The sequence below is a fragment of the Barbatula barbatula genome (assembly GCF_947034865.1).
Source record: "Barbatula barbatula genome assembly, chromosome: 24".
NCBI classification, from domain to species: domain Eukaryota; kingdom Metazoa; phylum Chordata; class Actinopteri; order Cypriniformes; family Nemacheilidae; genus Barbatula; species Barbatula barbatula.
In genome coordinates, this window is record NC_136787.1 from 1,199,022 (window position 1) to 1,269,345 (window position 70,324).

A 70,324-nucleotide genomic window follows, 5' to 3' on the forward strand; every position below is an offset into this window, starting at 1 on the left:
TATTTATGAGAGAGCTTAATGGAGCTGATAGGGTAGATACGGTGATTGCTGATGGTGAACCAGCCTAGATAATTAAGTAGAGATTACGTGCTCGGCTGATAGGTGATTGCTGCTGATGGAACATCGGGCTGATTTATATGCTTAGGTTCCTCCCAAACTTTGTTAATAAAACATCATTTAATAAACCAAAGGAGGCTACTTGCTTAAACCACAGTATAATCCACTGAAAAACAGAGTTTCTCTCCTGACGCAGGGTAATCCACCATGGTGATTGGCAAAAACATTGATCGACTGAGGCCAATGGATCATGCCTTCTCCTCCCCTTCTCTATTTACAGAGACGTTCACAGGAATACCAGCGGCTTCAGTAATAATTATTATATTTAGTGGTTGCAATGGTAAACTTACGAATGATAAATACACATTTATCTTAAAAGTATATGATTAAAGTATTTTCCTATAGCCTAGTTAAATGATAATTTCATCGTGTACGATTATCGTCCTGATAGTACATTATACAACCAAAGTAATATAAAGCAACAACAACACTTTAAGTGTAAAAATAATAGTGAAACAATACTAAATATTTTTTGGTCACATTTACAATACCCAAATATCCAATAAAAATACAAACCTCAGCTGTGATCTCTTTCCAAACAGTTTTTTGACTTCCTTTGATTCCGCTTTTCAATGTTAAACTTTAATTTCTAAATCGGAAAAGTTCCCTTTTTTTGTCTGGATGTCGCAAAATCTTTTTTTGTAAAACAGTAAATTGTGCAAATTTTACTTAGGGAGCTGTGAACATAATACACGAGTCACTACAAAATCAGTAAGGTCAACATCAGGTCTCAATCATCATTATCCTGGACCAGCAAACAGTGTCAGAGGGGAACTTTTCATTTGCATGTTTTGTAGCATTTACATTTGTGTCCTGTAAATAGCATTTATGTAGTTATTGTTGTTTCGTGGATTAAGAAACAGTATGTAAGAAGTGGCATGCTGGCATGTGTACACGGAGTGCACATATAACTAACTGTGCTCCTGTAAGTGAGTGTAACCTACGGCTCATAGAGGTGCCATATCGAAAAAATGCAAATAATGCAAATAACGATAAAATACAAAGAATCCAAATAATCTTGCTGCAGTAGATTACTCCTAATAATATCTTAAATTCTCTGTATTTTTTAAAGGCACCGGAACCCTTCAATCTCAAGATTTACCTTCAACACTGTGCACCACCACCTCCTAATGGAAGCCATGTCATGCTGAGGAAGACACCAGTGTACATTTACAAAAAAGTTGCAAGTTTAGTCTGAAAGGGCTTTAAGTGATTATTCACCCAAAAATGAAAATGCTGTCATCATTTACTCAACCTATTGTCATTTCAAACCCGTATGACTTAAGTTAATAACCGAACAGCACCGATTCACTTCTACAAAACCAATGCAAGTGAATGAGCGCCGGTTAACAACATTCTTCCAAATATATGTTGTGTTCTGCGGAAGACAGAAAGTCAGACAGGTTTAAAATGACAAGAGGGAGAGTAAAAGATGATTGAATTTTCATTTTTGGATGAACTATCACTTTAACAGGCCCAAACGTTTATATCAAGCAAAACAGGACGAAATCCCCTGACTTAAAACCTCACAGCAAGAAAGTAAAAAAGAAAAAAATGTCCCCCAAAACTAAAGGTAAAAAGGAAAGATATCTCAGGAAGGACCACAGATGAGGCCCCTTCCTGGACCAAATCAGAAACTGTACATATTTTAACCATATCTATGAGCATTGAATTTATACGTACAATTGTGAAATTAAATGGAGCCCCAATGACCACATATCAGGAGTACTGCAAATAATGCAAAGTTTCTAACATTTACTTTGGTGTGCATGTGAAGTCAGCAAGTTAAATAACAAGAAAAAGGGAGAATCCTCTATTGCAACACAATGACTCACCAATAACTGTGTGAGGTTGAACGAGAAACAACTAATGCTGACATAGAGCCCTAACATTATTTGGACCTTATTCCACTTACACATAACCAAAACACACATACACAGAGCAAACTTTTTTTACCTTAACATCCAGGCCTGTTAATTCTGTCAATGTCCTTAGATAATGTGCTGTGCACCAAACCTGATAAAAGCAAAAATGGCATCAGTACTTCTAGAAGTGAACACACACACTGTGAGGAACACAGTGATTTTGAGCTGCAGAACATGTCAGTCATAGGAATACGACTGACAGACAACAGTAGTTGAAACAAACTGAGCCAGTCTGGAGAACATGACTTACTGTAGTTCAAACAGTTTAAACAAGTCTGGACAACAAAATGAACAGTAGTTCAACCAGTTTGAGGAAGTCTGGCGAACACGACTTCCTGCAAACATCTTCCTCTAAAACCTTAACATGTTTCGATAAGGTCTGTCTGTAAAGCCTTGTGATCTGCATGAATATAGGGAATCCAGGTACAGAATCTCTCAAGCCTTCATCATCACGCAGTAGATCAAGTCAAAGGCAGGATTACAAAAGGCAATGAAGAAATGAGCCCCTACAACTTAAATGTGCTGGTGTTCAGTAAGAAACAATCCTCTCTACACAAGTGTGATTTAGCAAAAAAAAATTCTTAAAATTCTACTTAAAATTCACTTACACACTGCAGAAAGTTGTCACGGCTCACGTGCCGGACGAGACAGACGCGGATCCAGGAGTACAAAAACGGGTAACTTTTAATAAATCAAACAGACAGGTACAAGTAACGCAAGACAAGACATTCAATAACCGACAAGGGGACAAAGGAAACACAGGGTATAAATAGTCCTTGGTAATGACAATGATGGCTGGCCGGTGCGGGAAACGAGGTGATTACGGATGACGAAAAGGTGCGGGATCGTGAAATGAAGTCCATAGGGAAAACAGGCAGGGAAACGGACGGGAGTGTTACACTACACCCCCCTCCCCAAAGGTGCATCCTCACGCCAACGAAACACCAGGGAGGGGGGGTGGGCAGCTGAAAGACTCGTGCGGGACATACAAACTAGGACGGGACAGGGAGTCTCTCGGCTGGCTTCCCCTGGTTTGGGGTCCGGAGGCTTGGGCTCGGGCTGTGGGTCCGGAGGCTTGGGCTCGGGCTGTGGGTCCGGAGGCTTGGGCTCGGGCTGTGGGTCCGGAGGCTTGGGATCGGGCTGTGGGTCCGGAGGCTTGGGCTCGGGCTGTGGGTCCGGAGGCTTGGGCTCGGGCTGTGGGTCCGGAGGCTTGGGCTCGGGCTGTGGGTCCGGAGGCTTGGGTTCTGGGCTATCCGGGGCCATGGAAAGACTGGTGGGTGCCGGGCTCCCCGGATATGCAATGTGCACCCCCCCAAAAAACATTTGGGTTGGCCCCTGGGGTTCCTTGGGCTCTGTAGAGAGCTCAGAGACGGGTACGGAGGCCTGGTGAGGCTCGGGCACTGGTTCGGAGGCCTGGTGAGGCTTGGGCACGGGTACGGAGGCCTGGTGAGGCACGGGTACGGAGGCCTGGTGAGGCTCGGGGACGGGTACGGAGGCCTGGTGAGGCTCGGGGACGCATCGGGGCGCTGGCACGGGAGTGCATCGGGGCGCTGGCACGGGTGTGCATCGGGGCGCTGGCACGGGAGTGCATCGGGGCGCTGGCACGGGTGTGCATCGGGGCGCTGGCACGGGTGTGCATCGGGGCGCTGGCACGGGTGTGCTTCGGGGCGCTGGCACGGGTGTGCATCGGGGCGCTGGCTTGGGGACGCATCGGGGCGCTGGCACGGGTGTGCATCGGGGCGCTGGCACGGGAGTGCATCGGGGCGCTGGCACGGGAGTGCATCGGGGCGCTGGCATGGGTGTGCATCGGGGCGAGGGAGCGAGGGAGCCATTCGGCAATGAAGCAGATCGAACCTCTGGTCCCCCTGTCTCGGTCCCTGGGAGCCTGGCTGGCTCTTCCAAGACCAGCATGGTGGCTAGAGAGAACGATCCGTCTCGGCCATGCGATTCAGTTCGCCAAGCGCTCACCCAAGTTTTGGGGCATCCTCTTCACCTCAGTGGGAGACGTCGAGGCTCCCGTGCTTCGGGCCGAGGTACTCCGGGTTTTACAGCCCGTATTTCATTGTCCCCAAGAAGAGCGGTGGGCTGCCCCCATCTTGGACCTGCGTACCTTGAACAAGCACCTACACAAGCTGCCGTTCAGGATGCTAACGCAGAGGTGCATCCCGACGTCCGTCAGGCGTCAGGATTGGTTCATGGCAATCGACCTGAAGGACGCGTACTTCCATGTGTCCATCCTCCCTCGTCACCGGCCGTTCCTGCGGTTTGTGTTCGAGGGACAGGCATATCAGTACCGCATCCTCCCATTCGGTTTGTCCCTGTCTCCACGAGTCTTTACGAAGACTTCCCCCTCAGGGAGCAGGGGGTGCGCATACTCAACTATCTCGACGACTGGCTCATCTTGGCACTCTCGCGAGATCTGTTGTGTACACACAGGGAACTGGTGCTCCAGCACCTAGACCGCTTGGGGTTGCAGGTCAACCGAGAGAAGAGCAAGCTCTCCCCCGTTCAGAGCATCCTCTTCCTCGGTATGAAACTCGACTCTGTCTCTATGACTGCACGCCTTTCTACCGAGCGTGCCCAGTCGGTGCTGAGCTGCCTGAAGAACTTCAAGCAGCAACCAGCGGTCCCACTGAAACTATTTCAGAGGCTCCTGGGACACATGGCGTCCTCTGCGGGGTTGATCCCCCTCGGGTTGATGCACATGAGACCGCTACAGCACTGGCTACAGAGCCGAGTTCCCTGGAGTGCGTGGCACACCGGCAGCAGGCGTGTCGCCATCACGCCCTTCTGCCGGCGCACCCTAGCCCCGTGGTCCTCGATGACCTTCTTACGGACAGGGGTCCCTCTTGGGCAGGTATCGAGGCGCGTCGTGGTGACGGCGGACGCATCCCTGCAGGGTTGGAGTGCTGTGTGCAATGGGCACGCAGTGTCGGGTCTGTGGACGTCTTGGGCCTCATTGCACACGTCTTGTGCAAGGTCAGGGAAGAGGAGCATCAAGTGCTACTAGTTGCGCCTTACAGGCCCAACCGGACTTGGTTCTCGGAGCTGATGCTTCTGACGACAACTCCCCCCTGGCTGATTCCCCTGACGAAGGACCTTCTTTCGCAGGGGAAGGGCGCGTTATGGCATCCGAGACCAGACCTCTGGAACCTCCATGTCTGGCTCCTGGACGGGACGAGGAGATCCTGAGTGGTCTACCCCCGGCGGTGGTGGAGACCATTGTTCAGGCTAGGGCCCCGGCCACGAGGCGGCTATACGCATTTAAGTGGCGCCTCTTCTCGTCCTGGTGTTCTTCTCGTGGAGAAGACCCACGGGAATGCTCGATCGGGAGCATGCTGTCCTTCCTGCAGACGAGACTCGAGAACAATCTCTCCCCTTCCACGCTGAAAGTGTATGTAGCCGCTATTGCCGCTCATCACCAACCAGTTAGTGTCAAGTCTCTGGGACAGCACGACCTGGTCATTAGGAGATTGTGACACTGGCCACCCGCTGCAGCAGTTGGGGCACGATCCTCAGGCTCCTCAGCACAAAAGGTGAATGAATGCAGCACGCCGGCTCCCTTTTATACCCGGATATCTGGGGCGGGGACCGGCATGCAAATTTCATTCGCCAAATTTCATTGGCCTGTTCAGTCAGAGATGATAGGTTCTCAAGTCAAACTCCATTCTGTCGACACAACGTCTCGTTCCCTCCATCAGGGAATGGACGTTACATACGTAACCGAGACGTTCTCTCTTGTGAGGTATGTCTGACCATCCTCTATGATCATTTCATTCTTAGGTCTGCTCTCATCCAGTAGATAATTCACCTACACATTACAAAGAAATGCAAGCAGTATCAAACCAAAAAATACTTTAGGAAATATATGTAAGCCTGAAAAGTTTTCAATTAAGTATTAATTGGTGTTGGTGTTGTGCTGTTTAAACATGAATACGAACTTGTTCCCTTTCTGTCGGTCTCTTGACATTGTGTCGACACTGACAGAATGAGACATAAGACATAAGACATAAGATTTTTATTTCGGTCCTCAAACTCCTCACAGATAATCAATCATAAATATAAAGCTATACATAATAACCGAAAAAGGTGTAGGCTGAAGCCTCTGCTTATTAAGCCTACCCTTTATACATCATTATCAATCAATTAAACATAATTTTTCCACAGGTATTAATTAATACAAGACAAGAGAAAAAAAACAAAAAAATAAAATAAAAAAGATAAAACAACATGGTACACATTTCGGATACTATATTAAGTAAATAAAGAAAAAGACGTTATACACATTGAATTAAATAATTATTTAGCACCTTGTTTTTAAACATTTTCTTGAAAACATAAAGTGAATTACACAATTTTAGATCCTTATGTAAATTATTCCATAGATTTACCCCTTTGACAGCTATGCATCTATTTTTTGTATTAGTTCTTGCCCTTATTTTTTTAAACATATGCATTCCTCTTAGTTTGTACTGGCTTTCTCTTATTTCAAACAGCCTCTGGATACAGTTTGGAAGCAAATTGTAATAAACCTTATACATTGTCTGTACAGTATAGAAATTTACTAAATCATCAAATTTTAAGACTTTTAAATTACTAAACAATTAATTTGTTGGTTCGTGATAGTCAACGTGTTTTATAATCCTTATTGCTCTTTTTTGTAACATATATATTGGATTTATATTGGTTTTATATGTATGTCCCCAAACCTCCACACAATAGGTCATGTATGGAACTATGAGGGCACAATACAAAATATATAATGAATTTTCATTTAGAATATGTTTAGTTTTATGTAATATTGCAATGGATTGTGACATTTTTCTTTTTACATGAATAATATGTGGTTTCCAACATAATTTATGATCTATTATAACGCCTAGAAATTTATTTTCATATACTCTGTCTATTTCCTCATTGTTAATCCTAATTTTAACTTTATTATTACTCTTTCGATTACCAAATATTATGAACTTTGTTTTACTTAAATTCAGTGACAATTTATTATCATCCAACCATTTTTTTAAGATCATCAATTCAAGTTCCACTGTATTCAGAAGCTGTTCCAAAATTTTCCCTGAACAATATAAATTTGTGTCATCAGCAAACAAAACCATTTTTAAAAATGTCGACACTTTACAAATATCATATATATACAGTATAAACAATAAGGGGCCTAACACCGAACCCTGTGGAACTCCACAAGTGACTTTCATTAAATCTGATCTAACATCATTTATTTGTACAAATTGATATCTCTCCTCAAGGTAACTTTTTAACCAAGAATAGGCTTTGCCTCTTATACCATATCTTTCCAGTTTCCTCATTAATAGGCCATGGTCAATGGTGTCAAAAGCTTTTTTTAAATCCAGGAACACCCCCACAATATATTCATTATTATCCATTGAAGTGGAAATCTCTTCCACCATTTCCATCACTGCCATTGCGGTTGACCTATTTGCTCTAAAGCCATACTGATGTTCACTTAATAGTTTATGTTTGTCTATGAAGTTATCAAGCCTACGCACAAATAGTTTCTCTAAGATTTTAGAGAACTGGGAAAGCAGAGAAATTGGTCTGTAATTGGACAAAAGATGTCTATCATCACTTTTAAAAATAGGAATAATTTTAGCTGTTTTCATGTTATTTGGAAATAAACCTGTTAAAAATGATTGATTACAGATATGTGTAAATGGTTTTGCTATATATATTCTATAATATTTTTTACTAAAGACATGTCAATATCATTACAATCAGTTGAATTTTTATTCTTACAATTATTAACAATATCAAGTATTTCCATTTCATGAGTTCCCCTAATAAATATTGAATGTTTATTTCTAGAGATATTTACTTCATCTGGCTTGTCCTCATTTTTTTGCTCCACAATCTCTTGTGCTAACTTATAACCAACATTTACAAAATACTCATTAAATGTATTGACAATGTCATTCCCTTTATTTATACTTCCTGAATCTTCATTTACAAAATAATTTGGGTAATCTACTTTTCCTCTATTCTTTTTAATTATACTGTTAACTACTTCCCATGTTTTTTTAGTATTACTCTTGTACTTATTCAATAATGTGTGATAATAGTCCTTTTTACTAAATCTTATAATACTTACTAATTTATTTTTGTATATTTTATAATTATTTTTAGCTTGTTTTGTCCTTGTTGCAATAAATTTCCTATATAATGCATTCTTCCGTTTACACGCCTTCTCTATTCCATTTGTAATCCATGGTTTAACCAGATTTTTGCGCTTCCTTACAATCTTCTTGAAAAAACAATGTTTTTCATATTTTTCAATCAGTATGGTTAAGAAAGCATCAAAGGCTCTATTAGGATCTTCATTTACATAAACCTCACTCCATTTCTGTTTCTTTAAATCCTCCCCAAGGGCAGCAATGGCTTCTGGTGTTCTATGTCGAATCATTTTAACATTGTTTGTCCTATTTACCTTTGGTTTTGTAAAAAATCTTTGAAAGATTGCAAAAACTGGAAGATGATCAGTGATATCGTTTATAAATAATCCTCCTACAATTTTTCCTCCAATTTCATTTGTATATATATTATCAATTAGTGTAGCAGTGTCAGATGTTATTCTACTTGGTTTTGTAATCACCGGAAATATACCTTTACTATACATTGTGTCTATAAAGTCTGATGTTCTCTGATGTCCATTTGGATTTAACAAATCAATGTTAAAATCTCCACATACAATTTGTAACTTATTCTCATTCAATTTATTTAACACACCTACTAATTTATTCATAAATGTATCAACACATGTTCCTGGTGTTCTGTACACACAACTAATAATTATATTTTTAGATCTTTCAATGTCAATCTCTATGGTTAGGCATTCCAAAATGTTTTCTATAGTCCATGACATACTTTTAATCAAACTACATTTTAATGCTGTATCAACATATAAAGCAACTCCTCCTCCTTTTTTGTTAACTCTATTAATCGTAAACAAATTATATCCATCCAATTCCACATCTTGTGGTTTCTCATTATCAAGCCAGGTCTCTGACACCGCAATCACATCAAATGTATTAAACTGGCACAAAAACTCCTTAATTTGTACAAAGTTTTTGGAGAGACTTCTACTATTAAAATGTATTATTGATAATGCCCCTTCCATTTCCACATTACTCTTAAATTGTTCTTCTGTATAGTACTCACAACAGTTTTCATTTACATTATTGAATAAGTGGTTTTCTGGGTCAGTGTCATTGTCCATCTCATACATTTTGTGGTCTGTGTGATTGAAAGTTTTAAAGTTAAACTGATCATACTTACAGTGACTTTGTAAATGTCAGACACACAGACCTTATGAATATTATCAAACTCCCCGTCGTCAATGTCTCTAAATGGGAACAAAAAAGCCTGATCAAGGTCCATCATTAATGTTGGTGATCCGTATGAACAGTCCAGATAGTCCTCCCTTGTAGCCACAATATACTCTTATCAATTTACATGGATAATCCTCCACGCAGTCCTCACTTATCCATATTGGTCCAATTCTTTAAGTTCTCTTATTGTGAGCACTTTGGCTTCTTCAGGTGTTCCATTTAGCCGTATCATCACTTTGCAATTCCTTGTCCATGTAGCTTGTATCTTGTTCTGTTGCCTCAGAGTGCGTGCATGTCTTGCGATCTCAGCGTTCTTTTTTGTAAGATGTTCGTTCAGATATACCCCCGATCCCTTCAGCTTCTTTGCCTGCTTCAGTAACTCGGTTTTATGCTTGCGATTCATAAACCGAACAACTATGGCAGGCTTTACTCCGTTGTTCCTTCGTGGAAGAGTATGACAGGCCACAACATTATCGCAGTGGATGTACATATTTTTACTTTCAAAAAACTTGATTACTTGATTTTCCAGCGTTTGTAGTTCCTCTGGCGGGGCATTTTCACCAACTTTGTCTCTGGCCACTGTGCTGGCATACGTTCGGTGTTTTGTTTCCAATCCGCTTATAATTAAATCGTCCATTCTTGTGAATTGCTCCAAATCGTCAATCCTTCTCTCTAGTCCTTCAATTCTCTTGTCTTTCTCTTTCACAAGGTTCTTCAGTTGTTTAACTTCATCCATCAGATCAAGTAGCATAGCTTGTTGTTTAGCAACTTTGCTCAATTCATCCGACATGAAGTTTAGAGATTTCCTTATCTCCTCCAACTCTTCCTCAACTACGCTACTGATTTTCTTCGGTGGCATTTTGTTTCGCTTTTTGTTCCGTTTCAGTATAAATCAGCAATATCTGTTTTGTTTAATTAATGTCACTTTGTTCTATCTGAAGTAACTGCATGCCACAAGGAGCCGCCATCTTGGACACCACAATTCTCCCCCCTTCCAATTCCTTAGAATGAGCTTTGACTTGAGAACCTATCATCTCCGATTCTACTTTGATGGGCCATTCATTCAGCTTTTTTGTTCTTCGAAACCTGCGAGGCTTATGCTGAGGGATCTCAGCGATTCTTCCTACTGGATCTACGATGCAGAGCCCACCACAGAACTTCACCCCCACAGGGGCAATGAAGCAGATCTCCCTGCTACTTCCTCCATCACAATGTCTGGGGGCCCTGGTCACAGCTCCCCAGCATGTGACATAGGACGATCCGTCTCGGCCACATGATCCGGTTTGCCAGGCACCCGCCCAAGTCTCGGGACATTCTCTAACCTCAGCAGAGGCGTGATTGCTCCCGTGCTTCGGCCCGAGGTAGCCACCCATCTGGAGCCCGCCCCTTAGGGTGAAAACCCCTACTTCATCGTCCCCAAGTAAGGTGGGGGGCTGCGCCCCATCCTGCAAGGTTGATGCAGAGTTGCATCCTGGAGTCCATCCGAAACCAGGATTGGTTCATGGTTATTGACCCGAAGGACGCGTACGTCGTGCCTCGATTCCTGGCAGAAGTCGAAGGTCACTGAGGCTGCCCTCGCTCCCCCCCGGGAGCAGGGCAGGCGTATGCTAACTATCTTGACGACTGACCTACCTTGGGTCACTCGTGAGATCTGTGGCCTACGCACAGGGACCTTGTGCCTGGCACCTCGACCGATTGGGCCTACGGGGCAACAAGGACAAGAGTATGCTCTCCTCTGTCGTAGCACTTCCTTTCCCGCTATGGAACTAGACTCCGTTACCATGCAGCATGCCACACGAGAGCGGCCCAGTCGATGCTGTGCTGCCTGGCCCTCAATAGGCAGGAGTCAGCGGTTGCCCTGAAACACTCAAAGGCTCTTGGGGCATATGGCGCCCTCCACCGGCACAAGGCGTGTTCCCATCACGTCTGTCTGCCGGCGCACCCAAGCCCCTTGGACAGACATGTCCCACTCCGGGCTGGAGTCCCGTTAGAGCAGGTGTTGAGGCGTGCCGTGGTACGAGGACGCTCAATCGCCACTCTCCTAGGCTGGTCAGTGTTGTTCCGCTGGAAATTGTGACATGGCGCAGCACCAGGAACAGTTCAACAGGAACCCCATTCTGTCAGTCGCGACACAACGTAGAGAGACCGACAGAACGGGAACGTCTCGGTTATGGATGTAACCTCGGTTCCCTGATGGATGGCATGAACGCTGCGCCTCTCAAGTTCCTCAGCCAAAGAAAAGTGAATGAATGGGCACGCCATCTTCCCTTTTATACCCAAATGTACGGGGCGGAGTCTGGTGTGCCGTCCCATTCGCCAAGTTCATTTCAAAGTATAATCGGAGATGATAGGTTCTCAAGTCAAACCCCATTCTGTCAGTCTCCACACAACGTCTCGTTCCCTCTAACAGGGAACCGAGGTTACATCCGTAACCAAGATGTTTTCTTTGCAGTAATTAATTTAGTAATTTGACAATATAATTAATTTGGTCAACTTCGATGACCTTTTTCGGACCGAGGTCCCTTGGACAGGTCTCGAGGCGTGCAATGGGCAAGCAGTGTTGGGTCGCTGGACGGGGCCCCGCCCGCACTGGCACATCAACTGCCTGGAGTTGTTAGCTGTCCTACTTGCATCTGAGAAGTATAATGGTCCGGACAGGACGACTGCCGTAGTGTATTTCAACCACAGGGTGGCGTCCGGTCATGGCAGTTATCGCAACTCGCCCGATGCCTCCTCCCGTTGAGTCAGCAGGTGAAGAAGTCCATGCATGCCTACCGGGCGACCAAAACCAGACAGCCACGCACTCTCTCGTCAGTTGACGCCTCGTGGAGAGTGGCGACTCCACCCCACGCAGACCGGCTCGATTGGTTGCAGTTCAGGCGGGCACAGGGGGACCTATTGCTTCCCTGGACACCACCCAGTACTGCTGGGGTACTCCCTGACCAAGGCCCCTCTCGACACGGAGCATTTCGGTGTCCACTGATTGCCTAAAATTCGGGGCCCGGTGACTCTTCCTGAGACCCCGGCCGGCCTACGTGCCCAAAGTTCCCACCACTCCCCTTCGGAACCAGGTGGTGAACTTGCAGGCACTCCCCCACCCGGGAGGAAGACCCAACCCCGTCCGTGTTGTGTCCAGTAAACGTACTGCGCCTCTACTTGAACCACACAGAGAGCTTCAGGAGCTCTGAGCAGCTCTTTGTCTGTTTCGGTGGTCTCCAAACAGAGATAGCGCACTGGATTGTGGACGCCAACGCTACGGCGTGCCGGTCCCAGCCCCGTGCCCACTGTAAGTGAGGGGACACTCCACTCGGGGTGTGGCCTCCTCGTGGGTGCTGGCTCAGGGCGCCTCTCTGGCAGACATCTGCAGAGTTGCGGGTTGGGCTATGGCAACACCTCGCGAGGCTGTACAACCTCTGCGTGGAACCGGTGTCAGCTCAAGTCTTGCATGGTACCAAGTGAGACCGGCGGCCGGTAGGGGGTACGCCTGCGAAAGCGCCTTCCCCCCTTCTTAGGTGGGTCAGTGCGCTATAATCGCCTCACATCACTAAGCACTCATGGCAGAGGGCTGGGCGGAGCAGCCCTGCCTCCTGGGGCCGTGTATCAGCTGAGTTATCCACGTCTAGCTCTAACCGGACCTAGTGCCCAACACGTAGTAACCCCCAAACAGGGTGGTTCCGTCTGATGTATCCTCATGAAATGGTTCGCCTCGTGGCAATCCATGACCTCCCCCAGGTGGAAATCCACCTTGCGGCATTTCCGCACATACCTCCCATGAGTTCTCCCCTACCGGTGAGACCATGTTGGTCTCTCCACTGTACTCCCCCCTATGGCAGAAAGTGGACTCCGTAGCGCACATCCCCATTGAAGGAACGGCGCATACCCAGTTGCCCTACGGTACCGAATGGCTTCTCACCATTGTGAGGACCACTCTCCTTCTGTGGTGGCCGAGGGCACAGGCTTCTCATCTTTGCCAAAGCTCTGGGACTCCCTGCCTGTCCACTGGATGGTTAAAAATTCGCAATAGTGCTCACGTCTGACATGCCCAGGCCAGTCAGAGTCGCTTCCAGATTGTGATGCGGCACCTTGCTGTGGTGTTTTCCATAGGAACCCCATCTGTCGTTTCGACAAAACGTAGAGAGACCGACAGAAAGGGAATGTCTCGGTTACGTATGCAACCTCTGTTCCCTGATGGAGGTCATTCACCTTTTGTGCTGAGAAGCCTGAGAGCATCTCACGACTGCTGCAGCAGATGGCAAGTGTTGTGGCATGAAGGACACAACGTCTCATTCCCTCCATCAGGGAACAGAGGTTACATACATAACCGAGACATTCCCTTTCTGTCGGTCTCTCTACGTTTTGTCGAAACGTGCTGACGCTTCAGCATAAAGATGGAATAAAGATAGTACAGTTATAAGACTTATCTAGGTTAATGAGTGTAACAAGTTTGTAGATACAAGGAAGGAAGAGGACGAGGTTGGCTCGAACTGGCAAAGGATTTAATTAATAAACAAAGATCCACACAAAAATAATCTCGCTCGTTTCAGTTTGAGTGTTCAGCCCATCTCTCTCTCGTGGTTTGTGGGTGATTCTCGCCCTAATATCCGGTCTTTCCGCACCCTAACTGGAATGAGATACAGGTGTTGATTTTCTGCAGGTGCCACACTCACCGCTCGTCTCCAGGCTCTCTCTCCTGCTGCAGACCTCGCTAAACCACGCCCAAAGGGGTTCAAAACCATTTTCCCAATTTTTGGCATCTTCGTGAACAAACTTACGAATCATGGTTTTTAACGTGCAATTAGACCATTCTACCAGGCCGTCTGTTTGTGGGTGAAAGACGCTGGTACGAACCGATTTAATGCCCAATAATTCATAAATTTTGCATATTGTACATGACATAAACGCTGTGCCTTGGTCCGTGAGAATCTCCCGAGGGATCCCCACGCGGGAGATTATGCGAAACAGTGCCTCAGCAACACTATTAGCCGAGATGCTATGGAGCGACACTGCTTCAGGATTTCGGGTTGCATAATCCACCAGGACTAGTGCAAATCAATGTATCTCGCTGATCACTCTAATGGCCTGATGAGGTCCATTCCAATTCGGTCGAAGGGAAAACAATGTACAGTACAGATCACATTGTTCACATGTAACAACAGGAGTGGGCAGTTCACAGCTGCTCAACTATTTCGGAGCGTAGGCTCCTCGTTAGGGTATCTGTCTCCTATGGGGTTATGGACTGATTGCCGGTTCGAGGCTTGTTCGGATTTGGTGTAAGACTGGTGAAAACTGCTAAACCATGTTTAATTCACTGTTGAGTTTTCGGTGAAGGGCAATTTTAGCAGGAGGTGGGGTTGATGGGGGTTGTGTGAGCAGTAACAAAGAGCTGAATATCTTATATAATATAAGTTGCAAGTTTCTTGCCTCGCGCTGCACACCATTTTTGCTTGGTATTTTTTCCATTTTGGGGATATATGCTGATAACCCAACAATATTATAGAGAACATTCGGTTTTAAAGGAAATAAAGCTAAATCATGTTAGAGTTGGATTTTGCCACGACATGCATTGCAATACACATGAGTAAAACATGCGAAGAGTTTTGCACATGATCATACTGGTTGAGTACCTACTTTAAGTCCTATAACTATACTCTCATAATTATTTTATGCTGAAGCAAACAGAAGCAAATTTAAGATTGGGAGCTTTTCATGGCAAGCCAGTCTGTCAGAAAATGCTGAAAAAAGTCCCTCCCGTATCTCCCACTATGAATTGGTGCACACAAAAACACACTGTTGGAACTAATATGGTTTTAATTCATGAATTATTTGGAATACAGAGTTTAGATTGGTCTCATTTGAAAGAAGACAACTGGCAGAACTCGAAAAATTTAACTCTAAAATGAATAACAATTAAAAGATCAAACAATCTAATAGAACTTCTAAAAGAGATGTATTCTAGAGTTTTGGACCTTTCCATCAATGTATATTTGTCATGATAAATTAAAATTTGTATGTGAAATATAATATAAACTCAGATGTCCCGATGACAATTTCAAAAGGCAAACTTCTTTTGGGAAAGGCATACACAAAAAAAGTTATTGTAAGAGCTGCGTTTCCTGATAACGTCTCTTAGTGCTATAAAGACTAAAGGTACATCTTCACTCCAGTTACATCTTTTCTAGGCGTGTCAGGGTGTCTAGGTGAGGTTACTTTCCCACTTGACCAGGTGCTGTCCACGGCGGTGGTGCTGAATTAATGGATTTTGATCATTCGACAATCAATTATTCACTCTATACAGGGACTGTTACACTGCGTTATGTGAGGTAGCGGCGTAATTTATCAAATAAGCACTTTAGAAAAAGTTGAAATTGCATTTATTAGGATTCACAGGATAAAATGGCAAACTAAATCTTATTATTACAAACTAAGATTATTGCTCCCTGAACTCTTTGTAAGTAGCTTTGGATAAAAGCGTCTGCTAAATGACTCAATGTAATGTAAATCCAACCATGGTGTGGTGGTTCGTGCAGGGAACACTCGAGAGACGCAGAGAATCCAATATTTTTAATGATATCCACAATGAAGACAACACAGGGAAAAGCACAACACCATATCCATATACAATACCGGACCAAGAACTAGGAGAGAACTTAAATACGTCAGATAACGAGGGGTAGACTCTTGGAGAGCCCCCTTGTGACCATGTTTTGTCATAACATTCCTAGGTGACAGTAGGACAAGACTTTTTCAGTCCATCTCACTTTGAGGTGCGTTCCAGACGGGATATATGTCTCTCTGAAGGGTCCTTCAGGAAGGGGACCGCATACAGAACGTTTCTCCAAATAAAGAGAATGACGTTGTTTTACTGCTCCCTTTACCAAGTGAATTTTGAACGGACACATTAAGAGATATAATTGCGTTTTTCCGTTTAGAGTTTACACATCAATGGAGTAGGGCATAGGGATGATCACTTTGGAATGGAACGCAGAGTGATAAATAAAGCACTGTTCGGTATACTGTTTAACTTCAGGTATTTTTAAGCTTTATGTTGTAATTTGGAAAATGATTGTTTTGTCTAAACAAATCTACTTTGGTGTCATGGGCTCCCAGTTGTAACAACCTCTCCGTTTTCTTAGCTGAACAGTCTAAAACACATCTCTCTGTGAGAAAGTCTGTGTGATGATCATATTAATATGCATACATACAATACAAAACATTCAGTAAAAACATAAAACACGCGTTTATAAAATATAATGACTCTTTCGTAATTTAAATGCGGTTTATTGTTAATTCATATAATTGCTAATCTGTTGTAAAAACAGAATTATAAATGATGACTTTTTTTAAGCTTTAAACGTAATACAAATAAATGAATATGAATACATGTAAAAAAAACTAAAACAAGCCCTTACATTACATCGGGTATTATTTTGTAACAACCGTGCGTGTTGAATTCATGCAGCGCTGCGCAGACCGACCACCGTATGACATTGTAGTACCGCGAGAGCGTTTCTCGGGGTTTGCTCTCGCGGTACTTCAATATCACAGGCCAATCCGTATGCGCAGCGCAGCAAACGTTCGTCTGTTTCGCGGGTGCGGATGACGACACACGTCTCTCCGCGCTCAGTCAGTGTGCTCGAGCGCGTCATGGCGGAGGCCGGTTGTTTTAGGATGTACAGCTGAAATATGCCTTCTGTTCTATCAGTGATTCCAGCGTATGGAATACGAGAAACTGTTTCGCATCTAAACGCGAGGCGCACTTGACCGCGGACGGGAAAACGAGAAACTCTCGCCTCAGAATAAAGTGTAGGAGCTCCAGCAGAGAAAGAGTCTGGCAGCGGTGTACGGGCAGACAGGTAACCGAAAACACCTTTAATGTGTCTGCAGTTGTGTGTGAGATCTGAGGGGACTTCTCTATAAAACACCGACCAGTGCGGGATTCATGTATTCGGCGGAATATAAGTGTATTTGGGGGTCAAGAGTGATGAAAACAAACTGAGCGGCGCATTAACGTTACAGGAATCAACAGCATGATTGTCGGATAATGTTTGTCTGATAACTGTTCGAATTCAGTCCGATCAAACTAAAATCCAGAGTCTGTTCTTTCGAAAGCTCGTTTTGGGGTATTTAAGACACGCCGGGTACATTTATGCTGTGTATCCCATTAAACTCGTTCTCTTGAGTGAGGTTGCTCTGTTAGCTTGAGGCTACGGAGTTACTAGCGCGACCAACTGCTTAAATCAATAAGTGATTACACGGGTGCAGATGAGATATAAGCGCGTGTTACATATCATTGGAACACTAAAAAACATTGGCTGTTAATAACGTGCTCGTCTAAATTGTTAGTCGACCGGCAGACAACTAGCTAACACACGCTTCTCTGTTAAAGCGTTAGCATGTTTAACTAACATAGCCAGTCCGGCTAATACAGAAACATGCTGAGGAAGAATTTGAAGTGTACCGCCAATCCAGAGCTACTTGTGGGACACAAAAAAAAACCATAGTCCTGGGTAAAGATTAAGCGTGTGAACTTTCATACCCGAATGAAGTGGAAAGCGAGGGGTGTTTTTGGTAATGTACGCAAAGCTACCCGGACAGTGGCGCGCCGTCATGCCCAGAATGGCGCTGCCACAGGCGCTCGCGCAGTAAAGGAAAACCCGCGGCTTTCTAGGCCTGAATCCAAGAGGCCTCTCCAGAGAACATCGCACTGAGCTTCATTCATTGATACAGACGCTTTCGTTTTACACGAACACATCATACTAAAGTTCTTTACGACTCGTTTTGGGGTTCTGCTTTGGAAAACATCTACGAATGTCTGAATGTGAACAACCTCACTGTTATTCCGACAGTAAATGGTGAAAATAAATGTCTCACCTCCTCTTGCGATGCATTGAAGGAGAAAGAGTTTAAACTCATTCAAAAGAATGTGTTAGTTACAGCTTTTGTACATCTGTATATTCTGACGCTGGGAAATTCCAGCGTTATGGACGTGACATTTTGCGTTATGAATGTGACATAAAAACGCTTAGAGGATGTATTTGCTAACAATATAGTGAACCATTTGTTTATATTTTACTAAACCCATTTAAATAGACGTTTAAAAATATCTATATGCACAAGTTTGCTGCTTTAAAAATGGGAAATAAAAATGCGTTATGGATGTGACAAAAAAGAACACGGTTTGGGGAGACGACAAACGATATAGGATTAATATAGAATTAAACTGCACAAACCTCCCTGTTTTTTTACAAAACATAAAATAGTAACTTTCATGTACATATTTATCCTGTCTATGAAAAATCATGCACTAAACATAAAACAACTTGAAGAGAGATGTCACGTGGATATCTAATCCTCTAAATGTTGATTCATGTGCAGTTTAAGCACAGTAACAAAAATATATTTGACTAAATTGACATTTCATGGAATTGCCAATTCTGTTTGTTTGTATGTCAGCTGTGGGATGTTTTGTTATTCTGGTCAGTTGGCATGGAGTATTTAACACAATTCTTATAGGTGATCTGCTCTGAAGTGGACTGCACACAGACTGTACAGGATCTTATTAGACACTGATCCTTTTACATTTGATCCGTTCGAGATGGCTGGACGCAGTGAGGATGAAAGTGTCAGTAACAGCAGTGGAGAGTCAAGGTAATACATCAGTTTTAATGTTGGGGCAAAGTAAAGACAAATGATTGATTTAATGTTACACAAAAGAATACTTCACACACACACTCTTTCCCGTCATTAACACAACCTCATGGCATCCCACAGCATGACTAATTGTCACATGATATTATAAGACAAACCAGGAGCCAGTGAGGTTTATTTTGTGTACGTCAACATTGAGCTGTAAGATGTGATTGTGTGTTTGAATAATAAATGAAGAAAAAAAAGATACGGTTTGAAGCCAGGATATATATGAAGAGTTTGATTCCAAAATGAGATGACTCCATTTAAAAACAAATCATGTTTTTTATTATGTTATCATGCTTTTGTTGTGTTGTATTGTGTTAGTTAGCTGTATTTTTTTAGTTAGTATGCTTTACTTCATAACCAACCAACTGCAGATTGATATTAATTGTAATGTACAGTAAAATAACATGATTTTTGAAATCTCATTTTGGATCCAAACTCTTCATATCTATATTTAAATGGACTACTGTTGTGCTGCTTCTCTGATGTAGTTTGTGGTGGTTTAATCACCAGTCCAATTTATTTCTTTTAAAAAGCAACGTGATAGTATTTTCATAATAATTATCTATTCATAGCCGCCTGTACATTAATGTTCGTAGTATATAGCCATCGGTATATATTGTTCATAGAAAATACCTACTGTCGTATTTTCATAGTCCATGCCCACTGTATAATATTCTCTCATATTGTATTCTGTATTTATTCTAACTGTATATCCTGCACTTGCTAGTTGCACTTCTGGTTAGACCTAAACTACATTTTGTTACACTGTACTTGTATATGTGTAATGACAATAAAGTTGAATGTAATCTAATGTTTTATAAGGGATGATAATGTGTAATCTGCTCTCCATGATCATAATTCTTGTGTGTGTTTTTAGTAACTCAGATGATGAGTCTGGGTCAGGATCGGGATCTGGTTCCAGTTCCAGCAGTAGCAGTTCCAGCAGCAGCCGATCAGGAAGCAGCGAGTCAGGAAGTGGCTCAGATTCTGGGAGCCAATCAGACTCTGACTCTGAGAAGGCCAAGGAGAAAAATGATCAAGGCAACAAAATTGACGGAGCAGCGGTAACACCTATTTTTTACCAAAATGTTAAAGTGCCAGAAAGCACATACAGCGTTTCATACATGAACTGAAGCTGTAGCTGAATGTAAACAAAGTTCTAAACTATTCTATTTTTGCTGTAGTTTTGGAAATCCAACCCCAGTATACTGACGGTACAAAGGACGGCCATGATCAGAAAACAACAGTTACAACAACAGCAGCAGCAGCAGCAGCTCCATCATCAGCCACAGAGCACTTCTAACAGCGGCTCAGATGAGGTCCAGTAGGACAGTCACTCTCTCAAACAACAACCGTGTTCCGTCTTCTAGTTTCTAATCTTCTAGCTTCTTTTCTTTCCTACAGGATTCCTCTAGTAGTGACTCAGATGATGACTCCAAGAGCAAGAGTAAAGGGTGAGTGAGTGTCTGTTGATCCAGAACATGACATGACCGTCTGAAGGATTTCATTTTGAGCATTTATGCTTTTCTGTGTGTTCAGGTCTGGATCAGACTCGGATTCAGGTTCAGACTCTGGTTCAGGAAGTGGTTCTTCTGAGTCCTCAGCAGAGGAGGGGAACAGCGAGGAGTCTGTGTCTGACTATGAGCCCAGTCACAAAGTCAAGAGCAGAAAACCTCCAAACAAGTGAGATTCGTGTCAGATCTTTTTTTTTACAGTGCTGTGTTTTCGAAGCAGCTTTGCACGAGATATTTTGGTACAGTCATTCAAATAATTTTCTCTATGGTCCACTTCTTGTTTATGTATTCACATTTAGCAAAGCGTGGCTATTTGTTTGCTTGCAAGTCTATTTGAAATAAACTATGGATGCCCCGAATAGTCGAAGATTTGAGACTTCGATAGGAGCAGCCTAATTCGACTACACCCTCAAAGAGGTGTTATGCTATTTATGTTATATGGGCAGTGGTACAGCAAACGCACTGCGCTCGCAAAAATATTATTTATGATGTAAAGAAATGGGATGTTTTTAAGGTTGGTTACCGAAACCCCCAGCGCATATGAGCGCGAGAGCTGGCTATGATCCAGTGCAGGATCACGTCTCTGCACATCACCTGTGCTGTGAGGCAGCACTTTCCGCAGGCACCTGGATTCACTTACTGAATGTTTTGGACAAATAAAAATGAATTAACACTTCTTTGTCTGTGAATGCACATGGTTCGTTACTTAGACTGGACTTTGCACTGCATGATACAAAAAATATAACCAAAATCACCTCATATAGCACGCACAGCACAGACTTTTGGAACTGTGAAAGCAAGCATACGCGTCAAGAGGAGATGCTTTATTGCATTCCTCCTTTACATGTGGAAAATAGTCACTTTATTGGTAGTTCATTGGTAATGAACGTGATTTATTCCAGTTTGTAAATATAATTCATTATTATCAAGTAGTTTTGTAAATAGTTTTAAAGCGAGATCTAGTTTGTAAGTGGCACAGCATTGTTTCACAATGTTTAAGGAAAATGTCCATTAATTGTCTGTGTGCAGTCACATGGTTTTTATGATGCATGAGGCGCGGCTGCAGGGCAGCAAGTCATTATAAGCCCATTATAAGGAAACGGCTTAACATACCAAAAACAACCACGGAAACCAAAATGCATACATTTGTTTATCACTGATGTCAAACATAAACATGATAACCGAAAAAGTTTTATGTTCTCAGATTGTCGCCGGCTTGTTATGTGGTTTCTTTAAAATGAACTTTAATGAGTAACAAGCTTAAAGTGACACTATTGTTATTCCTGGAATAAGTGTTTGTTCTTTTAACAGTAGCTAGTGTTTATTACAATTTAAAGACAAACCGTAAAAACTTTCAGTGGTCGTTGTTTCAGTATGTTTCATTATAATGACCTTAAATGGTTGAGATTTATCAGTTTAATCAGGACTCGATCTTTGCAGCGCCATGACAAGGTTCTTGAGCCGTAAATTTGAGCTCACCTGGTGGTTGTTTAGGTATATAAACGCCGTTAAGTGTTTTCCAGCTCGGCTTATCCCAACCGCAGATTCAGGTTCACAAGACACTTTTATCTGCATTTCTCAGTCAATGCGCACATTCACCCTCTTAATGAACATCAACTTTTGCTACACAATAAAAACACCTTTCATGGTTTGATCAAAAACACAGGTATTTTGAGTTTGTGATAGTGAATTCCTATAGAGAAAATCACTTCCTACCCTCCATCGGCACTTCACGCAGTGCCGTGACATGTGCAAACAACCTGTTATACCATTTGCCGCAGTTCCCCTGTATTTCAGACATTTTGCTATTTATAATGCCTTTTATATAGTGTGCATTTATTATATGTTTGCTCTTCTCTTAGGGCAATTGCAAGGAATGGCAAAAAGAGTAAAGCTTTAAAGCAGAAGCCCTCGCCCTCTTCCTCCGATGATGAGGACGATTATAAGAAAGCTCTTGCCGGCCCGCGGCGGCAGGCCACGGTCAACGTCAGCTACAAAGAGGACGAGGAACTGAAGACCGATTCAGATGACCTGGTGGAGGTATGTGGAGAGGATGTCCCACCACCAGAAGAGGATGAGTTTGAGACTCTAGAGAGGGTGATGGAAATGAGGATAGGGCGGAAAGGAGGTGAGGACCACAAACATGAAATGTTAAATTGATAACTTTTGGAATTTAGACAGTTTTGTCAGCATTATTTAAAGCCTGAATTGAAAACCGTTTTTTTTTTACAGCAACGGGAGCTGTAACGACAGTTTACGCTGTGGAGGCAGACGGCGACCCCAACACCAACTATGACCCCAACAGACAGTCAGGAGATGTGCAATACTTGATCAAATGGAAGAACTGGTCCCACATTCACAACACCTGGGAGACGGAGGAAACCCTCAAACAACAGAACGTGAAGGGCATGAAGAAACTGGACAACTTCAAGAAGAAAGAACAAGAAAGGAAGAAATGGTATCCATGCTTCTGGAAAATGACAATTCTTGTAGTTCACGTGCATCAATCATGATGCTGATTAAGATTTCTTATGTCTGCAGGCTGAAAACTGCTTCACCTGAAGATGTGGAATACCTCAACTGTCAGCAGGAACTGATGGATGACCTGCATTCACAATACCAAATTGTAGAGCGAATCATCGGTGAGGAAGCTCTCAACTCTCCAGATTTTGAGTCAACGCAGACGGTGTTTATTTATTTCTGCTGTTGTCTTAAACTCACAGGACATTCAAATCAGAAGTCGGCTGCAGGTTATCCAGATTACCTGTGTAAATGGCAGGGTTTGCCGTACTTTGAGTGCAGCTGGGAAGATGGAGCGCTCATCGGCAGAAAGTTTCAGAAGTGCATTACTGACTACATGAGCCGAAACCAGAGTAAAACCATCCCATCGAGAGAATGCAAGGTGAGCGCCTGTGAAGTACTGCGGAGCACTAGGAAACGTGACGTGTCAGATCACTTCATTTGTGTTGTTTTCTCTAGGTTTTAAAACAGAGACCTCGGTTTGTGCCCATGAAGAAACAGCCTCACTATATCGGTGGAGAAGGTCTGGAGCTGCGGGATTATCAGTTGGACAGTCTGAACTGGATGGCCCATTCCTGGTGCAAGTAGGTTTTATTCATTTAAAATGGATTTTTATTAGAATTCACAATCACTTGAATTGAATGTTTCTCATGATCTTTACATTCTTCTTCTGATACCGTATGATGAAATGTTGTAAATTATTTGTGGTGACAATAACTGTGTGACCCCAACAAATATTCTAGGGTTTAGCATTATTGGGAAGATGTTTCCTTTGGAAAAATATGTCAAATTTATTTGATCCGATAAATCAAATTCACATTTATTAACCTCCTAAGGCAAAGGCTGCAGAATGATTTACAATCGTGTGGAGAATGAACACAGTTGATAAACCTCTAAAGTGTTTTACCTCTACCCGTATCACTGATAACTCTTTTGCTTTTCCAGAGGGAACAGCTGTATCCTAGCAGATGAAATGGGTTTGGGTAAAACCATCCAAACCATCAGTTTCTTGAATTACCTGTTTAATGAGCATCAGCTGTACGGACCCTTCCTGTTGGTGGTGCCACTGTCCACACTTACATCCTGGCAGAGAGAGATCCAGCTCTGGGCTCCACAGATGAATGTTGTCGTCTACCTGGGTGATATCAACAGCAGAAACATGGTATGAGTGCATAAAACACGAGAGGGTGCATACTCAAAAAATGATTGCTTCTCAATCAGACGGGTTTATAAGCAGTTTATTACAAATACTAAACCTGTATCTGCTGTGACCACCAGCCAATGAGACGCAGGTACAGCAGAAAGATGTTATTGTTAAAATGTTTCCTGTGTTTGATGTCACATTTGAAGCAAATGAGGGAGGTTTTTGTGAGTTCAAAGGTCTTAAGGATAATTCCGTTTTACAAATCACAACTGAAGCAGGTTCCCTCAGCCCCACTACCATCATTTGTGGGTGCTGTGACGTTTTTTTCCCCACCTAATTGCGATTGGAGACCTGTTATCTGCTATGCTTGTTATCTGAGTCTGTGCATATTTATGTTCTGCTAATCTCAAGTGTTTGTGATTCTCGTTTAGATCCGGACACATGAATGGATGCATCTGCAGACCAAACGCTTAAAGTTGAACATCCTTCTCACTACTTATGAAATTCTGCTCAAAGATAAGGTATGTCTTTTGCTCTCCATTAGGGATGTAACAGTAACAAAATCTCCCTGTACGATAATACCTCGGTATAAAGTGTGTGATACGATATTTAAAATATCATCACATCCTTGCGACCACTTCTTTGGGAACCCCTGACTTGGAGGTGTATGAGTTATAGTATGAGACGGGTCAAATAAAACCATTGCACCAGATGGACCTTGACAAAGGTAACATCTATTATTTTTTCTAACATTCTGTTAGGGCCTGGAAAACCTATCATTTCATATAGTCATGTGACCATGATAATTAGGGATGCACCGATACCAGTTTTTCTCTGCCGATCCGATTCCGATACTGAACTTTCAAATATCGGCCGATACCGATCCAAATCCGATATCAGTTATTGTTGACCTTTTAAGGTTTAGAATGTCTGTAACTCACACAGTCATTAAATTTATCTGCTTAAAGTCAAGCTTTGCATATTCATGAAATACATCAAAACTAAGATAAATAATATACACAGTATGACGGACATCTTTAGTAAGAACACTGTGCTAAACTTATAATTGAAATAAATTACATTTAATCAAGCTATGGAGTCATCCAAAAGACAATCTGTATTTTCCAATCATCCAGCATTTCTTTGATTGAAGCTGAAATCACGCTGCTTCTGTGTGATCCTCGCAACTCTTTAGCATGTAGCACAGCACTCTGCAATGCGTAACCAGAATCCATCCCATGCGCGGTTAAACTCAAAAGGGAATGGGACACACGTCGGAGCTCCAAATATTAGCAGTGAAGCTCAAAGATTTTACATCTTTTAACTGATCCGCAACATGCGACGACACTATAAAATAACTCGGGCAAAGCTGTTTCAGAAATGTATTTACGCGATGGTAAACTAACGCGGTTCAGGCGACGGAAGCCTACATTTTCCACAACAAAGAGAGGCTGATTATCTAGTACAATCAATTCCACAACTTTTTCTGTGATTTTTACAGATTTTTTTGTCGTCTTTGTGAAGTTTTTCTTCCCTTTGAAATAATTCCTGCAAGGTTTGGTGCTTTAATTCGTCCTTTTTGCGTTTCGCTTGTACAAACTCTTCGTGATCTTTTCCGTGATGCTTCTGAAGATGTTTGATTAAATGTGTCGTGTTGTAACGCGCAACAGTACTTACACACTGGCAGCTGTGCTGCTTTCTGTTGTTTCAAGCGTGAAATATTTCCACATCTGCGACGTCTTCAACACGCTGAAATTTCCATATAGGCATAAAGTTGGGTCCTGAAAGGTCTCCCCACTAAACTCGCCTGTCGGGCCATTACGCAAAATAAATTTCAAAGTATTTAATTATTATTTTTAAGTAAATGCATTTTTCTCAAAATAAACGCATTCAATCTTGATAAGCGGTCTTCCTATTGCCCGTCGGTTGGCGCTTGGGTGGCCTATTTCTTTCGCCTTGCCATGGATATTGTTTTTTTTGGGAGAATTGCCCAATAAAAGGAATAGGACCCCTATTACAAAACCGGGATCCAGACTTATCAAAAAACTTTCGATTTGATTGAAACAATTTGATGTGCTGTGGGAGAGTATCGAGCACAGAAATACTACATCATACATCCAACTAGTTTTTAACAAGTTGACCATGTTAAGCATGACAAGCCTGCATGTTCAACAGCGTAAAGGAGTCAGAATGCATGAAATAGCATGTTACCCGATCTCTAACAAACAATGTTTTCCCAGGATATATAAAGAATATATATTTTATATATTTATAAAGAAAAAATAATATGTAAAAAACTTAATGCAAACTTGATGCACTTCAAGCCTGGTTCTTTTAAAATACCTGTGCTGAAAATTCTCACTGTGTTTTGTTGGTCCTGCAGTCATTTTTAGGCAACGTGAGCTGGGCGTTCATTGGTGTAGATGAAGCCCATAGGCTGAAGAACGACGACTCGCTTCTCTATAAGACCATGATGGACTTCAAGTCTAACCACAGACTGCTGATTACAGGCACACCTCTGCAGAACTCCCTCAAAGAGCTCTGGTCTCTACTGCATTTCATCATGCCCGAGAAGTGAGCAAACTTTCGCTTTCACGTCAGCGTGTAGCGTGAGACTTGATTTGAATGAAGATCTGGGTTTAGATGTGTGGCAGATCCGTGTTGGCATGTGTGCAGGTTTCACTCGTGGGAGATGTTTGAAGAGGAACATGGGAAAGGCAGAGATTCGGGCTACACCAGCCTTCATAAAGAGCTGGAGCCTTTTCTGCTGCGCAGAGTCAAGAAGGATGTGGAGAAATCGCTGCCTGCCAAGGTGGAGCAGATCCTCAGGGTGGAGATGAGCGCCATTCAGAAACAATACTACAAGTAAGAGAACTTCATGTTGTATAGCAGTAATAAAAGTGCACCCGTTCCTGGCTTCAAGTTGGTGGAATTGTAGTCTGTGACATGTCATAACACACATCCCAGTAACAGTAGTTACCAACTATCCAATAAGTTGGTCTTTTTACAATGGAGAACGTGCAAAAATCATAAGACATTTTAACCGTCAGCTAGAAGGTTTTATGAAGTTGTTTTGTCTGAACTGAACTCTCTCGAGTGTTTGGATAGTCAGAAGCTCTCTGTGCACATCTTTGTTTAGGTGGATATTGACGAGGAACTATAAAGCCCTGAGTAAAGGCACTAAGGGAAGCACATCAGGCTTTCTGAACATCATGATGGAGCTGAAGAAATGCTGTAACCACTGCTACCTCATCAAACCTCCTGAAGAGAACGAGTTCTACAGCAGACAAGAGGGACTACAGGTGTGTGTTTGTGTTCATGCCTTCACCTGACATGACAACATTCTCGTGCCCTGTTCAGACCTAAGATGAATGATAAGTAGGAGAAACGATCCCACACTTTTAGAAAGTTACATAGCATATAAGCGCACGATAGCCATTTTGAAAGGTTTTAAACCATAAAGGCAGCAAATTAGATTAGTGATCTCTCTGGGGTTCTGTCTGCAGCACTTGATTCGCAGCAGTGGGAAACTGGTGCTTTTAGATAAACTGCTGGTTCGGCTGAAGGATCGAGGTCACCGCGTGCTCATCTTCTCTCAGATGGTCCGGATGCTGGACATCCTGGCTGAGTATCTGAAGTCCAGGCAGTTCTTATTTCAGGTGAGAGGAAGACGCTGTTTCACAGCTGGAAACCGACTCAGCTTAATAGCAGTGTTTGAGTAACAGATGTGTAAATGTTTGTGTTTTCAGAGACTGGACGGTTCTATAAAGGGTGAGATGAGGAAGCAGGCGCTGGATCATTTTAACGCCGAGGGTTCAGAGGTATGTGTGCTTCAAATGTAATTGTACTGCAACGTGCGTGTTGTGCTTTCTATTGCGTCAAATATTAAAAGTATGAAATGAGCACCTTCGGCTCATTTCAAACCCGTATAGATGTGTTTGTTCCGCTAAACACAAAGGAAGATATTTGGAAGAATGTCAGCAACTAAACAGATCTCACCCTACATTTACTGCCAGAGTAGGGAAATCAATGGGGGTTGAGATTGGACATTTTTTCAAATGTCTTTCTTTGTGTTTAGCAGACCAAAGACTTTTACTAAGGGTCAGTAAATGATGCCATATTTTGGATGAACTGTCCAGTAAACGGCAATAAAAAAAATGAAATCCACAAACAAGTTAACAAAATGGTATATTACTAAAATGAGATTTCTGTTTGATTTTGCAGGACTTCTGCTTCCTGTTGTCTACGCGAGCAGGTGGTCTGGGCATTAATCTGGCTTCTGCGGATACAGTGGTCATTTTCGACTCGGATTGGAACCCTCAGAATGACCTACAGGCCCAGGCCAGAGCTCACAGGATCGGACAGAAGAAACAGGTCTGCTTAATACACAAGCACATGAGCATTGCTCTGATTCCATGAGCGCATACATCACTCACTTATTTTTACTGTGCCCTGTTTGCTTTAAGGTGAATATATACCGTCTGGTGACAAAGGGCTCAGTTGAGGAGGAGATTATTGAGAGAGCCAAGAAGAAAATGGTATTAGATCATCTGGTGATTCAGAGGATGGACACTACAGGGAAGACAGTTCTTCACACGGGTGCCGCTCCGTCCAGGTACAACACACGATATAACCCGACGAACTTTTATCTATCACATTGATAGTGTTATTCTGATAAACACTGCAAAATCTTACTGTGATTGTCTGAATCCACTTCAGTTCCACTCCGTTCAACAAGGAGGAGCTGTCTGCTATCCTGAAGTTTGGTGCAGAAGAGCTCTTTAAAGAGCAGGAGGGAGAGGAGCAGGAACCTCAGGTCTGTCCTGTCAACAGCTCAGACGTTCACAACACAACATCAGTTTGGATTCACTCTGTGCTTTACTAAGAAATTCAAATTCTCCAAAGGGTGTGTGTACTTTTTTTACATCCTGTGTGGTGTTTGTGTAATTGACAGGAGATGGATATCGATGAGATCCTGAAGAGAGCGGAGACCAGAGAGAATGACCCTGGACCATCAACTGTAGGAGAAGAACTTCTCTCACAGTTTAAGGTAAAGTTTTTACTCTTTAAAACTCGCTCACGTCTCCTGTTTCCTCACAAGAAACAGTTATTCAAGATGAACACGCCTTTACGTGCAGGTGGCCAACTTCTCCATGATGGACGATGAGGAAATTGACATGGACACAGATAGACACAATAAGAACTGGGATTCAATTATCCCCGAGGAGCAGCGGAGGAGACTGGAGGAGGAGGAGCGACAGAAGGAGCTGGCAGAGATCTATTTACTGCCCCGCATGAGAAAATGTGCTAAACAGGCTAGTCATACCTTCTGATGTTTGCTAGATCAGGTCTTGCGTTTTAACAATAGACGTGTGAGAGACGTAATAACTCATCAAATTCTCATAACATCCAATTCTAGACATTTGATTTATATCATTCAGCTTGAAATATTCAAAACAATATGCTGCATTTTATTTTGTACAGATCAGCTTTAATGGAAATGAGGGCAGACGCAGCCGGAACAGGCGCTACTCTGTTTCAGACAGTGATTCTACCTCAGATAGAAAGCGGCCCAAGAAACGAGGAAGACCTCGAACCATTCCACGAGAGAACATTAAGGGCTTCACTGATGCAGAGATACGCAGGTAAAGCACGGTTTCCAAATATGTGCATCACAGTAAGAGTAACAATGTAATATTTCCATGTTGTTGATTTTACTGTAAATTCAGAAAACAAATTGTGATTTGATAGCATTTATTATATCCAATAAACCTTTTATTATGGCAAAAGCAACTTCACATTATGTGTTAAAATACACAAGACGTAGTTTTGTGTTAATCTTAAATGCACACTTGAAGACATTATATACTATCATACTCCCTGTACCCTTTGTCAGTAATAACACCTTTTTTGTTTACACAGGTTTATCAAAAGTTACAAGAAGTTTGGTGGTCCTTTAGAAAGGTAAAATAGCCATTATACTTTTATTTGGAAGCATCGTGGCCTGTCTCTGACCTCACTCTCTGTATTTGACAGACTGGATGCTATCGCTCGTGATGCTGAGCTGGTGGATAAATCCGAGCATGATCTTCGGCGGCTGGCTGAGACCGTTCACAACGGCTGTGTGAGGACGCTGAAGGAGAATCCCTGTGGACCTGAGAGAACCTCGGGTAAGAGAAAACTACAGCTATATTTACTCACCCATCCGGTTTATGGAAACAGTGTCTCACGAAACCACTGAAACATCATGGCAGTAAAGATTTGAATTATAAGACATACAATTCGGTTACACAAAACATGATCATAATAAAAATGATTGTGTTCTCTACCTCGGACAGAACATCAGTTTCATTTACATTTATTAATTTGGCAGACGCTTTTATCCACAGCGACTTACAAGTAGTTTTTTACAGTGGTACATTACTGCAGAGCAATCAGCGGTAAGGTGTCTTGCTCAAGGGCACTTCAGGCCACAGCTGTCCCGATAAAGTTTGAAATTAAAACACACAATTGAATTTTCTTCTTGACATTCTCAAATAGAAAAAAAAAGCCATTGACAGAATATTCATGTAAAATAAAAATGATGAAATAGTGGAAGTGTCCAGGACTGATATTCTCATCCTCCGTAATGATGATATTTACATTAAGTTTGATTTTATGTGAAGAAACACATCTACTAGTACCTTATAAATGGCAAGACAACTAATTACTTTATATTTTTCTAGTTAAAAATGTAATATTGTCTTGTCACGCTGTGTCCAAGACTTATTCCACATTTAAAGAATTTTGACATGTATAATATTCTATTAGAACTTTCCTGAAACAAGTTGGTGTGCTGGGGGAGTGTATCAAGCACGGAAACACTACGTCATACGTCCAACTAGTTTTTTAACAGGTTGACCGTGTTAAGCATGTTCAACAGCGTAAGGACAGTCCTGCAGAATGCATGAAACACTGTTGCACCACAAAAAAAAATTAAACGTGTCATATTTTGTTTTAAATGAATACAACGGGAATTTGTTGATACAAGTATTTCTAAGGAAAATCATGTTTGACATCTTAAAACGAAGATTTGGAGAGAATAACCCTTGTCCTGATTTATTCTCGCTTGTGTCATCAGGAGGCAGGAGAGGGAAGGTGAAAGGACCCACCTTCAGGATCTCAGGGGTTCAGGTCAATGCCAAACTGGTGATCTCTCATGAGGAGGAGCTGGCACCTCTACACAAGGCCATACCTGCTGACCCTGAAGAGAGAAAGAGGTAATTACACACTGACAAGAGCAGAACTAATCCTCAAGACATCCATGGTGTGTCAGAACTAGCCGCTGTGAAATCATGTTGAGACTCAACAAAATTCACCGGTGGGAAATCCTGCTTTCCTTAGCTGTGTTACAAACTTCTAGCTGTTTAATCCGTTGCTGTGTTTTTCCGGGATGTCCTCAGGTATATAATTCCATGTCATGCAAAGGCAGCTCATTTTGACATCGAGTGGGGTAAAGAGGACGACTCCAGTTTGCTCATCGGTATCTATGAGTACGGTTATGGCAGCTGGGAAATGATCAAGATGGATCCGGATCTCAACCTCACCCACAAGGTACACAATGACAAGAACATGAACAAATGATTGTTGTGCTCTAGTGTACTGTTATAGTTGATTTATTGATTATGTTAAAGCTCATACATGACCAGGCTAGCAGAAAAAGCCATGTGACCTGGCCCTGAGAATCACTTTTCAGTTTTTGTTCATATTTGCCATCCTTAGTGTCAGTCACTGCATTAAAAGATGAACTTTTTCTTTGTTGTAGCTCCTTCCAGATGATCCTGATAAGAAACCCCAGGCCAAACAGCTACAGACCCGAGCCGACTACCTCATCAAGTTATTGAGCAAAGACCTGGCCAAGAAAGAAGCCCAGAAGCAGTCTGGCACGGTGAGTCATGCTGGTTACGCACAGCCAATAATACTCAATGAACATCCACACAAGCAGGAGTTTATTATAATATTAAGATTTGTATTCAAACATTTGGAGTTCTTTTGAATATTTGAACAACATAAGATCATATTTTCTATTAATGTTTCTAAAGCCAAAGAACCACATGTACAAGCATGAATACATAAATATTCTAGAGATGATGTAAATGATGATTGCTTCTGTTCCGTAGGCAAACTCGCGGAAGAGGAAGCCACGGGGGAAGAAAAATAAAACTGTGAAACCGAAGGTCGATGAGGTGATGAACAGTCTGTCCTCAGCTCCTCCGTCAGAAAAGAGCTCTGAAGATGAGGATGACAAAGATGAAGAGGAGAAGGTTTGTGTTGCTCGCTGCACGGTGCTCTACTGACCGAGGAAGCCTACGAGGGCTTCAGATGTTTTATTGGGACAGAGCCTTCAAGTGTTTATCTGTGTTCTCACAGGAACCCGCTGTGGTGAAAGCACCTAACAGGAGAGGAGGCGTCACAGAGCGAACGGTTAAGGAGGAGGAGGAGGACGACGACGAGGAGGAGGAAGAGGAGGAGTCATCTGAGGAAGAGGAGCCTGAGATTAAAGAGCAAGAGGAGGAGATCAAGAAGGTGGTGAAAAAAGAGATCAAAAAAGAGAAGAAAGAGGAGGGCCGGGACAGCAAAGAACGAGAATCTAAAGAGAAGGAAATCAAGCCAGACCCCGTTCACAAAGAGGAAGAGTCTCTCACAGAGAAGGTTCAGTCAATAACACATCTGAATATATGACAAGAGCGACTGGTTTTAGAGAAGGCAGTTGGTCGCTGTTGTCTTTGTGCTGGGTATTGAATACAGTATTTGCATAAACAGCCGTTGATTTGTGTTCTCAGGCTGTCGATGTGAAAGCGGAAGTGAGGGAGAAGGCAGCAGACACACCTGTGCCCGTCTCTGCAGGAGGAGAGAATATTCCAGCATCTGAGGAGTCTGAAGAACTGGACCAGAAGACCTTCAGCGTGGTGAGTTAGTCTGTAAACCTAAATGGGCTGTTGCCTTCTAATGTGAACATCATTAAAACATGTACATCTGTCAGTTAGGGCTGGGCGATAAAACGTGAACTATAGTTTTTGCGATATAATTTATCAGTCTCAGCCATATTACATGTGTGCTGTGTTTTCTGTAAATTCTACATCGCATTTTTTTTATGTTCAGCTTTTTGGAAATTGTTTGTCACATTCTTGCAATAAACAGTTGTTTAATAACACAGTCTGGTTTCCACACAGGAGCTAAAATCTGCCTTATACGTAAGAGAAATAAAGATTTAAATCTATCTTGATAATTATCGTTATTGACTGATATGGATCATTTTATTGTGATTGTTTTTTTTCAGTCATATCGCCCAGGCCTGTCAGTAGCATATTTGTTCTCAAGCAAATACATTTGTTTATATAAAGAAAGTTTCGTAGAGCTCACTCACTGGATAAAACTCCATTATGACTGAGAGGATATTTTGACGACATGAAGTGTTGTATGTTTCAGTGTAAGGAACGCATGAGGCCGGTGAAGGCAGCGCTGAAGCAGTTGGATCGTCCAGAGAAGGGCCTGTCTGAGCGAGAGCAGCTGGAACATACACGCCAGTGCCTGATCAAAATCGGAGATCACATCACCGAGTGTCTCCGAGAATACAGCAACCCTGAACAGATCAAACAGTGGAGGAAGTAAGAGCACTTCATTCATCTTTTCATTATATCAGTGAAGGTTGATATAATAGTGACGATTGCTTGTAAACTCTTTTGTTTTCCAGAAATCTTTGGATATTTGTTTCCAAATTTACCGAATTTGATGCAAGAAAGCTGCATAAACTCTATAAGCACGCCATCAAGAAGAGACAAGAAAATGCTCAGGTATGAACGCATCGACATCAAGGTTTCTGAGATTTGTGCATTGTTTTAAACTGAATGCTGCTGTTATACCTAAAGTTTGTCTCATTTCTTCAGACATTGGAACAGAACACTAGCACTGTAAATACACAAAGCTCTAAACATTCAGGTTTGTCTTCACACATGTATCTTATATGGCTTAAATGTCTTGTTTGCGTGCACGTATATAACGCTGAATGCTGTTGTGCTGTTGTCAGATACGGAGCGGCTAAAGGAGTCGCAGCAGGACGACAGCAGCAGAGACAGCAGCAGCTCTGACAGACATCACTCATCTCGCTACCACGAACCAAGCAAAGATCGTCACCCTCCCGACTCGTACAGGAAGAGTGCAGACTCCAGGAAGAGACCGCACCCCTCCTTCAGCAACGGCAAAGACCACCGAGAGCGAGACAGAGACCACTACAGAGAGAGAGATCGACAGGACAGCAGGTCAGTGAACGCACGTTCTTATCTGACTTGACGAAAAGTCGCTCTTGTGTCATCTAGTGTATGAATTGAAGAAATTTGACGATCGTGACGTTTCACAGATATTACAGCGACAGCAAGCACAGGAAGGTAGACGATCATTTCTCCAGCAGAGATCACCGGTCGGACAGCAGTTCAAAGGAATCGAGGGAACACCGTTCTCACTCCGAGCACCGGTCCGGCACTGACTACACTCACCACAAATCATCACGGGACTACCGCTACCATTCAGACTGGCAGATAGACCACCGGGTTTCAGGCAGCGGCCAGCGCTCGCCCCGGGAGCAACGCTCGCCGTATGACTCTCGCTCGCCCTTCGAGTACTCGTCCGATCACAGAAGCACACCGGAACGGGTCTGGAGCAGCCGCAAGACATAACGCTCTCTTCTACTTCATCATCTCCTTCAATCAGCCATAGACACAAACACACAGGAAATGCCTTAGGGGACAGTCGGGGTTCAGGGAGCGCAGCTCTGGCCTCACCTGGGAGGAAACATAAATCCGCTTATTTTTGTATTTAAGAATCGGCTGCATCCTTCGCAGCCGCCGCAGAGTAATTTTTTTAAATCGTTATTTTTATAAATTGACTTTCCTGTTTTTCTGTTTGTTTGTTTGTTTGTTTTTTAACTTGAGAAGAGACAAATCCACGTCTCACCGTCACGGATCCAGACACGTAACGCGGCTCATGAAAGGATGCTAAATACATCAGTCTATCATTTTAGAGGGTGTTCCGAAGGACTGGGGTTTACCTTCCAAAGTACCTCGTTTACAGTGTTTAGTGACCACCTTGCCAATTTTGATCATTCATGTCTGAATTATTATTTAAAAATCTGTTTTGGCTGTAAAATAATCTGGGCTTTTTAGTGTACGTCCGATCATGTCACTTTCTCACATTGTACTACTGTAAATTATTGTAAAGTAAATCAAATGGGCTTTTCTCAGGCTGGTGTAGTTACCCGACCCTCAACTTTCTCCCCATCAACTCAGGCTATCTGAATATATTCCATGTGTGTATTCTGTAGGAACGTTTTTCTTTGGATTCTTTTTTTGTTTTTTTTGTCGTTTACTCCTAATTTGTGCGGTAGGCCTCGTCAAATTCCTGCACCCTGATGAGAAAACGAGAGGAAAAGGACATGAGAGGGTTAATGGTATCCAGAGGCTCGTGTGTGAGGTCTCGCAGGAACATGCTCATCATCAGCTTTCCTCTTGTTTTCTAGAACTGTTGGCAATAATGTAATATTTTCTATGCAGCCCAAATGTATTTGTGGTGACCGGCCCGAGTCAGAATGCTGTTACAGGAAACACTGATGTATATAGAACTCTATATTTCAAATCCAAATTTACACTGAAAATGCATGGATTTTTAGAGTAATTGTTTTATATAATTGTTTATGAAGTCATTAAACTCAAATCACTGTTTTCACCTGCAAACCGACTTGGTTCAAAATAGTGTTTGCTTTGTCAATGAGTACACACAGTCAGGTTTAATTTTGATGATAAAAGTCTAGAACCGTCAGTGGATTTTATTCTGTCTGGGTTTTTAGTACAATCTTGTGTCCGGACAAAATGATCCCAGATGAATGGAAGAGATTTGGTGGCTGTATGTCAGTTATGCGTAAATGATCTTCAGGCAAACAGTCTTTTATTATTAAGACACACAGCGTCACACTTTGATACCCTGAGGGATGTAATGACAATTGACTTTCACGCCCATGTTTTTCTTTCAATAGTCGTTTAATCGTTCAATTGAAATGTCAGATTCATATGCTTACAGTTCCACTCGTGATAGTCAGATGAGACATTTTTACAAACATTAAATCTTCCATATAAATACATCTGAGAATCGAAAGATTCAATCTATTTGCATAATACGTTACTATCATACAGCGATAAGGCATTGAAAAGATAAGAGCATTGCATTGGCGCGTCACTGGATTTATGCTTTATATGATAGACGGCGTACATGTTGAAACACAATTAGCATAACTTAGTATCTTCAGCTCTGACACGTTATCTGATGTAATATAATATGGATGCGATTAGATTGAAGGCAGACAATAGAAGTTAAACTCGTCAGATAATAACAAAGAAAGACGACGTTTGTTTGGAAAAGTAAAATCCTGTGAGGATCTGAAGCAGTTGAAATGGCAGTGACTTTTAGGTGCTCTTCTTCTCATCAAACATCAGGTTGGCAGATGCTTTCTTGGCTGTAAATCAAAAATAAAACGTCAGTGTTGGCCAGACTCAACAAAAGGCTTGACAGAAGAATGGCGTTTACCTTCATCTTTGAATTTGTCTGCAGCCTCTGATGCTTTATCTTTGAGGTCCTTCATCACATTGTCAATCTTGGCTTCATTTTTCAGGAAGAAGGGGCGAATGATTTTTGTGTAGAGCAGAACTGAGCCGTTCGACGGAGTGGGGGCCATACACCAAACCAAGAACACACACTAAACAGAAAATGACATTTAACAGCACTAAGTCAACTGACAGTTTTCACACCTTTCAGGTCAAACAACAAAATACAGTAGCCATATATCCTCTGTCATTTATAACTAAGATATGCACATCTGACATTAAAACACTACCATCTATTGCAGTTTAATTCATATGGTCATAAAGTACCGTACTTTACCTTTCCCAAAAAGTAAAATGGAAACCAGGAGAAGAAGATGTCTGCGAAGAACTCTGCCACACTGAACACCCCGTAAACCACCCAGTATGTCAGCCACTTGGTGTCGTCGTCTTTGGTGGCACTCTCGATGGCTTTGATTCTGACAAAAGAATATGAAACCACAAGCTTTATGAGTATATCTTTCATCATGTTAATGATCACTAAACTTCTGATGGTTTTTTGGGATGAAACTAAACAACAGACAGTAAAACGGCACATGAATGCCTGCTAGTTTTGTTAGAAGCACAGCCATGGTTTGTACGATGGCAGTATGTGAAGTTAAGAGAGCAGCGGATCTCTGTGGTCACAGAGCTGCTGACACACACACATGAGTCACGAGGTCTTCTGTGGTTTGGCAAACCCAGCCCTGATAACACCACTTAGTAGTCTCTTTATGAAATCTAAAATGTCATATCCTATTCACTATATGTCAATGTCGGATTTCTGTATGAGAAATACACACCTTTACAACATTTTAGCCATATGTTCATTCTGAACGGGCTTTCATAACGTTCATTAAAGATGGATTGTGCAGGTTTATGAAGTCAAAAAGTGGTATACTATGTGTGGATTTATAAAATATGAATTAATCTTAATCATTCTTTAAGCGTGTGTCTGCTTACCTCACTGAAACCATAAATACAGTGTTAAATGGATGTGTTGGCCCAGTTTTCACACACACTTCAGACATAAAGCAGGTTTTAAAATAGCTGAGGCACAACATCACGCAGAGTGAATGTGGGGTTGGCGTTTGCTTGATTTTACACACAAGTTTGGATGTGTTCGGTTGCACAGGTATCTTGTGTCGTTCCCTCAGTAGTAGCTAGCTATGTACAACTACAAGTAGACACTAAATTCTACAACTGCAAAAGAATAATATAATAATATATTTAGGAAATGTTTTATATATAAACATTTATAAATAATTTAAATGATATATCTATATATATATATATAAACGTATTCATTTTTATGTACAGTATCTGACAGATGTGAGTACACCCCACACATTCTAGTGAATCATTTATTATATATATTTCATGTGACAACACTGAAGAAATGAAACGTTGCTACAATGTAAAGTAGTGAGTGTACAGCTTGTATAACAGTGTAAGTTTGCTGTCCCCTCAAAATAACTCAACACAGCTATTTATGTCCAAACCGCTGGCAACAAAAGGAAGTACACCCCTAAGTGAAAATGTCCAAATTGGGCTTAAAGTGTATTTTCTTTGAGTGGCCACCATTATTTAACCCTCATGGGCCTGGAGTTCACCAGAGCTTCACAGGTTGCCACTGGAGTCCTCTTCCACTCCTTCATGATGACATCATCACAGAGCTGGTGGATGTTAGAGATCTTGAGCTCCTCCACCTTCCGTTTGAGGATGTCCCACAGATACTCAACCGGGTTTAGGTCCATCACCCTCAGCTTCTTAAGGCAGTGGTCGTCTTGGAGGAGTGTTTGGGGTCGTTATCATGTTGGAATACTGCCCTGTGGTCCCGTCTCCGAAGGGATGGGAAAATGCTCTGCTTCAGTATGTCACAGTACATGTTGGCATTCCCTCACTGAACGGTTGCTCCCCAGTGCTCATGCAGACCCAGACCATGACACTCCCACCACCATGATTGACTGTAGGCAAGACACACTTGTCTTTGTACTCCTCACCTGGTTGCCGCCACACACGCTTGACACTCTAGACCAGCGGTTCTTAACCTTTGTTGAAGTGCGACCCCCTTTTATTAACAATAATGTTTTGCGACCCCCCCCATTATATTAATATTAAGATATCATATTAAAATTGACAACATTCCCACACAGTTCTTCCATGCAATGTCATGTTCACGTACAAATGAATCCAATGTGGCGAAAATTTGTTCACCAGTTGTGCGTTGACAAAGCGGGCAACAGAAAAGAAAATCCTCCCTAATTTGTCCGTCGTCAAACAAATCGAACGTAAACCAACAACTGCGCTTCTCCGGCAATATCGGTGCTCTCATCAAGTTTGCTTTTCCTTTGATTCAGATGGACACTTTCTTTTGTCAGCACCAATTAAAAACCGGTCCATGTCTAATCAGAAGTCCAGCTATGAAACCTTAAATTGCTAAGCACGTGTGATAACTTCCAGTTAATGTGTTACTTCATGTTACCAGCAGGTGGTGGTATAAGGCGAGCATTTTAAACACGGTCAAAATAAATCTTCCAGCGACCCCCTGGCTACCTCTTTGCGACCCCCCTGGGTTAAGAACAGCTGCTCTAGACTAAAGACGCATCTTTTTAATCTTGCATACACTACACCATCATAATATATGTATTTCAAAGATCTAGGCTGCACTAATAAAATCAACTGGAACCAGGAACACTTCCAATAACAACTGATGCATTTGTTGCATCAAAGAGTGCAGAACAGTACTCTTCTCTCAGCCAGTCTTGTCTCATTGTTCCAAGGTTACCAGAGCGGGCAGGACGCAATCCATTCCCAGACCTGACAAATGCTGGACGAAGGACTCTACAAGACTTCAGCCGCTATTAGATTATTAATGATAATTTTAAATCTAACTTTGTTTTTTATTTTGTCTTGTTGTGTGCAGCACTGTTGAGCTTGTGCAGAGGCAGCAGTTTTTGCCAGAGAGGAACTGGAATCCCCTGGTTAGGCCTGGTTTCCCTCTGAGGTTTTGGGTTCCTCACCACCGTTTTCATACTGTTCTGCACTGTTTGCCTGGCCGGGGGGGCTGCTAGAATATTATAGTTTTATTTCATTAACACTGCATATAGGAATTTATTGTGTGTCTGATATTTGACCTGTGTTTTGACTCGCCTAACCTTTTATGTTTTACTTATAGTCAATGTTTTCTTGTACAGCTGCTTTGGAACAATGAAAATTGTAAAAAGCGCTATATAAATAAAGCTGACTTGACTTGACACCATCCGAATCAAATAAGTTAATCTTGGTCTCATCAGACCACAGGACATGGTTCCTTAGCAAACTGCAAAGTGTTTGCGGGCTTTCTTGTGCATCATCTTTAAAAGAGGCTTCCTTCTGGGACCACAGCCATGCAGACCAATTTGATGCAGTGTGTGGCGTATGGTCTGAGCACGGACAGGCTGACCCCCCCCACCCCTTCAACCTCTGCAGCAATGCTGGCAGACTCATACGTCTATTTCCCAAAGACAACCTCTGGACATGACGCTGAGCCGTGCACTCAACTTCTTTGGTCGACCACGGCGAGGCCTGTTCTGAGTGGATCCTGTCCTGTTAAACTACTGTATGGTCTTGTCCACCGTGCTGTAGCTCAGTTTCAGGGCCATCTTTGTGTAGAGCAACAATCATTTTCTCAGATTCTCAGAGAGTTCTTTGCCATGAGGTTCCAGTGACCAGTGTGAGAGCGATGGCACCCAATTCAACTCCCCATTCAGACCTGAGACCTTGTAACAATAACAAATCACATGACACCGGGGAGGGAAAGTGGCTTATTGGGCCCAATTTGGACATTTTCACTTAGGGGTGTACTCACATTCGTGGCCAATGGCTGTGTTTGGAGTTATTTTGAGGGGACTGCAAACTTACACTGCTTGTACACTCACTACTTTGAAGAAATGACACTTTGTAGTGTCGAAAATATATAATAAAATATTTACTAGAATGTGAAGGGTGTACTCACTTCTGTGAGAGACTGTATTTATATGCACAGTACACAAACTTTTATTCCAGATGCGAATAATCGCCGAACAGTCCCACTGTGATATTTGACATATTCACACTAGCGAAACCTTCTGTTACTTCACTTGTGTATATAAACCATGTATTCCACATATTTCTGAATGTTTTGTTTTTACTTTTGACACTACCTCGCAAAAGAGTGTAAAGTGCTGTAGAAAACAAATGTACTGATCTGAATACTCTGAGAGGAGTACAGTATGGTACATTCATTTATCATCCTGCATGATGATGCTTTTAGTTTCACACCAGAAATACATAAACCCAGTTTCAAATATTTCTATGATCACAAGTGCATCCGATGGACCCTGTGTGTGTATGTGTCCTACAGACAAATGCTGTGATGATAGAGCTGGACAAAGGACGTGGCGACTTAAATATAATTATTTTATATTTAGCATTGTTGTGCAAGCACTGTCGAGCTTGTGCAGAGGCAGCAGTTTTTGCCAGAGAGGAACTGGAATCCCCTGGTTACGCCTGGTTTCCCTCTGAGGTTTTGGGTTCCTCGTCACCGTTTGCATACTGTTCTGCACTGTTTGCCTGGCCGGGGGGGCTGCTAGAATATTATAGTTTTATTTCATTAACACTGCATATAGGAATTTATTGTGTGTCTGATATTTGACCTGTGTTTTGTCTTCCATAACCTTTTATGTTTTACTTATAGTCGATGTTTTCTTGTACAGCTGCTTTGTAACAATGAACATTGTAAACAGCGCGTATATAAATAAAGCTGACTTGACTCTGATTCAGAGTGAGTTCTGTTAACTCAAGTGCCAACTTGTGAACGCCTTCGTTCCTTATAACGCGAAACATCCAGGTGTCAATCTTATACTTGTATAATGTACATTTCATGATGATTCAAGTAAACGAGCATTATTTGCATCTGATAAAGAGTGAATGTTATACTGGGTGGCACCTGCTTCTGCCATCACAGCAGTCACTCAAGAATTAAACCACCATTAACAAAACGCTTTTCAAAGCGGTTACTTCGGCTGATTTCAAAAGTGGTCTTGAGGTATCACAAGGCCGAGACCCTCACTGAAGAAATGACATTGACATTATTTAGACATTAAATGTCACAATGAATATGCTGCAAATACAAGTACTGTGACAAAGTAGTGTTTGAGTCAGGCGGGTGCCGCGACAAGTAGGGTCCTTAACCATTATGACGTCACTCTGCCAGTAACCGCCGCAATGGCGTCACAATGACGTGAAGTAGCTCGTCGCGAGCAGAAAGATGGACTAAAATGCAAACTCACGATATGTAGGCGGGATAGGCGAACCCGATGAGATTACAGAGAAGAGAAGCGCCGTATCCGATCACCAGGTAGATAGCGATGAACGCGATAACAGCTGCCAAACAAGGGAAAAAAACACCGTGGTCGTTATCAGTGACGTTGATGTCGTAATCCACTTTATTGTTTTACAACCCTCCGTAAAACTGTTGTTATTGATGGCGTGTTTCCTGGAGAAACGTGACTCACCACACGCGATGTACTGCCTCTTCACTCCTGTGCGCTTCTCTATCTTCTCCAACGCGTCCGTCATGACATTTTTCTCGTGAAGGAACTTGTCGAATCGCTCTTTAAGCGCCTGCGCCATGATGCGTCTGATTGTTGTTTTATTCTAATGTAAATGATGCTTCGCGAAGAGCCTCGCGCTGCTCAACCAGATCGATCTGAACGTGAATGACACGACACGCAGAAAAGTGACGTCACGACAACACTTCCTCGACCACACCCTATTGCCCCAAGCGGTGTAGAAGTGACGTGCAAGAGCGTTTTCGTTATGGACTCGTGGTTTGTGTGACTCGTCGATATTTAGCAGTATGCTAATGCTAAACGGTATGAAATCCAAAGTGGTTGGAACTCGGGAAACGGCTCAATGTACCAGTTTGATCGAGCATCAGAGTTTCCGCTTGTTAACGCATTTACAAACAATCCGATGATGCGATTGTTGTTTGTTTGTTTGTTTGTTTGTTGTGACACACATTCCCTCCACTCGGTCAAGCGTCCTACCCTACGCGTCGCTTTGTATTGCCAACCTCTGATTGGCTCTTGGGGAGGTCGACCATGTAAAACGTGAGCTGATTGGTCAGGAGAACTTCATGGCGACGTTTATGCGTCCCGTCATTGGCTGCCGTGTCTGCTCGCCCGCCGTCCGTATTTTGACCCAGTTAGCATTCTAGCATCCGCGCAGCGTCGTTATAGATTCGTAGCACCGCTGTCGATTTTACAGGACCATGTACTTAAATCGTATGTTATAAATGCGAAGTAGGCACGGTCAGTAGCTTTGCGCTGTTAAGAATCGACCGCATTAGTTTCGATTGTTCGGGATGTTTTTACCCTTAACATGGAGACAAAACGAGGGGAGATTCCTAACGGCGTACTGGACGACCTTTGTAGGTAAACAGAGACCGTAACGTTACACGCACAGCCGAACTTGTGATTAAAGTCATAAATATCTGCAAGTTTAACATTTATTTGACGGGAATATGAATGTAAAGCCGACTGTGTTACACGAGCTCGAGTTAAAATGCTTCTTTGTAAGGCAACATTTGGCCCATCACGTTCCCGTTTTAAATGCATTGGAAGATGTTTTCGACTTCCTGTGGCGTTTGTAAAGTATCGCGAAAGGTGTCAAACACGCCTGTAGTTTACAGGTAAAGGGCTTCAGCGTTATTTCACATGTTTTAATACAAACGAATGTTTTTGTGTTTTGCTCTGCAGTCGCTTTATTCTGCACATCCCCAGTGAAGAGAGGGACAATGCCATCAGAGTTTGCTTCCAGATTGAACTCGCACATTGGTTTTACCTGGACTTCTGCATGCAGAATTCACCAGGATTACCTCAGTGTGGGATAAGAGACTTTGCCAAGGCTGATATCCTAAATATGATACTTCAGGCCATATCTGGGAAGATGCTGTTTGTATTAAACGGATAAACCATCGAGGGCTGTCAAACGATTAAAGTCAATGCCTTCGGCTGGGTTTTGAGACCATTTTGGCGATTCGGTTCGATTTCGATTAAATCTCCTTTATCAGTAGTTAATTTCAAATATTAGTTTTGCAGACATGGAATCTATAGTTCAATATATATAGTCTGTTTACTGAAACCCCTTCTCAGCTAAAGAATATAAACACATTCATGGTAATAGCAGAGCACTCAACTGTTTTGAATGACTTTTTACTTTACTTTGAGTAACCAAACATTACTGTTAAAAATAGAAACATTGTTAAATGTGCAATGGGGATATCATTAACAACTGGAAACATGTTTAAGAAATAAAACAGATTTCAAAATTCGACTTGAATAAGTGCGCCGTCCTCTGGATGAGAGGCGAAACACAGATCATATTCTCTGACGCCCGTCCATTAAGAATCAATTTACAGAATCCATATTGTTTCTTCGATCATGTAAAGATCGATTAAAATCGAAGAATCAATGTTGATGATCGCAACTTTCGCTTCAAGGGGACTTTAATTGCGTCCAAAATAAAAGTTTATAGTAACATATTGTATGTAATGTGCATATTAATACACAAAACCGCATACAACTATATATATTTAGAAAATATTAAGATGGATTTATTTATATTTACAAATGATGGACGTTTTATTTATTTCTTAAATATACGTGTGCATGCATTATAAATACAAAATTAATATGCTCAGTACATAGACATATATTATGTAAATGCAAACTTTTATTCTGGAAGCGATTATTGTTTGACAGCCCTAACACCATCTATAAGTAGCCTATTGACGGTAGCCGTTCTCAGTGGTTGTTGTTTTCTCCTTAATTTGACCATCACTTTTTAATCACTGTCCATTCCTGCTGCCGCAAGGAGAGGATGTCCAGAAGGTTTTAGAAAAGTGGAAGGAGTATAAGATGGGTGTGCCTACGTTTGGTGCTATAATTCTTGATGAAACGCTAGACAATGTGAGTAAACGGTGTGATTTTGAGAGCGTGTAGCAGAGGAATGTGTGGTGTTCATGAAGTGTTATCTCCGATGAAGGTGTTGCTGGTCCAGGGCTATCTGGCCAAGTCTGGCTGGGGTTTTCCTAAAGGCAAAGTCAATGAAGATGAAGCCTACCATGACTGCTCCGTCAGAGAGGTACACTCATACTAGAGACTTCCATACTGCTATGTGACATCTAATATGCTTTCACAGGGCAGCATCATGAAAAATGTCCTTTTGATGCGTGTGGTTTTCTCTGCAGGTTTTGGAGGAGACGGGCTTCGATATCAGAGATCGTATCTGTAAAAAAACATATATCGAGCAGAGAATTTCAGACCAGCTTGCCCGATTGTATATTATACCTGGAGTTCCCAAAGACACAAAGTTTAACCCCAAGACCAGAAAAGAAATACGGGTGTGTATACGGTCAGTCTTCTCTTCACATGCACACAAGATCCGTCACTAAATGTCTTTGCCCTCTTGATTCCTGACAGAATATCGAATGGTTTCCAGTGGACAAACTGCCCTGTCACAGGAATGACATGACACCAAAATCCAAGCTTGGACTGGCTCCAAACAAGTTTTTTATGGTTATTCCTTTTATGAGGTAATTGTTTCCCGTTGCATCATCAATGAGTCTCTATCCGTAAAATAGATTTGTGCTTGTAAGTTTGGTTGGAGTATAATTCAGATGTCTGCAGGCAGCTCAGAGAGTGGATAGCCAAAAACAAAGGAGAGTCGACGAGCAGCGATGAGGATTTCACATCTAGTGGCTGCACACCGTCCAAACCGTTACGGTAAGATTAGTTTGGTAGTCAAGACATTTGCTGTCTCCAGCTTTTCATGTCTGCGTCATGTCTTTGTCAAATGAGACCGCACAACAATCACAGTTGTTGCAAACTAGAGTCTGCTGTAGGTTTGCTTCCTCAAACGTTTCGGATCAAATGACGCATTACTATTCAGTTTGTCGTTATTCTGAGCTCATAACATTGTGTTAAGCTGAGAGTTCTTGGCTGTTTTTGTTTCTCAGCTCGAAGCCCAGAAAATCTCAGATGTTGGTGGAAGAATCTCCAGGGTCAGCTGATGCCTGGTCAAAGCAAAAACAGCCGAAACCTTCTGGACAAACTGCTCTCAGTGAATTGTTAGATGTGCTCGAACCCAAGGTTGGTTGTTCACATTGATGTTGCATTTGGCTTTCTAAATCCACTTCATAGATTATAAAATGTATTTTTTTGTTTTGTTCACCAACCCTGTTTGTATGGATGATTCTGAGTTTATCCGTTCAAATGTGTTTTTCCAGAATCAAGTGAAAGGCAATGGAAAGAAACACCAGGACTCTTCAAACGTAAAGAAAAAAGTGAATGTTGTGAGTCACCTGGTGAGTCTCTCCCACGTTACTGTACTTCACAGCAGTGGTTGTCAAACTGGGGGCCCAAAGATGGATCTATATTTATAAAATATAGAAATTGATCACACATTTTATGCAATCATAAGTCTTTATTTGGGGGCCACAAAGCAATGCACCCTACACAAGGGAGCCCTCACAACGAAAAGGTTCAGACTGACACCGTTTCTTCTTACAGAAAGATAAGAAACTTCAGCCCAGAAGACTGCAGGACAACTTTGAACCCGGTATGTATTTGTGCTGCTCGATACGTACGGTAACTGGAGATCAAACCAGCCCATCAGACACCAGCTCTCATCCCACACCTAAATGCCACCAAACGGGAAGTTAATAGGCCAAGTGATAAAGTTATGTCTATAGTCTGAGGACGGAAGCCATTTTGTACTGGTGTTCAGAAATGATAGTGGAAAAGTTAGCCCAGTTTTTGCCTTGTCCAGTCACAGTTGACCACTTCTGAATTGATATAATCTTCACCCTGGCAACACTCTAGGGGGATTTTTAATAAGGCTTAACAACTGTTATTAGCACTTATGATATTGCAACCACTAGGTGGTGCTGTCACCAAAAATAATGAAATAATTTTAAATGTGTCACAAGCATCAACAATATCAGCATAATATATCATTTTAAATCTAACAGACTCATATGTAACAGAATAATATTAGTATTATACCAATATATTACACGGCTCGTTGGAATGCTTGATGCAACATTTGCAGGTTCGTTATTTCAAGAAAACTAACCTTTTAAAATGTATAACACACAGTAACCTTGATGCAGCAAATCATTTTGACAAATGAAATATAAATATATCTCATATATGACAAAATAGTTACAAATGTTTAAATACCAACCTGCTGTCTGTACATTATCCCTTCCATGCAATGAGCAACGAGTGCATTAGTTTGAGTCGTTTGACTGTTGTTCACACTTGTTTCCTCAGATGAAGCTGCTGGTGATGTTACTGGCTCTAATGGACCGATGGGCTCAGATCATGGAGAATATGAATACGTTCTTTCCTCACCGTCTTTCCTCAGCTTCAAATTTGACAAAGACGCCATCATGAAATCCTGCTTTGACTCCTGAACACCTCTCTGTGTCAGTGACTGTCTTCAACAGGGTTAAGATGCGTTGTGTGGTGGACCAGGACTAGAGAAATAAGCATTTTATCATTCATGATTAGATGAAGGTTTCCAGTAACCTGGTTGTGAAATGCAGTTGGCATGAATATTTATGCAAGAGCGCACAATCATTATTGAGGGCAAGGTTACTAACGTCACTTTTTTGGTCAAACAGATGTAATGTGTCCAAATAAACCTAGATGTCAGTCATTTTGATTCCGAGCCCCTGCAGTGCATACTGAACCTCTACTCGGTGCTTGATGCTGAAGTCAAACACTGTTAGTCATGACATCATGCTCGCAGTTATATGCATATTCAAAGCGTTACGTTCTAAAACATCATCTAAAAGTCATTCACAGATAATGTTTGTGCACCAGATGCTACTGACATTTTGCTCTTTGAACAAAGAGGATTCGTTCATGTTTCTCTATAATGATGATGTGTTCTATGCCATGGAGACATTCTCTATCTTGTTTTTTTAATGTTAAACAAATCATTTCGATTTTTATATAAACATGCATGTGTGTGTTGCTACTCCAGCTGTTTGTTATTTCCTGTGTGATAGCACTGACATCTATGGGAACTCCGTTTACAAAATAACAGCGGAAGTCAGTTCACGTCTTTGAGGTTTTTTTTCTGTAAATAAAGATGCTTTTTCAAAGGTCGCATGACATTTTCTCATTAAGAGTATTTTTCATATATTATTTGTACACAAAAGGTTTGAGGTGATGATCTCAGCGTATTCACAGATAATGAACCAGCTCATAGTCTGTCTGCGCCTCAGTGACCTCTGCTATAGTCTTTACTACATCAACATGCATCACAGGGACCAGTCATGTTTAGAAGAAAAACTAAAGTGAGAAAAAGAAATGCTTTTCAGGCCCAAACACGCTGATCCAGGAACATTATAACATACAGCATTACGTGGTGAAGTCACATTTAACTTTTTCATTCAAAAATGTTCAGCTAAGGTCATGTCATATGTTCTCTTTCAGCAGGACGGTGTATGAAAACATGAAACTGTACGGGGGTCTGTTACTATAAGTGACCATTGACATCCGTTTATATTTGCTTAGAATTTCATTCAGCTTGTGTTTTATTTATGAATGCTTAAACATGATCCCATGACAGCCTACTTGACAAACTGTGGCAGAAATGAAGGGATATTCATCGTCATGTTAAACCTGTGAGACTAACCAAACAACATTGACTTCCATTGTGTGAACACAAAACCACAGGCATTTCTCTAAATATCTTCTTTTGTTCCGCTGAAGTAAGAAAGTCAGATCTACATGGTTCATTTCTCAAGACTGCATGCTTTGTATCACAGTCTCACTTGTGTTCCTACATTTTTGGAAAGCTGCACGTCAGGTTATACCTTAACCACTGTAGCAGGGCTGAGCCATGGCATTGGTTCAATACAGAAGGATTAATCCTCTTAAAGGGTCAAAGGTCACTGTCCCAAACCTGACCTAGGGGATCAAAACTTTCTAGAACATTAAGACATTTTTATATGAAGAAAAGTAAAAGAACTTTAGTCTTCCTGAACACGTTTCACCCTTGTGTCGTTCCAGAGCTGAATGACTTTTGTTCTTCACAAAAGAAGATATTTGACAGATTGTTGGGAACCAAACAACATTGAAACCCATTGCATGAACACGAAACCACTGAGACATTTCTCAAAATATCTTCTTTTGTGTTCCACTGAAGAAAAACTCATCACAAGTGAATAAACGATGACAGTATTTTTTTATTTTTGATGTGAATAATGCCTTTAAGTGCTTAAAACGATAGCAACATATGCACATTTCTGCTTTGACAGGCTCCAGAATACTTTGCCTCACATAACATTGTTAAGTAGAGTAATGGTGTGTTTTTCTGTGTAAGAGGAAATGTTTCGGATGCTGTTCAAAAAGCCGAACTGAACTTTGAAAACCGTTACGTAGCACTACAAACATCAGTCCCATTTTTAAGTTCAAAAGAAAACGTTTAAACCAAACGGCATCCGTGCTCCTGTAGCTTTAGTCAATTGGAGTTTATTCACACTGGACTTTGCTCAAGGAGGAGAAAGCTTGTAGTTCACGAGTGAGAGATTAGATTAGGTTACGCACCAACCTCTGTAGGGAAAGGATGAAATAAAGGAAGGAAGGATGTCCTGGGCACCTGGAGCTTCTGGAGTGTGATTGGTTAATTCAGTGAAGCTCAGCCCCGGGACTCTGAAACAGGTCTGAGATTGTGTTCGGGTGGACAGACGGGTTACCTGAGAGAAGTCAACAGTTCAACATGCTGCTGGAAGTTTTCTTCATCCTTCATGTTCTTCAGAGTCAGGTTGAATCTTCATCCTCCTCCTCTGAGTCAGACGAGAGCGGTGAACGGCATGAAGATCACAGTAAAGGTGTGTAAAATCACTTCTGCATCCAAGTGCCCTTGTCTATTGCACCAAGTGAGCTTATTATACTGATGCTTTCTCAGATGTCCAAAATAATTGGTTTGTTGTTGAATCGATGTTGAGAGAGAAAAATACGTATCTTTGCTCTTTGAAGTATACTCTCAGCAAAGTACTAGTTTTGGGTTATGCTAGTGGTTTTTATACACTAGTATTGTAAAGAACAGTGGTACCATACTAGTTTTCTTAACATGGTATGTGTAGTAAGTATACCTTCATATATAATCTTTGCACTTTAAGTGTACTTTGAAATACACCCTTAAGTGTACTTCAAGTAGATATTAGGTCAATTCTTCGGATCGCTGTGTATAAGGAAGCTCCACTTCAGTTTTATTTCCTTTAAACTTTTCCACCCCAAAGCTGACTTACTATTTTACATAAATGATGTCAAATAAAACAGTTAATAAGCTACTGAAATAAATTCAAGCAGCTACATGCCAAATATACTTAGAATACTTCATTATACTTTTAAGTCATTAAATATATACTTTTTAGGCCAAATATAATTGCAGTCAGTATGCTGTAAGTCAGGTATTTCAGTGTACTTATATGTACTTTACTGAGAAGTGCATTTAGTTCAAAAGAGCACAAATACATATCTTTTCTATATACGGATATCTACGCCTATTGTGAAGACATTTGTAAACCACTTTTATGTGAAACGAATGAAACTTTTGTGTCTTTTGCTAAAATCAAATGGTGTCACAGAATTCATAAATGATGGTTTGTAAGAAAATAGCAGCAGTGTCAAGAAACATAATATAAAAAACCATTGATTGTTGACATCATGTTATTTCTTCACATATGACAATATTGTAAAATCATTCTTTTTCAATGTTGCCATAATGGTTACAAACTGTCTCTCTGTCTTCATACACTTATATTTTGAGCGTGATTCATCGGCCAGGAAACAAAATTAGGAGGAAATTGTCTGATCATTATTTTTATTGAAAAATGTTTTTGATGTGTGACATGCTGTGGTCTAAGTTTATGACTCTTAAATGGTGTAATGTAAATAAGTTTCAAGCATCTCACATCTGCGTCTGTTTGGATTGTCAAATACTGTCGTGTGAATCTGAACCGCTCATAATGAAGATTGAATATTGACTATTTGCTGTTGTGATGTTTGGTAATGTTTATAGGGAAATATTCAACAATATATTGTTTTATAAATAATAAAAGATAGATAATACTGTAGCTACATGTGAAACTACGTGTTACCAACAGTTTCTGTCAGTATCATATCAACAACTCAAGGCACAAATCCACAAAATGTCTCTGTAGTTCAGTTGAATATTCCTTTTGTTGCTCATGGAGTCGTGGTGGTGAGAGCAACATCTTTTACTCACCATTCACACAACCTTCAACATAAAACTGTATTCAAAGAAAATAAGAATATGCGTATAGTATAGTTTACAGTGTACACTAAAGAGTGTTTGAGAAGAAAGAGCTGGATAATGTGTGTTTGTGTAAGTGTGCATGAGCATAAGCGTGAGAAAGAATGCGTCTGAATTGAGTCAGCAATGAGACAAACTAAATCTCTTATTCACAGCGGGTGTGTGCATGAGGAAATCAAATGCTCTTTATTGTTTGATTTAAGATAAATGTTAGTGACCCACATACAAAACCACCACAAGAGACAAACACAGAATTTCACCTTTACCTTAAAAAACAAACTGAGCACTAATGATGCAATCGATGTATTAAAGTGGAGACACTGTTTCCAGTGAATCATCTCATCATTCTCACATGTGAGGCAGATGATTAAAGGTTCATTTCAATCTCATTATCATTTCCCATGTTACCACACAACAGTGCTTTTGTTTGGCAGTGCAATATCAAACTTGACAAAGGAAGTATTTCTGTGTTTAGTGGGTCAGTTACACGTCTGACCTGCGGATTAAAGTTCTCTTTGACGCTTCGTGCACCAGACGGGCTCACACACACCCAAAATTCATCAATCAGCTTTCAATTTTTCACGGATCAAGGTATTTTCATGTATTTCTTTCGGCCACCCAAAGCTTGGCTACTGTCAGGTGACTTGAGATGTTTCACCCAGTCACATCTCAGACTGTCATCGGTCCCGTCGGACATCTGAAACCGCTCTGGCTCTCAGGACACAATGAAGCCGTTTACTTTCTACTGTAGTTAATGTCTTCAGCGTCTCGGCCACTGCTGGTGTTCAGTGTGTTCAGTCAATGAAGAGATTGTGTGAGACTGCTGAGGTGTACAGACACACACTCTGTGACCGTGGTCTTCATTACACCCGGTGGGATGTGCAAGTTCACATCAAATACCAACTTTTCATGTTTGGTAGAACAATATCACTAAATGAGTAAAGGCTTTCGGTCAATGTGTTTTGACTGTTCTGCTACAATCCAGGTTCTTTTCATTCAATTCTATTAAATCGCCGGAGCTTTGTGTTGTTTCCTTGCGTAATTGAACTGCATCATTGATAAACAATATTATTTAGATTTCACAAATGCAATAAAGTTTTGTTTAAATGTATTCGTATTGCTCATGCACATTCATTCACAGCAGCTTTTGCACATACATTTCTGCACAATGTTTTATATTATGAAAAGTATGTCTTCGTTTAAACACCCTGTAAGCCAACAACAACTGTGGTGAGAAATGGAAAACGTATTAATAAGTAATAACATATTAATGTATAATTAACAAATTAGTAATAACATAATAATGAAACCTGTCTGGATTAGGAAATGTCTCAGTATGATTCTATTAACAGCGTAAGGTAGATAGTGTGAAGTTATAAATTCACAAGAATTAAGTACGACATATAGAATAATGTATAAGATTGAGGGCTATATTATGTTTTATACTACAAATGGCTTTACACGCAGTATTTGGATTTGAACATTAACACATTTGGCAGATCAAACCCAGGACCCTGCCATTGCTACAACAACTACTGAGCTGTGGGAAAACTGTTTTTCCAGATTTTACACCGGTTTTTGTTAGATTTTGTATGGTTCTGATAGAATCTCTTCTTATGTTTCACAGGTTCCTCTCATCAGCAACACTGGGGTTACCATGGTAAACATCTTCTGGTTTTGATATATAATGGAAACAAGAGATTTGGATAGAAACCCGTCTAGCCAAAATAAGTGACGTTACGTCACCCTAATCTGATGACCAAAGTGAAAGTCCCGCCTCGACCTAACCTTGTGAGATAACCTGCCTGTCGGGGTCACGTCATGACATTGCAATGGAGTCAAAATTTGTGTTGGTAACCAGTTAGTCATTTAAATCTTTGATTTAATATTCTTTGGGCGGAAATGCAGTACAATTAATTTAACGTATCCTTATGTGTCTAAAACTACTTAAATAACATATGAATGACACAGACTCAGAGTTGGAATAGATGACTATATAGATAAAACAAACATATTAACACGACATGACAGCCACATATCAAATCGCATTCAAAACAGTATAAAAGCTCTTCTGTAGTCACGGAGCTATAGTCATAATGCAATCTCAAGTGTTTCGTTATCTGAGATGAAGATAAAAAATGACCCGTTAGTGACGAAATAAATACGAGATGCTTTTAGAGCCAAGTACAAAAGAGTGTCATGTACCAGCGGTCAAACACTCATGAAGGTTTAGATAATAATTAACATGTTTTAAAATACCTGAACAATGTTATCAGAGTTACACATTTTAATTTGTGAACTGGGCAGTCGGTGATATGAATTTCAAAGCATTTTACAGTGTGTTTAAGTTTGGGTACGGCTCAAGTTATTAGATAATATGAAGATTTCTAATGAATTGTAATCAATGAATATTAATAATTGTAATAATTGTATTTGTCTGGTTCAGATCAGGATTCGTGGTTATCTTCGTTTAGCGATTGCAGTGGAAAATCTCAGTCTCCTATTAACATAAACACACGTCAGGTGACGTATGATCCCAGACTTCCTGTGATTCATCTGGAGGGTTATGACCTCCCAGACACTCCTCCTCTTACCCTACTCAACAATGGACACACATGTAAGTCAGATCTCGCTGTACAGACATACATTGTTGATCATTTATCAAAAAGCGTGTGCAGTTGGTGTGCAGTGTGACCAGCCGTCCCAGTTTCCCGAAAGTGTTCTAATAAGTCACTAAAGATAGAGAGTTTTCAAACAAGGGTCACAAGATTTTCACATTTCAATTTAGGTTTGAACATGTATGTGAAATGTAGCAGTGTAAACATTCAGTGATGATACACAAAAGGTGCTTCACAAGGTTCCTCGTGCCATAGAAGAACATTTTGGTTCCATAAAGAACCTTTAACATCTGAAGAACCTTTCTGTTTCACGAAAGGTTCTTTGTGGCGAAACAAGGTTGACTGAATGGTTCCTTGTTGAACCAAATATGGCTCTTCTATGGCATCACTGTGAAGAACCTTTTAACCACCTTTAAATCTTAAATATTTTTAAGAGTGTAGCATCATTTTGACTGAGTATAATGTTGAAGATGAAATGGTTATAATGAAAAAACCTTCACAATATGAGATATCACCAGCGGACATGTCTAATGTCTGTGACATTGTGACCCCCATAACAGTTATTTTTACTTGTATCAACAAAATGTCCCTGTCGTCAGTTGAATACTACATCACATCATTATAATAACTCATCGGCCATCCAAACATTTCTTTTGTTTCCTTTTCAGGGTCAGATTTTTAGTTTTCTTTGTTAAATCCACACAGTAACTTAGTAACTTTGTTGTTGCTTTTGTATTTTTGTACAAGTGACATTCTAAATATCTTTAGTAATCATGTGATCCGTGGGTTGTGTTAGTGCAGTTGTCTCTGCCGAACAGCATGCGTATTGTCCGAGGATTTCATCAGATTTATGTCGCAGCTCAGCTTCATTTCCACTGGGGAACAACAGAGGTGCCGGGTTCAGAACACACCATTGACAACATTCATTTCCCTGCCGAGGTGAGCAGTGATAAAACATCACAAACAGAAATACATCATCACAATATTCCTCTACACAATTACACAACTAAAGTGTGTAACACTTTTAATAATATTGTTGAACGAAGATTTTACAAAGTTGGTTGTCCTTTTTTGGTGACTGCTCCACCCTTCCATAGCACCTGCTGCATTCACATGTGTCAGCATGTTTCTCTTCTTTTAAAATACATGGACATGTTTCATAATCTGTGACAAATGCATCCTATGTTTTAGCTTCAAAAGTGACTATTATTACGAGTTTTGTTTCTTCTACAGATTCACGTGGTTCATTATAACTCCAAATACCCAAATCTTTCTGAGGCCGCCAGTAAAGCAGATGGATTGGCCGTGTTGGGAGCATTCATAAGTGTAAGTCGTGTTAAATCAAGCTGCCTACAGTAACATTTTCCAACACAGAGAATACAATTTGATGCCAGTCTTTTTTATCAACAGATTGGCCTTCAGGAAAATGACAACTATGAAAAGATTTTGTCTGCTTTGTCAGACGTCAGCAGAGAGGGTGAGAACTCAACGCGTGAATCAATCCGATGCTTCTGACTGTTGTGGAGTTGCGGTCTAAACTGATCCGATGGTCCTCTTTCAGAGTCCAACACTGAGGTTCCTGCTTTTAACATCCGCCATCTTCTGCCAAACAGTTTGGAGAGGTTTTATAGGTACAACGGCTCCCTGACAACTCCCCCGTGCTTTCAGACGGTCAGCTGGACGCTCTTCAATGATACCATCAGAGTGTCAAGAAGACAGGTCACAGACAGATCCCACAACCTCATATTAAACATCATAACGTCAGCGGAGAGACTCATGCGTTTGTGTTCTTTGTTTGACCAGCTAGCTGCTTTGGAGGACACACTGAAAACAGAACACAACAAACTCTTATCCAAAAATTTCAGAGCGCCACAACTTCTGCATGGCAGAAACGTTCTGACGTCTTTCCAAACAGCAGATGTTGCAGGGAGTACGTCAAATATACTTCACTCACATTTAGCTCCTATAAAACACAAATGGAAGTGACTTAAATATAAATGCATTTAATCTCCAACTCCACACGAAGGTTAACATACAACCGCAAGATACACGATGCAAGATTTTATGTGTGTTTTCAACAGGTGCCAGAGGAGCCCATCTGCCTGAAACTCCGGATGCTAATATAGAGGAATCAAGTGAAACTCATGGTAAGTTTACATTACCAATGATTGGCCTTTAATCTAAAGACAATACATTAATAACACGAAGAATGACTTTCATTCCATCACATTTGTGATTTGGGAACAAGCGCAGATGTCACCAGCTGTTGGTGTTCACTGCTGTTTACTGCTGAGAATTAGTGATCATCTGCTTCTGCTGTGTCTTCTGAGAATCTTCCAACCCACACAGCAGAATAGGTCATTTGGTTTGGTTTTTAACTTTAAAATGTAACTATAGGTCGTAATAAGTGGCGTGCAAAAAACAACCCATCCATTTAACCAGACTCATTTGTGACCCTGGACAACTAAACCAGTCTTATGGGTCTTTTTTTCGAAATTGAGATTTATGCAACATCTGATAATAAATATGCATTTCATTGATGTGTGGTTTGTTAGGATCGGACAGTATTTGATTGAGATACAACTATTAAAAACTCTAAACAAAAAATGTAAACATTGTAAAAATAATTTTTGAAGTTATTGATCAAGTCATGAAAGGTTATGGAAGTCAAAACACAGGTCAAATATCAGACACACAATACATTTCTATATGCAGTGTTAATGAAATAAGACTATCAAATTCTAGCAGCCCCCGGCCAGGCAAACAGTGTAAAACAGTATGAAAACGGTGGTGAGGAACCCAAAACTCCATTGGAGGAGAAAAAAAAAATCAGAGGCACTGTAGCAGACCGAAACATAATCACAGGAAACATGTCATTCTATGTGACTAAACTTTTACTTTACGGTATTTTACTGGCCCCCATGTTGCTGGAATATATATATATTTTTACAGTCTACATTTCAGTTGAAGTAGCAAAAAATGAATAGCAAACAGGCTGTTTGTGTATATGCAAACAATAGAAGCAACACACCGGTAACTGATGGGCTACTGATGTGGTAGTATACTGCATACATAAACATTTCCATTACCTTTGACACTTAAGGAAAGTTAATGAACGTTTTGTCAGAACAGACTCAGTCTAACATGTGTAATGTTTAAGCTTTATGGTTATGGTTTAGAAACCATATGTCTGTTCTCTTAAACAAACTGGCTGGAGGATAAAATGCTTTAAAGTAACTGAGAGACAAGTTGACAGTTGTTGTTGATAGAGCTCAATCAGCATTATCTGACAAACCAAATACAAAATAGATCTCCTGTACTGTAATATTATTTGAAATAAACAATTCCTATTTCAATGGACTAGTATCTGACCCCACCTTATGATATTCATCCTTGTGTAATAACCTCTTTGTCAGTCACAGCAACATTTATGTCCAAATGTGTTATTTCATGTGATCCCATTTTTTTCTCCACAGAACCACTCTCAAAAGTTAAAATATCAATATTTAAATGTATGAAATGGTTCAGTTTATGTATTTGTTTATCTCACAGGGGATATTCTGGCTATTGTCTTTGGAGTTCTCTTTGCAGTCACACTGTTGGCCTTCTTAATGTATGCATATCAACAACGGAAAAAGTACTCAAAGTATGTTCATACCTGTATGAATTCACTCCAGCACACATTAAAGTTGATATTTAACCACTGTAAGCAAGAACAAACTTGTGTCAACAACTGATATGTTTGTATTATTTCAAGACAAATGGACCCGATTTTCTTTTCTCTACAGGTATAAAAGAGATTCAAAGCAAAACGTCATTTATAAACCAGCTGTGAAAGAAGAGGTATAGATCAAATCTGAACATGTCCTGAACCATGATAACTGATAAGAGTTTAACATGAAGATCTGCTGTGTTATTATGTGTAACAGAATTTTAACCCCCCCCCCAATTATTTATTTGCATATTAATCAAAGCATCATATTGTCTGTTTGTGTTATGTTTAGGAAAAACAGTGATTCAATTCAGTTCAATTCATGTTCATTTATAAATAAAAAACTGGAAAATGATTACATGTGATTAACCAAATGATGTCGTATGTTTAAATGATCATGTTCTACTTGCACAAACAATGCTTCTCTAAATCAGGGTCTAACCAGAGCTTATTCATATAGTCTGGTTAAAGGCTGTTTTTAGAATTGTTAGCTATGTGTATCTTTAAATGTATCCTTCTTATTTATTTCCTATTTAAAACGTGTAAAGGTTGGGGGACTTTTGTATGAAGAAAACCATCTTCATTCACATTTACATTTCTTGGGGGTGGGAGGTGATGTGTGATGGTATACAATTCTTCAATTTAAATGTAAAGTTAAAACCTCCGCAAAATGTAAACTGATTTATTTATACATTTGATTAAATTGGATAAAACTGTAAAAACATGTCACACCAACACAGAGTCAATTCAATCTTCTATTTTTTAAATCATGGATTTTCTGTGCAACAATGAACGTTACGACCCCAGAAGCTCTCAAGAACTGCAGTGTTTAAAGATATTTGTTGGTGTGTGGATAGCATGAGACAAAAACACTGGTAGATTTTTTACACACAAAATATTTATTATACAACACTGGAAAAAGTAGAAAATGGGAAATCAATACTGATAAGGGAAAACAAAGTAGGAAAAGAAAAGTTCAAGAGAAATGCACACAAGTGCCACCAAAGAAATGAAAAAATAAATCAATCATTTTAAAACTCTAATCTGATTAACCAAAGACAAACAAAGAGACAGAATAAATGGACTTTAGTGTTACTAAACGACTAACCATACGGAAAACATACAGAGGGTGAAACTTATAGGGCTAATACAAAAAATAACTCACTAATAACATCTAATCTGACTGCTTTTTACCAAAACACAGAGAAAAACAGAAAAGAAAATATAGCTGCAAGCCGCAATTACAGGTTCAAGCCAAACAAGTCACAACAGGACATATAATGTATGTGGAAATTACTGCACTTAGAACAAAATATAAGTACTTATAACTTTTGACCACTAGGTCACCAAACTTTTGTGAGGTGAACAAAACGATGGGTTACTTAGGGTAACGTAGTTCTATGAATAAGGTCAAAACGCCACAGTATGGGTCTAAGGCCTTAGCTAAGGATGAGCTGTCAGGAGATGGTATATAAAATTGCCATGCCCCGCTTGTAACCCGGCTATAACTATGGGCGTGAACCACCACTCATTCTCTTTTGCCGATTAGCAGAAAGGTACTCCCCGAGTGACCACGCAGTGTGGCGTGTTGACCTTATTCATAGAACTAGGCTACCCTACGTAACGCATCGTTCTATTTCATTTCAGTCAACACCCCACAGTATGGGTCATTGTATACCAGATGAGGTCAGGAGGGGAGAAACAAGCGGGGCAATAAACTCAAGGAAACCTTTTAATGCTGAATAGAACATTTACTAGTTTCCTTTGCTGTGTACACAGGTAAGCAGAGGGCCGTCAGCACCTCGACAATATTTACACATACACAGTTAAGTCAGAGGGCAGTCAGCACCTTGACATCATTATATAAACACAGTGAAATCAGAGGGTGTTCTGCACCTGGACATCACTTACACCAGTCCGATCAGACAGTACTGCTGTCTGCAGGACAGTCGATGAGACCGTCGCAGCCACATCTAGACGATAAAACTTCACAAATGTCAGTGATGATGACCATCCTGCTGCTGCGCACACATCTTCTAAAGGAGCCCCACTAAACAATGCCCAGGAGGCAGCCAGTCCCCTTGTAGAGTGGGCTACTACTCCCTGAGGGGAAGGCATCCCAGCGCTGTGATAGGCGAGCTCGATCAGCCTGACAATCCATTTCGACAGCCTCAGCTTGGACACTGCCTGGCCTTGTACCAAGTTTCCATTACACGCAAATAACTGATCGGCATGCCTGATCTGTTGTGTGCAAGATATGTACCTTCTCAGTGCCCTGACAGGACAGATAAGATGGAGTCTGGCTGATTCCTCTGAAGCGTGAGGAGGTGGATGGAATGGTTCTAGCACCAAGGGCCTTGAAACAAAAGAACAGGGCAGAACTTTCGGCAGAAATTATGGGTTTTGAAGAAGCTTCATAGATGAGCCTTCTTCTCCCAATCTCAAACATGCCGGATGCACAGAGAAGGCATGAATTTCACTCACCCTTTTGACTGAAGAGATAGACAAGAGAAATGCCGTCTTCAATGTCAAATATTCCATCCCTAGCTCATGTAGAGGTTCGAAAGGAGGTTCTGCCAGAGCTTTCAAGACATCCAGATCCCATGAGGGAATTAGTCGAGCTCGATCTGGGCAGAGTCTGTGAGCCCCCTTGAGATAACGTCTGAGGAGAGGTTGGGACCCATTGTGGCAACTCCATAGCCCTCATGACGGTAAGATATAGCTGCCACATATCCTCTAAAGGTTGATTCCGTTACTCCAGTCTCCAGTACAGACTGGAGAAATTAGAGGATGGAATCCACTCCACACAGTAATGGGTCTATCCTCACTGAGTGACACTATCTAGAATACCGCTCCCATCTAGAGGCATAGAGCCGCCTTGTGGATGGGGCTTTTGCAGCATGCAATGTGGTCAGAACTGTTGTTCCTAGAATCCTGGCTGACTCCCGTCTAGTGGCCAGAAATGTAACCTGAACTTCCCCAGAGTCGGGTGGCAGATCTAACCCTGGGCCTGGGACAGCATATCGTTTGTTACTGTGAGACCCCAGGTTTCCCGGTATCAACAATGCGATCAATTCTGCCATCCATGGCTGTTGAGGCCAATCCAGGGCCACCAGTAGGAGTCTGGCCTTCAGAGCTCTCACCTTGGCCAGGACTGCAGGTAGTAGGGGGAAAGGAGGAAATGCATACAGGAGCAAAGGTGGCCAATCGTTCGCAAGAGCATCCAGCCCTGAGGGCCCTCTGAGGCCCATCATCGAATACCACAGGAGACAGTGTGTGTTTTCCTGTGTGGCGAAAAGGTCTACTTTGGCCTTCCCGAAACGTAGCCAAATGACCTCTATCACCTTGGTGTGGAGTCGCCATTCTCCCGGCTTGGGACGTTGGCTGCTACATTGTCCTTTCCTGGCAAATGAGCAGCTATTAGGGACACACCTCGAGCATGTGTCCACAACAGGAGATCCCGGGCCTTCCTGTGTAGGGGCATTGAATGTACCCCACCCTGGTGGTTTATGTACGACATAACCGTTGTGTTGTCTGAACGGACAAGTACTTGTCTTACCAGAAACTGAGGCATGTGGGATCAACGCTCGACAGCTTCGAACTCCAAGAGGTTGATGTGTACTCCTACCCACGAGGCATCCCATTCCCCTCGTACTGGATTGCCTCGCCAGACAGCACCCCAGCCTGTCTGTGAAGCATCTGTGGTTATGGTCTCCCTTGAACATAACGGGCCCAGCTTGACTCCTTCCATCAGACCTGGAGTAGAGAGCCACCATTTAACCGCTGGAAGACAATCCAAGTCTCTGGGAATCAGTCGCCATCCATTCTCGTTTGGACTCACTTCGTATCTTGCGAAACATTGTTGCAATGGGCGCATATGAAGCAATCCCAACGGCACCACCTGACTGGCTGCTGCCATTAGCGCCAAGCAGTCTCCGACCCGTCTTCACCATAACTTGCCTTGTTCTGATGAACTTGGACAGGCTGTCCTCCAGGACTGACTTCCTCTGTAGAGTCAGTGATGCACTCATCCCCGTTGAATTCAAACTCAAGTCCAGGAATGTCACAATTCTTCTGGGAGTGAGACAACTATTCTTGGTGTTTAGAGTCACCCCCAATTTCTGCAAGTGGGCTAAGACTACAATTGTGTCTGTGCTGGCCTGTATCTCTGTAGAGGAGCAGATTATCCAATAGCCAAGGTAATTGGCAATGCACAGATACATACACACATACCCATACACACATACCCATACACAGCTTCTGCCGGGGGACCAAAAACCTCTCCAGGCACCAGTGGGGCTGCAATGACTGTCTTGCTCAAACAGATTAGCATGAGAAAGCGATGTCTGGCGATGTGCTTAGACCATATCGGCCATGGATTGCCCCAGGGCTTGGGCATACGCCTTGTTCCTCGGAGCAGCATATCGACTACTAGTGATTCTGGGATACTTCCCTCCTCTGTTGAGGAGGAGACGCATCCTGCAACAGACTTTCCAAGTACACCAAGAGTAGAGAGTTTGTGCATGCTAGTCGAGCTGATAAGGCAGAGGCCTGATAGGCTTTTCGCAGCTGACCGTAAATCATTTTACCCTGCTCGTGAGGGTGTGTGGGTCCCTTCCAGTCCTAGCCACAGCCTCGGTCAACATAGCAAATGTTGGTCCGGTCTGAGGAGCTGTAGTCAGCCCCTGGGTTGCTGCTCCTTCCAGGTTTCCCTGCTGTGTCCTAGGAAGTGCCATGGAACTAGGGGCCTTCCAGGAAGACTGCAACTCTGCTATAAATCAGGAAGGATTGGCAACCCTTCTGATTTATTACGCTGCGGACCTTTATCAAACACTGAGGTTGAAGTTGAGCCAGCCAGGGGAGGCAACTTTTCATGCACCGCTGCTCTGGCAATCACGGCTCTGTCTGAAGGGTCCAGAGCCATTGCATCTAAGGCCTGGGAAGTAAACTTTCACCCTCACGGGAGAATAGGCTCCTTTCTGGCGGATATAATCATGTGACTGTGAAAACACAACTAGTAATTTTACAAAACATAAACACACAACGACTAGCGGTAGCATTCTCCCTCACGGGAGAAGGGCCTCCTGTCTGGCGGTTATAAGCAAGTGACTGTGCAAACACAACTTGTATTTCAACAAAACATAAACACAAAAAGACTAGCGGTAGCATTCTCCATCGCTGGAGAAGAGGCTGCTTTCTGGGGGTTATGATCAAGTGACTGTGCAAACACAACTTGTAATTTAACCAAACGTAAACACTTAAAACTAGCAGTAGCATCTCTCCACGTAGGTGAAGAGGCTCCGATAATCTTCACAACTTGTATGTTTACCAACAAAGAAACAGGCATAAATGTGCTCGTTTGGATCATATAATCAAAGATATTACTGTGAAATGCCAAAAAATCTTATCGTAAACAGCTAGCATCGATTGCTAGGAGGCAAAAAAGAGAATGAGGGGTGGTTCGCGGCCATAGTTATAGCCGTGTTACAAGCGGGCGTGGCTAATTTTATATACCATCTCCTGACAGCTCATCCTTAGCTAAGGCCTTAGACCCATACTGTGGCGTGTTGACTGAAATGAAATAGAACTTGCTAATGATAACACACACCGAGTTTTGTGTCGATATGCAAAAGTTTGTGGAAGATACATCTTTAAATCTGTCTTGCGTGCTCGCCATCAAATTAGTTAATGTAGTATACGAAAACGGTCTGATGCTGCCACCAAATTTCTACGAGTCGAACAAGATGTGCCAATGATGATACGTACAAACTTTCATGTTAATACACAAACTTTGGTTTTGTCAAATTTTAAGTGAAGTGCCCACCAATTATTTTGTATTGCCTTTGCCAATAAACCATTGCATCAAATTGGGTGAAAAGATCTCATTTCGTTTAGAAGTTATCAGTATATATACTCACTAAAGTATAAAAATGTCACGTTACTGAACGTTTTTCACATGTGGCCTGTGACACTTTGTAAAGAAGCTAAGTTTCTGTGTTTTCATCTTGTTTGGAGTAATGGTTCCAAAGATATTCGCAATTGTATTTTCAGCGCTTAAACATAATACTGGACAAACTATAAGGCAAAACCTGACATGTTTGGTACTTCTAGGTGGTGCTGCGCTGAAACACAGCATGTTACTTCAGGTCAGGTTTTTAATGAACAGGTTTCATGTCGATACATTAAAGATTGGCAAAGATACAGCATCAAATCAGTTTTGGTGAGCTCTTCATCAAATTCGATATTGCGCTGTACAACGATTTGGCCATTTGAAAACTAAAAATAACTTTTTGTCAGCACTGTAAATACCAAATCTTGTGCAAATTGGATTCGGGGCTTGACCCCTAATAAATGAGTAGGCCTGGGTAATTACATACCATGCAGAAAACTAATAAATAGGTTGGAAATATGTTGTTTTATGGGGACTAGAGACATTTAAAGTATATGATTGTAAATATAATAGCATGAATGACATTCATTCAAAAGAGCACGCTGTCATTCTGTGTTGACATGTGTCAGCTATATGACGTTCTAAGTTGGAAGTTATCTATTAAAAATTGAAATGTGAAAGCTCTGCATTCTGTTTTCCATTAAGTTCATGAGTTATATATGCTGTCTGCGATGACAACAGATCCTGTGATATGTCCACACAATTCTCTTGACAACCAATGAATGATGATATTTAATCCCGGTGAGGAGCAGGTCACATGGTCAATCCTCACATTTTAGTCAAATATTTACAGAAGGGCACAAGGTCATTGCATCTTCAGCATAAGGAATGAATCTAAACCTTTACCTGTGATCCTGAGCAAGCCAACCAACCACATCATATATTTTTTATATATAAAGGAAAAACGACACGATTAGGCTGATCTTTGTTTAAGAATGATTATAAAGCAGCATAAAAGAATCACATACATACAAGAAATCATTTTGTAGTTGAAATTCAGGAAAGCACCCAAACATTATTTTGTCCAATGTAAGAACTCCGATCATAAAAATCATCTGTGAACACGGTTCACGTCACTTAATGATGTATACTGAAATATGACCAGAAATGTACAGAAGAATACAGGGAGATCAAAACACATTTTAAAGCACCAAAATGTATGTGGTCCAGCAATGTGAAATCTGCATTAATACATCCGCTGAGGTCCCACTGCTGAATGTTTTCTTCTTAAGGCAAACAGATGTTAGTGAGCTGGAACAGGAATTAAAGCTGTTAAAACAGATTATTGAGAATATAAACACATCCTGACAGGAGCACGGGCCACCACCATTCTTAAAATGGTATATTACTGAAGGGTCCTTCTGGAATATCCAGGCTTTGCATAACAGTAAAGGTTGCATGTTACCGTTTAAACATACTAAAGATGGAGCCATCAACAGTTTGATTTGGTTGAGTTTAAAGGATGTTGCTTCCAGTATGTGTCAGCTGCTGCTGTATGGGTTTCTACTGACCGCATTAATATTAAATCACATTTAAACTGTGAAATCCTAAGAGACAAATACTGCATAACTGCACATGGAGATGCTGAAGACGTTTGTTCCACTGGATCTGAGAACACTTGATATGTGAATGTTCTCATTGTGCATTCATTCATTTTACAAATTTAAGAAAAGGTTTTCAAAAAAAAGATTTCAATAAGTCAACCACCTTATTACTGACAAGGCTTCATTCAGGATTTAAATGAAATGATTTACAAAAAACCTCAACATCATGAAACATGGGTCGGAAAATACTCGTTTATACCAGAACATCTTGTTCACGTGGATTCGGATCAAGTTATTTACAGTACTTCTGTGAAAGTTCCTTGGCCCATTCGCCTCTGATGAAATCGTTGATGTTGGATGGGACGTGACTGATCGCTTCAGGCTTGAACAGGTGAATGTGAACTTCCACAAACTGCTGCTCATAGATCAAGGTTCTGTCGCCCTCCGTCACATTGACCGCTCATGACTTAACACCCTCTTATGAAGTTTCTCTCTCTGCTTTTCTGCCTGCAGGAAAAAACAACAACAGATTTGGATTTGATTCATCAATGTGTCTGGTGGTTATATGTGGACAGAATGCAGAGTGTCTTACGTGTGCAGAGCGCAGTGAGGTTGTGTAGTGATCCTCCAGATGAGAAGAACGCCCAGACGCCCATCAGCAGCGTGATAATATATATAGCAGGCAGACTGCCCTCGTATAATGGATTCAACAGAGACTGAGAAAAAACATTATGGTTAACGTGGTTATTAATCTGTGCAAAGACTATGGTTATTAGTGGTTATCGGTTAATAGTTTGACCAAAATGTAAAAATGTACTGTTTGTTTGTTTGTTTTAAATCCATAAACCTCATCAAGTTAAAGATTATGATAACGAGCACCAGGATTGAAAATTTGACCAGGAACCAGCAGAAGTCGAAGCAAATTGTACGACATATTTCTGGCAAAGAGGATTGAGCCAACAAAGCCTGCACTAGAGTACCTAGAGCTGTGCCACAATGATTCACAATAACACACATGGCTTGTAATGCAAGCTCAGATAATTCACTAACCAGACGGGTCAGATGAAACCTCACTCAGAGGAGTGTAGCACCACAAGCATGCTATGGTTGTACGTATGTGACAGCACTTGTCAGTCAGTCTGCACTCGACATTGGGACAGCGCACATTTTCTCTAAGTGCTTCATCAGGAGACACAATAAGAGCTGCCACGCTCTGTACTGTAGATGGCATGCCATCAAATCCTACCATGGTTGGGTCTTGCATCAGACAAGGTAAACAAGAGCCAACTGATGCGGTTTGTAAGACTTGAAACAGCAAGTATTTAGTCAAACCAACAAGCCACTCCCACGGATCTGATTCCAAACACAAAAGATTTAGAGCTTAACTTAATGCCGAAATATAATATCAAATAAAATGTCATAAATCATGAGGTGACAACTTTGTTATTCTACTCTCGGTCGAGGGGTTTTCTGCTAGTGCCTCTGGCGGTCGGATCATAAGGAAATAGAACACATGATTTCTACGGTGATGTTCTGTTATCTTTAGAGGTTGTGATAGATCTGCTGACCACGTGAGATTGAACGTAGGGTTCTTGTAAAGAATGAGTATGACAGAAAGATGTTGAAACAATATACTTCGATCATAGTTTCAGAAGTTTGGTTAAACAGGGATCATTTAGAAATTCAGCCCATTATTGTGAGTATCAACTGTTGGAAAAAAATACATTTTATTAATATGTTGTGTACAATATAGAATATGAATCTGTAATATTTTCATGACATTATACTACATAAATTGTATTAAATAAATAAATACATTTTATTTATTTAGTAGTAAAATGATATAAGAGACATTGTGCTTCTCTACAATATTTCTGAATGACTGCTCTCTTACAGTATGTCAACCATTCAAATCCACTTTAATTTCTTCTTAAAAAAAATGACTCACTCTAGTGTTTTTTTTAGGAAGACTTAGTAGAAAAAATAACAATTGTAGTCAAAAGTGCCCCAGAACTGTTTGCTGTCCCACATTCATCAAAATATCTTCTTTTGTGTTCAACAGAACAAAAAAATATATAAACAAATATTTCCTACTATGGTAGACAATAGGGGGCAACATCTGTCTGGTTATAAGCATTCTTCCAAATATCTTTCTGTGTGTTCATCAGAACAAAGAAAAGTAAACACAAAGGATGACAGAATGAACTAATCCGTTAACAAAAATACAAACAGGAAAAAACTTAAATGTAAAAGAACTCGATGTAAACACGATAAGCAGGACGGTAAACGTTAAAAAACACAAGTAAATATCAGGTCAACTGATGGCAACTTATATCAGTTCTGGTCCTTGGTTCTGATTGGTTGAAGTTCAAAGCCGTTATAAAATACCCCCATTAAAAAGTGCGGACCGCATTACATATCACTTGATTTTATGAAACCAGGCTACGCATAGGGAACAACTGTTTTATAAAAGCAATAATCCACGTGAAGCAGTGGGTTACGGTGTATTTTATAACAGCTGAGAGGGTTTTACTGACTGTCGTGCCACAACACCCTTAGCTGTTCTAAAATGCACTGTAACCCACTGCTTCACGTTGATTATTGCTTTAATATCACAGTTTCACATGATGTCAAGTATTCTCTATGAAAATGACATTTATTCGGACAAAAGCTTATAAGGTCATTTCACAACTCTGTGGATTCAACACTTCATCATGTGAATTCAAAAGAGCCGTTTTACTACACAAATATTTCAGAAAAAGCATGTGGTTTCTAACACTTACCAGACCGGCGACCAGCAGATGAAGACCCACAACCAGAGCGATGACCCACCATCTGCTCTTCTCACAGCCGTCGAAGAACACCACACCCCAGAACGTGTGCAGAAGAGTCAAAGCCAGAGTCATCAGAGCTACACAAACACAAAACGACGTTAGAAAAACCCGAAAAACATGAGCAGCTTTGCTTTCGTATAAACACAACGCCAGCACAAAACAAACGAACCTGTAGATCCGCTACCTGACCAACATGCGAACATCCGGCTCACCTGACGTGATGAAGTAATACTGTGAATCTCCAACGATGCCGACTGTCCCGGGACCCAGAGAATCCGACAGAATGTTGATCATTGAGAACGCGCCGCTCATGATGCCGAAGCCCAGTCCTGCCACTGCCAACAAAACATCCTGAAGGATTACAAACCTGTTCACTACTGAGGGCAGAACATGGGAATAGATCCCTCCGCTCACCGTAAGCCATCTGACGCACTGAAATAGATGAACTCTCATCTTCACTAATGGCTGCCAGGCCCTCATTGGCTTTTCTAATCAAGTCAGAAGAAAAAGCAAGTTAGGCTTTGACACTTTCATATTGAAATGTACATGGTGTTTGATAGGAGTCTTTTCAATACCGTGATACCTGAGCAGTCTGTAGTAAGCAAAGCGAAACACCTCCTGTAGGAAAACCGAAAAGAAGACTCCGAAAATGAGAAGAGACCTCTTAAGCGTCCCGTCTTCTGCGTTACTGGCCTTCACAGCGATGAACCATACCAGAGAGGACAATAACAGAGACAAGAGCCAGAAGAACGCCCTAAAAACACAGCAAACATCATCTCACAAACTCTACACGTGTAAAGAGTTCATATGAGATGTGTGTGTTTATTGTTCATAAGCTGAAGTGAAGAGAGGACTCACCCTGCGATCAGAATGATGACTCTCAGCGGGTCTTTGGCGACAGTGAACATATAAAGGGCGAAGGCTGGACCGAACGCAATGAAAGCACAGCCGAAAAACACCGCCACGGTCATTCTGAATATACGATGGCACCAAACAAAACAATATTAATAATGAAATGCGCGCAAACTAACTTCAGAACGACCGAACTAGAGATCAGTTAAACCGTTTATTCACAGATCGAAGTACGCCGTTCATTCAACGTACAAAACAAACGACAGAAACAAAGAATCGATTCGTTAAATATGAAACATGCTTTGTTTTGTTCGATAAGATTTTCTAAGCTGCTCTTTGGTTTCTCTTTCCGAATAACACAAGCTGGACTTCCGCGGACTTTTGTTTTGTTTGGGTCCAGCTACTCACTTGCACTTCCGGGTATTCGCGCATGACGCCACGCCCTCATCCTCATCGGGTTTTCTTTACACATTCTGATCAGGGGCCTCATTTATAAAGCTTGCGTACGCACAAAACGGGGCTGAAAACATGCGTACGCCAGTTCCTGCGCAAAAGGTGGGATTTATAAAGAAAAACTTGACGTGAAAATATGCGCACCTGCACGCAAACTCTGACCCATGCGTACGCACATTTTGAAGACAAAGCAGTTTGGCGACACTGATGGTGAGTTGAGGAACTGACTGCGGATAAAGGGAATTAACCCTTTGCAAAATGGCAAAAATAAGTTTGACATATTTCAATATTTACAATAATAGTTTCTCATAGGTCCCGGTTACAACAAAAAATACAAACTAGAAAAAAAGGTTTGTTGAGAAAACCTTTAAGTTGGCTTGAGAAAGCCGGACAAGAGAGTTTGAAGAAGTATAAAGTAGTTTGATGTTTAAAGTAGGTTAAAGTTTGATAGATAGATAGATTAGTAAGAAAGAAAGATATATAAGTTAGAAAGATACATTATGGGTCCTAAAGATACATACATGCATGTTTAGTTTAAAGACATAAAAGGAACTATATGCTGAAAGTACGTAAATTTTATTTCTTTCACTTCCATTCTTAAATGGATGTAGGCCTATCACTCATTATGTGATTAATGTGATAAGGTGTAAATGATTAAATCTGATCGCTGAAAACATAAATTGCCTTCTGCAGCAACATTTAAGTGCATATTGTATGATGGATGCGCTGGCACTGCTGGAAGACTATGCCAATGGCAGACTTCGTAGGGAAAGAGTATTCATGGACCGTGAGGATTTCCTAGCCCATGATGATGAGTGGCTAATAAGCCGCTTTAGATTTTCTAGAGCCATGATCTTGGATCTGTGTGCAGAACTTGGCCCAGCATTACAAAGACCAACAACACGGAACCGTGCCATCCCGGTACCAACCCAAGTACTTTCAGTTTTAGGATTTTTGGCAACCGGGACATATCAGCGGGAAATAGGCGACAGGTAACTAAGTGTACCTTTTTTTAAGCAAAACCTTAGTGATTT

The 70,324-nt window shown here is 41.4% G+C and overlaps 5 protein-coding genes across 11 annotated transcripts; 3 read left to right on the forward strand and 2 right to left on the reverse strand.

The window, feature by feature from the left end:
• Positions 1–16,970: 16,970 nt before the first annotated feature.
• On the forward strand, positions 16,971–36,135 carry chd1 (chromodomain helicase DNA binding protein 1). Of its 2 annotated transcripts, XM_079448169.1 has the most exons (37): positions 16,971–17,259; positions 18,920–19,054; positions 19,980–20,166; positions 20,287–20,421; positions 20,507–20,556; positions 20,642–20,785; positions 22,479–22,744; positions 22,849–23,074; positions 23,158–23,258; positions 23,340–23,518; positions 23,596–23,720; positions 24,082–24,298; positions 24,712–24,801; positions 26,664–26,854; positions 26,957–27,145; positions 27,420–27,582; positions 27,787–27,939; positions 28,030–28,101; positions 28,505–28,654; positions 28,747–28,895; positions 29,000–29,096; positions 29,235–29,330; positions 29,419–29,595; positions 29,765–29,925; positions 30,203–30,244; positions 30,317–30,450; positions 31,401–31,539; positions 31,723–31,873; positions 32,085–32,207; positions 32,440–32,583; positions 32,690–32,971; positions 33,103–33,228; positions 33,749–33,927; positions 34,014–34,113; positions 34,207–34,258; positions 34,347–34,578; positions 34,677–36,135. In XM_079448169.1, the coding sequence occupies exons 2-37, from the start codon at positions 19,002–19,004 to the stop codon at positions 34,990–34,992; spliced, it is 5,391 nt and encodes a 1,796-aa protein (XP_079304295.1). In that variant the 5' UTR covers positions 16,971–17,259; positions 18,920–19,001; the 3' UTR covers positions 34,993–36,135. The 2 variants fall into 2 exon arrangements, with proteins under 2 accessions (XP_079304295.1, XP_079304294.1); XM_079448168.1 differs by having other exon boundaries at positions 23,158–23,518.
• Positions 36,106–42,688, reverse strand: reep5 (receptor accessory protein 5). Its single transcript, XM_079448174.1, has 5 exons — positions 42,483–42,688; positions 42,258–42,351; positions 37,247–37,385; positions 36,893–37,061; positions 36,106–36,821 (listed from the first exon to the last, which is right to left on the reverse strand). The coding sequence occupies exons 1-5, from the start codon at positions 42,598–42,600 to the stop codon at positions 36,772–36,774; spliced, it is 570 nt and encodes a 189-aa protein (XP_079304300.1). The 5' UTR covers positions 42,601–42,688; the 3' UTR covers positions 36,106–36,771.
• A 63-nt stretch (positions 42,689–42,751) lies between these two features.
• Positions 42,752–48,501, forward strand: dcp2 (decapping mRNA 2). Of its 2 annotated transcripts, none has more exons than XM_079448171.1 (11): positions 42,752–42,842; positions 43,728–43,879; positions 44,812–44,939; positions 45,016–45,114; positions 45,221–45,373; positions 45,453–45,565; positions 45,660–45,755; positions 45,989–46,121; positions 46,259–46,336; positions 46,542–46,590; positions 47,307–48,156. In XM_079448171.1, exons 2-11 carry the CDS (start codon positions 43,825–43,827, stop codon positions 47,447–47,449), a joined length of 1,047 nt encoding a protein of 348 aa, XP_079304297.1. In that variant the 5' UTR covers positions 42,752–42,842; positions 43,728–43,824; the 3' UTR covers positions 47,450–48,156. The 2 variants fall into 2 exon arrangements, with proteins under 2 accessions (XP_079304297.1, XP_079304296.1); XM_079448170.1 differs by having other exon boundaries at positions 42,765–43,403; positions 47,307–48,501.
• A 974-nt stretch (positions 48,502–49,475) lies between these two features.
• Positions 49,476–58,852, forward strand: ca9 (carbonic anhydrase IX). Of its 4 annotated transcripts, none has more exons than XM_079449081.1 (11): positions 49,476–49,879; positions 52,955–52,987; positions 53,774–53,944; positions 54,742–54,884; positions 55,179–55,271; positions 55,356–55,422; positions 55,507–55,664; positions 55,749–55,875; positions 56,027–56,092; positions 57,498–57,591; positions 57,734–58,852. In XM_079449081.1, exons 1-11 carry the CDS (start codon positions 49,768–49,770, stop codon positions 57,792–57,794), a joined length of 1,125 nt encoding a protein of 374 aa, XP_079305207.1. In that variant the 5' UTR covers positions 49,476–49,767; the 3' UTR covers positions 57,795–58,852. The 4 variants fall into 4 exon arrangements, with proteins under 4 accessions (XP_079305207.1, XP_079305209.1, XP_079305210.1 ...); XM_079449083.1 differs by having other exon boundaries at positions 49,559–49,879; positions 54,805–54,884; positions 57,734–58,390; XM_079449084.1 differs by having other exon boundaries at positions 49,585–49,879; positions 52,955–53,176; positions 57,734–58,390.
• Positions 58,853–64,304: 5,452 nt separating this feature from the next.
• LOC306889789 (gamma-secretase subunit Aph-1b) lies at positions 64,305–69,841 on the reverse strand. 2 transcript variants are annotated; one of them, XM_079449086.1, is made up of 8 exons: positions 69,812–69,841; positions 68,844–68,957; positions 68,569–68,739; positions 68,400–68,473; positions 68,198–68,320; positions 67,935–68,062; positions 65,744–65,867; positions 64,305–65,658 (listed from the first exon to the last, which is right to left on the reverse strand). In XM_079449086.1, the coding sequence occupies exons 2-8, from the start codon at positions 68,954–68,956 to the stop codon at positions 65,630–65,632; spliced, it is 762 nt and encodes a 253-aa protein (XP_079305212.1). In that variant the 5' UTR covers position 68,957; positions 69,812–69,841; the 3' UTR covers positions 64,305–65,629. The 2 variants fall into 2 exon arrangements, with proteins under 2 accessions (XP_079305212.1, XP_079305213.1); XM_079449087.1 differs by lacking the exon at positions 69,812–69,841 and adding an exon at positions 69,246–69,381 and having other exon boundaries at positions 64,327–65,658.
• Between the last annotated feature and the right edge of the window lie 483 nt (positions 69,842–70,324).

What these genes read in the sequence shown, in the direction of transcription:
- chd1 (XM_079448168.1), top strand. Translation starts at nt 19,002, where the DNA reads ATGGCTGGACGCAGTGAGGATGAAAGTGTCAGTAACAGCAGTGGAGAG. An exon ending in TCCAAGAGCAAGAGTAAAGG is followed by an intron (nt 20,557 to 20,641) that starts GTGAGTGAGTGT and finishes CTGTGTGTTCAG; the next exon opens with GTCTGGATCAGACTCGGATT. An exon ending in CCCAGAAGCAGTCTGGCACG is followed by an intron (nt 32,208 to 32,439) that starts GTGAGTCATGCT and finishes TCTGTTCCGTAG; the next exon opens with GCAAACTCGCGGAAGAGGAA.
- reep5 (XM_079448174.1), bottom strand. Translation starts at nt 42,600, where the DNA reads ATGGCGCAGGCGCTTAAAGAGCGATTCGACAAGTTCCTTCACGAGAAA. An exon ending in CATTTTACTTTTTGGGAAAG is followed by an intron (nt 37,062 to 37,246) that starts GTAAAGTACGGT and finishes TTTTCTGTTTAG; the next exon opens with TGTGTGTTCTTGGTTTGGTG. An exon ending in AGACAAATTCAAAGATGAAG is followed by an intron (nt 36,822 to 36,892) that starts GTAAACGCCATT and finishes TTTGATTTACAG; the next exon opens with CCAAGAAAGCATCTGCCAAC.
- dcp2 (XM_079448170.1), top strand. Translation starts at nt 43,351, where the DNA reads ATGGAGACAAAACGAGGGGAGATTCCTAACGGCGTACTGGACGACCTT. An exon ending in TTGATGAAACGCTAGACAAT is followed by an intron (nt 44,940 to 45,015) that starts GTGAGTAAACGG and finishes TCTCCGATGAAG; the next exon opens with GTGTTGCTGGTCCAGGGCTA. An exon ending in GCAGGACAACTTTGAACCCG is followed by an intron (nt 46,591 to 47,306) that starts GTATGTATTTGT and finishes TTGTTTCCTCAG; the next exon opens with ATGAAGCTGCTGGTGATGTT.
- ca9 (XM_079449081.1), top strand. Translation starts at nt 49,768, where the DNA reads ATGCTGCTGGAAGTTTTCTTCATCCTTCATGTTCTTCAGAGTCAGGTT. An exon ending in GCATGAAGATCACAGTAAAG is followed by an intron (nt 49,880 to 52,954) that starts GTGTGTAAAATC and finishes TATGTTTCACAG; the next exon opens with GTTCCTCTCATCAGCAACAC. An exon ending in TCAGAGTGTCAAGAAGACAG is followed by an intron (nt 55,665 to 55,748) that starts GTCACAGACAGA and finishes TTGTTTGACCAG; the next exon opens with CTAGCTGCTTTGGAGGACAC.
- LOC306889789 (XM_079449086.1), bottom strand. Translation starts at nt 68,956, where the DNA reads ATGACCGTGGCGGTGTTTTTCGGCTGTGCTTTCATTGCGTTCGGTCCA. An exon ending in GTCATCATTCTGATCGCAGG is followed by an intron (nt 68,740 to 68,843) that starts GTGAGTCCTCTC and finishes CTGTGTTTTTAG; the next exon opens with GGCGTTCTTCTGGCTCTTGT. An exon ending in AGTGCGTCAGATGGCTTACG is followed by an intron (nt 68,321 to 68,399) that starts GTGAGCGGAGGG and finishes TTTTGTTGGCAG; the next exon opens with TGGCAGGACTGGGCTTCGGC.